The sequence below is a fragment of the Anopheles ziemanni genome, chromosome 3 (assembly GCF_943734765.1).
Source record: "Anopheles ziemanni chromosome 3, idAnoZiCoDA_A2_x.2, whole genome shotgun sequence".
NCBI lineage: Eukaryota > Metazoa > Arthropoda > Insecta > Diptera > Culicidae > Anopheles > Anopheles ziemanni.
In genome coordinates, this window is record NC_080706.1 from 38,382,229 (window position 1) to 38,454,317 (window position 72,089).

Consider the following 72,089-nt stretch of genomic DNA (forward strand, 5'->3'; position numbering starts at 1 on the left):
CCGATTTAAACTGAATACAAAGCCAAAGTTTTCAATCTACTGTGCTAAAAATATCTTGAATTAGATTTCAATACAATACGAATCGAAAAAACAAGGGAAGCTGTGGTTATACAGTATTTAAAACTCAAATTTTCAGTTCTTCAACAGTTCATCTATTAAAATCATTAATACTGCATAATAGACATTTCGAAAAAACAACATTATAAAATTCTTGAAGAAAAATCAATATGTGTTTACATATGTTTGGTGCTTTGAACTGCAGTGAATTTAACACAATTCAGCTTACGGTGGGATAATGTCGAAATCTGACAGATTTCTCGACACGACCTGTCAAATCCTTACACAAAATCTAAAAAAAACCTATGGAAAAATGTGAAACAATGGCCAGCTGCGTCGAGAATACAAGAATCTATGCGGATATGAAACGATGTGGTTTGAGAACTTCTTACATTTTGTATGGAATTTTGCCAAGACTCATAAATTCCGACAGATCTCGTCGTTATCTCATAATAACCTCAAATACTTTCATAATGGCCTACCAATTTTTAAGCGATGCTTCCAAAGTTGTGGAACTGGAGTAATGCTGATTTTGCCTTAAGCTGAAATCATCTTTCGGAGTTTCGAATTTCGTTTCGGTTTTAAATTGTTTACCTTTTCTTCACAAAACAATGTGTTTTGTAAAACCAAAATAATGCTGCCCCTGCTCTCGTCCATAATCGCCTTAACCCATCCTCTCAGAAGTTCTCATTGCATTCCTTCGTTTTTTTGTGATGCTTCAAACCACACCACGACACAGCCATAAACCACCGCAAGGATATACAGGTTTTTTTTCTCGCATCCTTTCCATGCAGCGAGCAAGCAAGGGTATCGTATTTCTTTTCAATAATTTAACGACACCATCCACGGGCTCCGTACGAGCGAACAATGGGTGGCAGTGGAAGCTCGAAGGACTTCGAAAGGATGGAAGTTGGACGACGAGTTGGAAAAATGAAGAACCACCTTACCTCCGAAGAACCTCTTCCACACGCCGGTAGTGGCAGCGGCGTGTATCGCCATTGAAAGCACCGGAGCACTCACAAAGAAACGTCGCGGTTTTTCAGCCGAGACGGGGAGGAAGTGTTTGTGTATGATATTGTGATTGTGTCACTGATAACGATCTACGGCCACACCAGGAAGCGCGGCGGGTGCAAGCCAATGGCAGCGGTCAGGGTGGTCTTCGTTAGCATCCTTTCACTCGAATACATGTATGTGTGGCCGTGTGTGTCAATGAATAAGTGCGTCGTATGAGCGTGTGTGTGCGTGTATGTGTGTTTTCTTTTATATTCCTTCTATCCGCCGCCCTTTATGCATTAGTTCAGCCTTATTGCCCTCACCTGAGGGAGGAAATTTTGTGCCTGAATGGGCCATAAAAAAGCGGAATCAGTGGCAAGGTGGACCATAATGGCGCGGGAAAGCAAGTCCACCTCCCACTGCCCCCACCTATGCTGCTGCATGCGTGTGTATGACGAACACTGCAACGATGTGGTGCTTCAACCGGCGAACCGACCTCGACGATGTTCTCCGGTGGGAAAAAAGCTTCACCTCCCGACTCCATCCCACCATGTGGCGTGTGTCATTCTTCGCGTTCGTCCTATTTTATCCTCATTCATTTGCCCCCGTCGCCTCACGCACCGCAACACCGATCACCGACCGTGGCAGGATCAAGAAATACATAAGCCTTCAAAAGTTGGCCGCTATCGGGACCCGAGGCGGAAGAACATAAACGTAAAGCCAAAGCACAAATAAATTATCCACACAAGATGAATACGTAATATCTTAATCTTCATCATATTATGTGCTTCGTAAGAGCTTTTCCATCAAGGCACCACACACATGCAAGGAACTGTCGCAAACGCTTCCAGAAGGTGAGTCCGTCCGATTCGTGGTGCGCTCTTTCGAACGGTGGGTTCTTTTGGGTGTTCCTTCTGGTCGAGCTTTTCCTTCTTGCCATTCAACTTCGGCGAGTGCGTGTTGCCCCATGGTGGAATGTAGCTTGCGGCAAGGCGGTGTGTTCTTAGGAAGAGTGTCCCCCCGTCCATCCACCACTCCGTTTGCCTTTGAGATGGGGCCACTTTTTTTACGACTATCAAGCCTTTTATGTGCGTGATTGTGTCATCCGCCGCTTCGTCCTTCGGCTTCGGAAAAGCTCGCAGGCAAGAATGTTGACGATTTTTGTCGCATCAGTTGACGAGGCAGAGCGAATGAAAACCGGAAAAAACGAACCAAAAATGTGATCACCTAACGAGTACGGGCGACGAAAAATGGCAAAACGGAGGCAGAAACTCTTAATGGCACAAAACAAGCACCCGAGCTCTAGGAGTAGCGCTCATCTGCTCGGCACACATTAAGCTGCCGTTGGTGACGGAGGATATTGGACCGGCTTCCCTTGTGCGGCGACTTTTCGATGAAGGTCCTGATTTGGTGTGATCTTTTTTGAAAATCTATTTCAAACCGCGAGCCGCATCGATTCGCTGGATGGATTCACCATGAAAAAAATGATAACGATACTTTACACTTTCGTTCGTTCATTAGGTTGTAGCATGAGCGTTTCTGTGATGCAGCAAAATTCCAAATTGGTCCCTCTTGGATGGTCACACAGTCGAGTTGATTCTGAGAAGGTTTGCCTTTCTTCCGGCTTGTTACGGGCTCGTATACACAGCCGACAAATTGCTACCAAGCTTTCGGCTCCCACGCAAAGTCCTAAACAACCTAATTAACGTCGTTACTGCGGCACCGTATCCAAACGATCGATAAACTGGACGTTATCATCCGATTTGTGTCGGGATGGGGATACGGGAAAGGAAAGAAACTTGCACCCTAAACAAACACCCGGACAAAACATTGACGAAAAAATCTGTGCTCTACCCATAAATGACACTTCTAATCACTGTTTCGATGAGGCATGAAGCTCTAAACTTTTCTCATACACTGGCCCGACTGGCGTGGGCCTCCCCGGCGGTTTTTGGCTACGCTACGGCAAAATATACAACCTCAAAATGGGACCACGTCCCTGCCGTGTTGTAGATTCCGACTTTTCTTTTTTATCATCCAACTTTTTTCCCAAACGGACCAATCAACGACACTCATCACTATTCCGGACGGACGGCTACCGAAGGGTGCTCGAATAGTGTGCACGGGGCCGGTAATCGCTTAACTTTGTCATTTTCAGGACAACAGTTTTGCTGACGTGTCCGATAACATCGCACGATGATGACGGCGAAGCGAGCTGGTGCTGACTGGTCGTACCGGTCACTTCAAATTACACTCGACTGACGAGGCACTGCGTAGTTTTCTTTTCTTTTCGGTGATGGAGTAATTGTTAGTGGAATGGACATCTCGGTGAATCAATGTTACATTCTTGCAATACATTTTTGCAAGACTAATTTACTGCCGAAAGCATGAACCATTAAATTCAATTTCAGATACAGATTCATCTTGAAGCTTTTCACTTTTCCAGCCAGTGACAAGTTCTTTTTCATTGCTTATTTTTCTAGAATAGCAACAGAAAGAGATTAGATTTATAAATAATTATTGATATTCGACCTTTTTACCAAGACATTAAAAATAAATTCAAAATAATGATAGCATACCTTTGACTTTCTTCTTTTCTTTCCTAAGCAATATTGTGCACAAATCATGCATAATCTCATCAAATAATGTTTTTCTTTTCGTTATTCCCTCGAACAGATTTTCGTTCACACCAAATTTTCGTTTTTATACGTCTCCAAGATTACTCATGTGATGGTATCAGCTATGTTCTAATTTTAGCCGCCAGCTTATCGTTTTGGAAGATTTAATTCCTCTTCACGTTCCTCCCACGTCCAAATTAAGCTGCTGGATTTATGCGTTTGTTTGTGACTTAATGAAATGGAACTCGCACGTCACAGCGTGCCATACATCGTAGCGTATCTAATTAGGTAAAGCTGAAACAACAACATTACATTTTAAATACAACGGAATGAGAATTCCTCTACATAGGCCACAGACCATGTAATTGTTGGTAGATATTGTTTTTAAGTAGTTGTTGGAAATTTAAAATTAGTAGTTTGCTTACATTCTGGCATTCATCAATGGAATGAAAAAAAGGATCGATGATCAAGGAATAACGAAACATTAGGAACTAGGTCAAATTAATTGTAAAATAACATTTTATTTGTATACACATGAAAGGTTCGAAAAAACTCGGCCTTACCAAATACTTTTGGTTATAAAAATGATTGGACTATTAATTATCCTTATTGGGTGATCCGATTTTTATTACATTTTTTTTTTCATGTGTTCAATTCTTGGAAACTGCAATTCAAGTACACGTTTCCTTTTCATTAATAAGCTTGGCATGATCCCGAAGCACAAGCCAGCATTCCGCGCAGCACGACACATGGTTTTTGGAGCGCGCTTAAACGGAGCGATAATTAATTTAATTAGTTCAATCTCGCTCTGTGCATCGGATCGGCGTCAATTTTGCTACTGTGCCATCGGCAGCGGGAAAATTTTGCTTCGTACACCGCAACACGCACGACACGGTGGTCGCCGAATGAGGCGGGATGAAAATTAGACTAAATAATGCATACGTCAAAATAAGCCCGGAAATTTCACAAGGAAGGCATTTTAATTTAATTAATTTTGATTGTGATCTTTGCCAATGTCAGCCGCATCAGGCAGGCACATTTCCATCACGTGGCATTCATTGTCATCCCATGATTGGTGCGCTTTTATAGTCTCGGCAATATAGTCTGTGCAATTTGCACTAGGGACGCCAATGCATCACTCTGGTCAAAGGTATAATCAGCGTAACAAGTAGCAGAAATGGGGCAGGTTTCCGAAACAAGCAGAAACGTTATGAAGGTAAAGTGGTTTTTTGAGCTTAATATGGCACTGCAATATTTAGATTTTAGGTTTTTACCAACAAATTGACATGATAAAATTAAGGATTTTTCAATTTAAAGTTCCATAAGACAGTAGAAAACAACATACCGAACTTCATGTCGTGAATCAAGGGATACGCTCTTAACCTTCCCACGAACGTACCTCGTTTGTTCCGGTTTTGCTTGAGTTTGAATTTGTTCTGTATGCTTTTCCGGTGTTTCTAAACAAAGGATACTTTGGCCAAACATGACAAGGGTAAGGTATTTCAAGTACCTGACATAACGATACTGAAATGGTTTCCCTCCGTAGCTAAAACATGTACTTGTTTGTACTTTTCACATGCCGTTAGTCAGCCCATTGCAACGTATTTGCTGAGGAAATTATTTTGATTCAAAGCACAAACAGCACTCCTGAAAGCAAATCTGATTTTAACGAGGTACTGCTGATGGTTCTCTTCAATTGCAAGGCTCAAAGATGTGAAGTTCCCGCGGGGCATTGTTCGCAATGCCTTTCCCCGTGCGGGAAGCGTAGGAAGAAATTTGTTTATCTGGTATATGGGGAAAAATCAGATGAAATAGGTATATGAGGCAACGGCTGATGAAAAATTGTCTATAGTATGTAAATTAAGTAGTATTGTAAAGTTGTGTCCGTTTACGCTGGAAAAGTAAATATGTTGATTCTAATCTAATGTTTACTAAAACCTATGCATGTAGACAAGAAAATAGGAGATACAGTATAAAATATTATTCATCGCTACCATACTAAATCTATTTGTATATTCATTCATAACTATTTTTCGTTTCGAATATATTTCTTTGTCTATGTTAAAACAATGAATTGAGGTTATATATTAAAATGTAAACACCAAAGGCAATGGCAATAGTATATCACGGAATTTAATTGTTCCACGTGATGCAGAGTATCTTGAGAAGAATTTACTTTTGTAGGCAAGTGTGGTTAATTTTTTTTGATTTATAATAAAAAAACGAATTTATGGGAACCTAAAAATCTAAGAGAGTTGTCATCATTTATCAAACAGTATTTTATTTTAGCAAACCGTATAAATAAAGCTTGAAAAATCGATTTATTTTCCGAATACAAATGGTGCTGGAGAGCACTCTGCTAAAATCAATACTTTGAAATCAATAACAAGGTTGGCATGGTTTATTTAGGCATCGTATTTCTTCTCCGATGCGAAACGACTCCACCTGCTCGACACAATGTGCCGGATGGGGAGGGAAAAGGTTTGAAAAATATCAGTTCACATTTGTCACATTCAAAGAGTTATTTCTCCAACTCCACGCTGCTGTGACAGGTTGATTTTTCTCCGTAAAATTTCCAATCCCCATCCCCAATCCGGCAGTAGTGATTTTCTGCACACCGACAGTCGTTCGCATGACCCAATCAGATATCGCTGACTTGTATTGATTGATTTTCTTACGTCAGACGAAGCCAAAGGTCAGGTGTGGTAGCTTTTCTTGCCTTTTTGTTCCGCATCGTTAGCCACCCCACCTGTCAGGTGGCCGAAGATACCGCCTGCTGCGGAAAGGTTGAAGGAGTTATCCATCCATCCCAAGGGGCGACCGGTCGTTTTGCTTTTTGTGTGTCCGTCTCCGGGGAACCGTTTAAAATGGACCTAATTATATTTTAATTGGATCGCATTATTTCCAATGGTTGAACTTTTTCGGGGCTTCGATAGGTTTTGCTTTCGGAGAGGGAGACTCAGCCGGAGAAGGTAAAAAGACCGATTGAGTTCTTTACGGTTCCGGCACGGTATGCTAAAAACATAACTCACAGGAAAAACCATCAAACCAAACCACCGGTCAACGGGTGGTCATTCGGCAGGAAAAAGCAGAAGGTAAACAGGTCGGTTGAAAAGAAGCGCTGAAAGCTCACGGCCATTGGGGAAAAGTAGAACGGAAAAGACCGCACCGGGATCTTGCGAAACAACAAAACCACCCAAGGTAGGGCGGCATAAAACGGAAGAGAATCAAAGAACCAATCAAATCGGGAAATACAAGTTTAATTGACCTTACCCGGTCGGTGGCCGTCGGTCCTTCCCCGCTCGAGTCCTGCGGTTACCTTCCGACGGGTTTCGTTGCCGTTCGGCTTTACGCCGCCCGGCCCCGGTCGTGCAAACGGATTGACATTTTTTCCCGGAAAGCCGGAGCTGAACCGGAAAAAGGCCCTGCACTGAACCCGGTCACCCGGCAGCAGATAATGCCCATCAATCGGTTCGGATTTGGTTGAGGTGAAACTAAATCAAACGATTGATAGGACGATGAACTTCAAACGAAAACACGAATGGGTTGCTGAGCAGTGCCCTGCAGCGTTTTTGGACATTTCTACACTCTCACGGACCGGCCGGGGAAGGGGAAATTATTTATGTTAAGCCTAGGATTATGTTTACTGTCCAGAAATATCAATAAAACAAAGGCACCTTTTCGAGGTGAGCAATTTATTTGTATTTAGGGTTAAGTCGAACCAACATTGATCTTTTCGAATAAAATTACCCTTACATCAGGTGAAAATATGTTTTCGTTGCAGTTGAGTTTCAAAGGAAGGATAATATTAAATAAAAAATAAAAACCAGAGTAAATTGATGTTATTATCATACTTTAATTTGAACAATGAAAAATCTATTTCCTCTTTAATTAAGCAAGGTTACATAGCTGAAAATTAAGACTTTCAATGCTTTCCCATGTTTCCATTGTTTTTGAAAATCGCACCGTACCAAGTCCATTAGTGCCAGCAGAAAGTAGATAAAGATATCTTGTAACCACTTCCAACACTCCTTAAGAACTCGTTCCAACTCATCACATGCGGCAGTAAAACCCATCCGGGCCAGTCAACCGATAATAAGAGGCCCTAATGGAATTTCCCAAAATCGAATCCAGTGGGCACGGGTCAGCGGGAAACCTCACTCGCTCGCTGCCGCATACCGGGTGTCTACAGGCCTACCAAAGTCTCCCCAACCACCCGAACCGAAGCCGCAGAAGAAAAGCAACTCCTGATGCCATTAGTAATGCAACATCGGGCATTAGAGCAACACCATTAGAGGCGAGTAAAGGAACACCAAAATCGAACCGAAATCTCATCGATGCGGTTCATTCGTTCGCCTCGCGGCAGATTATCGTTTCCATTCCGTTGGATTTGCTGGGGAACGACCGCACCGAATGGGGATGGGAGGGAAGGCAGCAGAAGTTTCCCCCTCCCCATCCCACCCATTTCCCTTTCCGCATTCCCACAAAAATCGATTGTCTTGGTGGTGTTTGATCTGTATCTTTTTTTATCTCGTTCCACCGATATTTACATACCGCCCGTTCCTTAGACCGGATCGTGTGGATGGTACACGGTTTCCAATTCCAATTTTCTTTACATACACACACCCACACATACATACACCCACCTGTCAGCATATTTTCCCGCGATGCTCCAGTTTTCTTTCCGTTCCCTCCGATCTGTTTGCCTTCCACCTGGATTTAATTTCACACGAGCCATGGTTCGGTGTGGAAAATATATGCTCACATTGCTTCGTACTGGATTTCCATTTTGACTCGATTTATAGGAAACTCGTTTTGTGAACTCCACGCCCCGGGAGTCACCACCGTTTCGGGAAATAATAATCGTAATCTTATTTGTAATTTGTCTACCGTCTCGAGTTCGTTCGCGTTCGGATGGAGAGCAGATGGCGCAAAGGCAGGCTGACAAAAAAAGTAGGGAAGGCAGGGCATGGGAAGAAAATTCAAAAGAATACCGAGAGGGTGGCAAAATTGAACCGAACGCGCAAAGCATCTTCGCCCGAAGTATTTCCTTTGTGCAAAGCAAAAAGGGTCCGTCTTTTCGTGGCCCATTTTCACGGCTTTTCGCATTGGCTCTGCTGGTGTCTTCCTGCTTCTGCCGGCCTAACGAGGGGTAGCTAGTCGCGAGGGCGAGAGAATCGACGCATCTCGAGCAACATATTTCCGTTCATTACCATTTCGGGGGCCAATGTTTGCCGCTTGCCAACGATTGCTCCCACTCGCTCGTCCCCGTCGACGCTAGCGAGCGAATGGTAAACAAACCCGGATGCTTCAGCATCGAACGTAAAAAGTCCCCCGGTTTGCCGTGGGGAGCAGCAAGTGGCAGGGAAAGGGGCGGGAATATCAACGGCACAAAAAGAAATCGAAGGGATCCCTTTTCAAGGCTATGAGCTGCGAAATGGATTTCCAATCGTTGCGGATTATCTGTGAAGGGGCGAAAAAAATACCGCCACGACGTCGAACAACGAGCGCGACATTTCACAGTTGAACGAAATTCGATCACTCAATTCACTCCAATTCGCGTGATTGAAATCAGTTTTGTTGGGGGAAAATTCGGTTGACGCCGACTTATGGTTCTTTTTTTATGATCCCTTCTCACCGTCGCTCAGATTTTTCACTCCAACTCTCGTAAATTTATCTATTTTTCTCCAAGTGATATCGGATGAAATAATCGATTGTTAGTGGTGGTAATTTCCATTACCGAAACTGCTCGAATCGAATTATTACCCGCCGACAAAACTGTCAAAACACGTTAGGCTCAACTAACTGACTAAACCGACACGAGATGTTTAGGTTTCACCGATACTGATCGAACGAAACAAAAACTCCTTAAGTACACACAATGAGTATCACTCACAGTGTCACCGTACCCGATGTGCTCCACATAAAGCACATTTGTCATGTGCTCCCATCAACTCCCGCCCCAACCACGAGTTCGCTTTCGGCAGGAATAATGACATAAATTAGATTCGCTTCCGTGACATGATTTCAGAATTATCGTCATTTATTCGACATTTCGAATGCAAATCACTTTCGTCAATTGTCTCTTGCCTCGCGTCCCGCGTCGCGGTGCCAGTTTCCACCATGAAACCACCCCCGAAAGTATACGTTGGATTGGGGATTGTCAAATCGAACGTTTTTTTTGTAGGTATGTTCCCCATCGTGAACATACGTCCGCTGTCATCATGACCGTCACCGGGGCGAATGTGTTTGTTGGTGTCACAACGTGTAGCAAATATCAAAATTTAAATCAACCAATGTGTTCGATTGGTGCCAGTCGTAATTATTCAATGGGACGTACTGTTGGAGATGGTTAGTATCATGAGTGATGAGGATTTGCGATCCATTTCCATCATTGAATAGCGTGGTTGATCGATCGATTTCTGTTTTATTAGACTATGTTGAATCATGTTTACTAAACCAGGACACCTTAAGTTTAGATTTTTTTATTGAAAGCAATTCAGATTGTCTAGTTTGGTTTTGAGTAAATAAAAGATGACAAGGTTGCAGTTCCTGGTAAATTACTCATGGGCAAAACCGACATTTAATTCAATGAAACAGAACAAATAACGTTACTCGTAATGGGTATCAAATAAATAATTTTAGAAAAGATTTAAAAATGAAAAAATTTAACCTTTATTAAAACGATTGAACATTTCTGATTTGAAATTATCGAATATTATTCTGAAAATATAGTAATATGATTGAATATATACGTCAACAGGTATGTCAAGGTTAAGGCTATGATTTGCGAGGATATGCAGAACACACGACAATATTTAAAAATGTCCAGTAAAAGTGTGTCCATGTTAAAAAAATCATAAATATAACGATAAACGTTCATCTAAAACATAGCAATAGATATTTTTAAGCTATTCTAAGCCATAACTTCTACCGATAATCCGAAAATGACACTTATCATTTCAGACACTATCATAATTACTTTAGAAACTAGATGAGCATCAATGTACAAACAATATTGATTCATGTGAACAGAATTTATTTCTGTGGAAAACAACAAAGGTATCGTAATTTAGATGTTTTCTAAAATAAACAACTCCTGTGGTATTATCGATTAGAGTTTTGGCCTCTAGTAAAACAGCGGAAGGAGCCTAGAGGTACATTCAATATGATAGTAAAAGATGCTATCACAGTAAGGCAGTGAATCAGGCTGAGTGTACCTATGAGTTTCGTTTGTTCTCTGTTTTAATTTAAAATGGATTCAAGTGCCCACAATATAAATTAAACCAACAAATATGTTTTCCTTTATAGCAAAAAGGTCTGAAGTCCGCTTGTATTGTCTCGTACTGCTTCAAGAAAAAGGCAAATTCTGCCTACCGGAGCATAATCCCCCATGTCAAATTTGACCTCCTGTTCCGTTGGGCAACTTTCGAACGACGGGCCGCCGTGATCATTCAAATTTACTCATCCATATTACGGCGGGCTCATTGAAAGTTGCTGTAATCCGCGCCATAAATAAACCACGCATCAGCATACCATTTCGGTTTGATATTCGTTCCGAGGGTTTATGATAGGGGCCAGAGGTTGTCGAGCAAATTGTTTTATGCCGTCATGCCAGCTTGGTTCAACTTCCGCCCGTTCGGCTGCCGGGCGAACACAGAACGATGGTATTGTACCGTATGTATGGCTGAATATATTCTGGCGGATTTTTCTCTCTCATCCCCCTCCCTCCTACCACTCCAGCTCGTCTTCTTAACTCCTCGCCAGAGTCAAGGATCTGGCCAGTCATCTGTCGTGGGTAGCAGGCGTCATAAAAATCACTGTAATTTGTGTAATATCCTTTGATTGTGCAAGCATGATTTTTCCCATCGTAAACCAGCAAACTTACCGGCGGGAAACGGATTGCTTCCCGGACTTTTTCCTACCCCGTAGTGCGGTCTGACGTCGGGCAGGGGATGAAAAATTCCCCCCGACGGCTGGGGAAATAAAAAAAAAAGTCATATGAAGTAACTGGACGGAAATCCTTTTTTTATCGTCCCGATGACGTCAGCATAACTAAACATATGATTCAACGAAATCTATCCATCTATGAAACCCATCTATCCAACCATCCAAATGTGCGTCGGTATTTGTTTCAGTCAGCTTGGGCCAACCTGGTCCGGGCACAAATTGGAAAATAGGTTTCCCATCTCGCTCCACCCATTACCAGCCCGACACATACGGCTCACCGCTTTTCCGACGGGTTCGGGTACACTTTGGGGGATAAATTTGTTATTTCTATCGTTCGCTTTCCCATTTCTGTTTTATCGTCGCTTAGTTCCACATTTCCATTTCAAATGAAACGGGGAGCCATTTGTTTTTTTTTTTCTGCCCGTTCACACCACGAAAGCATATTTTACGCCAGACTTGTTGTGAGGGGTGCTTTGATATGCTTTTTTTTGCTTATTTGCCCCTTCCTATCCCCACGGGTCCCCACCGTCGTAGCTCCGGGAAGGGGGCCAACAGAGCCGATTTGAAAAACCGAAAAAAAACCCGGACATACGCCGGCATCATTTGGGGGCAGCTGCTGATGAAAAATTTCGTCCAAAATACCCCCATTGCATTGGCCAATGATTGAAATGATACATGAAGCCATCAAAATGACCGGCCGAAGCAAGGCAACGTGTGGAAATGGCCATTGAAGCCGTCCCGGCTTTTACCGATTTCATCCGGGCATGGGAATGACGATTGGAAAATTAAACCAACACAGATACAGTGAGCCCAAAAAGTATTCGTCTAGACGAATATTTGTTGGAAAGACCCGATTTAAAAGCCTAGTAGGCGCACAAAAAAAAATCCGACGGTCAGATCGAGTGTGGTCAAGGCCTAGGCACTATCACTGTTTGATAAAAATGAAAAAATTCATAAACTTAACAGTAAAATAAATTAAAAACTAAAAAATTAATATTTTGCTAGCGCAAAAAGTATTCGTCTAGTTGGAAATTGACCGCCTTCCTGTGGGCTTCTCTGAATCTAATTGATGGCGCATCACGCAAGTGACATGATATTTCAATTTGAGTGAAATCTAGCATACCAGGGTCTGGAATTAACGTGTTAAGCGCTCTCTTAGTCCTGTGGAACTGACACAGGCTTTTTTGTAGGGAAACCAGGTTATTATGGCCGACAGTACATCGCGTTTCTTAAAATAATGTGGTCAGTTCGCGTTATTGAAACCTTTTGTCGGGAAATGAGTAAAAATATTTACAAAAAGCTTTGTTTTACCACTTATTTGCATTGTTCTATATCGCCAAGGAATGTTTGAACATGCAAGCACAGCTTACTACTCACCGTCAATGGTCTATGACGAATTAACGACTTAACGGAATCCAGTGCAAATGGACGTAGCGCTTAATGTGTTAATTCGGAATGTCCAGTTAGTTCACATCATAGGTCAAAAGGCATCAGAGATAACCTTTGAAGAGAAAAACTAATCGTACGATTGCATAATGTATGCAAGTCTACCAACGAGATAGCAAAACTTGTGGATAGTTCTTGTTTTAAAGCTCAATTGGTAATTTATCGATTCTCCGACTCAAAAACATTCAAAAATAAGCAACGAAAAGGTCGGCCACGAGCTTTAACCACATAAAAAATGCAATACTGAGATGCAAACATAGAAGCTTGTTTCAACGGTGAAATGTGGTGAAAGTTCCGACATGGTTTGGAGGTGCATGAGTGCAGGAGGATTGGGGCAGTTGCAATTCATTGATGGGGTAATGGACACAAAACCTACGTTCAAATTTTGAAAGACAGTTGTATAAAAAGCGCCAAGAAGTTAGGATTTCAAGGAAGATTCCTATTCCAACAAGATAACGAGCCTTAGCACACAGCCGTAAATACCAAGTTGGGGCTTCGTTATAATGTCCCAAAACAACTCCATTTGCTTCCCACAGAGTCCAGATATGAACCCGATAGAACATCTATGGAAGATTTTAGATGATTCCCTTCGAAAACAGACAATCTTTAACAAGGATGAGTTGAAAGGCGCCTTACAAGCAGAATGGGACCGAATACCGCCTACCGTCTTGACAAATTTGGTCAATTCCATGCCACGTAGACCAAAAAGTGTCATTGAAGCAAAGCGATACCCTAAAAAAATATTAAATCTTAACACAGTAAGCTGGTTGCCTCGAAAATAGGACAACAATCCGAAGTAGACGAATACTTTTTGCGTTCATCATAAATGCTTTTTTTGTAATATTGCGCCATGGCCACTAGTGTTGTTAAGTTGTACTAGCAAATTTGATTGATATATACGAATTGGCCAATCCTCTACCGACCATGGCCATTCAAACGCATTTTTTGAGCCTACATAGCTCCAAATTATGGGGTTTTCAAGAAATGTTCGTCTAGACGAATACTTTTTGGGCTCACTGTACCTAAAGTGGCAACGGGAGACGTCAAATCGGACGCGGATGAAAATGGCCAATGAGGCGCACTGCTTGAGGTGCGGATGGGTATTAAAATGAAAAGCGAGAAAAATGGTGACACCAATCGGCCGGAGGATGATCGCTTGGGCGCGGGAGAAAACCTGTGCCGATTCATAGAAAATGGATGCAATCCTAATGGTCAAACAAAGGGAGGATATTGATCGTTTTACCGTTTGATTGGCACCCACTACTAAAATTAAAGAGGGAAGAAACGTTCCTGTTGTTAGAAGCAGAGTGTAGGGAGATTTGTTTATACTTTTGTTGGTATGCAGTGATGATTGGAAACTCAGTATGGTTTACAGTTCGGTTAATCAATAAAATCCATTCCCTACTAAATTGTTCATCCTTGCAGAGTAATTGTTTCAAGAGTGGAAATGTTTAACTTGTTTGTTGGGCTGTAGAAATTAGATTCCATTTTATTACGTTTGGTGTGAAATGAAATAAAGTACTTTTTATAAGGAGCGTGGCTTATGAAAATCTTTCAATTTTATTCAAATACCAAGCAAGTAAGATTTCGAGAAATCAACTATGAATATTATCCTACGCTAAGGATGATCGTTAAAACTTAAAAGAAATGTGATAAAACATGATTAAAGCGACTGATGGTGTATTACCCCGTCCGAAGATCGTTAATCATCAGGCCGAAGTTTGTAAGTCCGGTGACCTTTTGCTCTCTGCCAAGCCTTATCGTTTATTTTGACTAGTTTACAGCTACTGGTTTTCTCCCTCACCCACGGTGGCCATTTGTCGGAATGTTTTATGGTTGGAAAAGTTTGCGGGCCGTTCCTCACCCTCTCTTAGTGCTTACTTCAGCGAGTTCCCGGCATGTTGGCTGGTTATAGTCTAAAGCTAGGATGTATTTGAAATGATGAAACGGGACAAAGTGAAAATAAAAGTAATTTCAAATGTGAGGATGGTATGTAATTTTTTCTTTTGTTTAAGCAGATAGTGTTAAACACTTTTTCCGCAATGTCTTATCTATTTTAAAAAGCTTCCGTTGTTGACTTCAACTTGACAAGGGTTTTGGTACTCAATGATGGCGTTCTGCTAGGAAAGGTAAAAAAGAACTACTCTGAAAGTAATCAGCCCTCCATATTCAACCAATTTAGACCCGGCTCGTGAAAAACTGTTAAGCGATCAACACTCTCCGTAAGCGTGCCGGTAAGCTACCACGCAATTAGCCCCCATTTAGACCCAAATAGAGGTCCATTCATAGGCTCCAAGTGACAAATAATGATCATTCGAGTCCTTTCGCATCGGTTACAGGTCAAATTAAAGGGTTAAAATGTAGACATCTTCCACCCGCCCCTACGATAAGGGAGATAAAGAATTCCAGCTTAGCACCATTCGATGGATCCCGAGCGATAAAAGTCGTCCGGGAGAAATGTCATTCGAAAAAGTTAACAAAGATCGTACACGTTCAAAATTGTAGGAATTCTGAATATCTGACCTGATCGTTCTACTAGTTTCCGACTCGGTTTGATGCAATATCGGGTACCGGTTGGCGCCGATGTGACTTAGCCGATCCGCCTTTGCACCAGACTGGCGGCCTCGAATAGCCTTTTGTAACATGTACAAATTGCATGTCCGAACGTCATAGCATTTCTAAGCTACAAAACACGAGAGGGGATTTTTTTCTGGTAGTTTGACTCTCGAACTCCCAAATGAAACATTCTTAACGAGCCCGACGAGCGGTTCAAGGCTGGACCCGATGTACCGGTTCCTAACGTTCCGGGGATGAAGGATTCCAGCCCCATGTTAATCATTCCACGAGCACAGCACTCACCGTACTCCGTACCGGAGATCGATGCTGATACGCCCCGGGACGATTTGTGGCAGTAAATATTGGACCAGGACTCCACAAAGCGGACTTCATCAGAGCGAACTCTGTTCAGGGAATCCCAGTTTTTTCACAATTCTGAATATTCATTCGAGTTCGTTCGCTGCATGAATCTTTTATCTATCACGCACCCTGTTCGCTCTGCTGAAATATCACTTCCTGCTCATTCCTGCCGAAGTCCACAGTATTCGGAAACTGCGAACTGAAAAAGACCGACTGGCCGGAAAAAAAGGACATTCGAGTGACGCTGAATCACGCTTTTTGATTGTATGTAGGAATATGGGCACACACACACTTCGGCCCAAAGTTGGCTCAATGCGGAAGCGCGAGGGAATCAACTCCGAAACGGAACAACAATAGAATGTAATATGCATAAAGAACGCACACGGTTTGGGGCATATCGCTGGACGGCCCTAGTCTTGGGATGAGCGGTGAGTTTGCACAAAACAAAAATCATGCCTGTCACGCGCGGAGTTGGAAGTGTTCATTTCCGACAGCACGGACCCACGGATGTGCGGATATCGGCCAACAGTTGACAAAAATATTGACATAAATCCTGGACACGCAGCGTACGCCTCGAGTGGCAGCCCTTCTTCCCCGACAAGGACTACGGCAGTCCGGTGCAATAAACCATAGATATTTTTTTCAACCTATCTTCTGCCCCTGTCCCACACGCCCACTAACACGTTTTTCCTTCGCTTCTCTTTTGCAGTTCCTGTCGTTTCCATGGAGGCGCTCGTCGGGGAGACAATCTTTCTGCCGTGCAATATCAGCACACACGAGCCGGGTGACAATGTCGTGCTGGTGCTGTGGTACCGGGAAGATAAAGGATCGCCCATATACAGGTAAGCCGATTAGAGCTCCCCGGGTTGGCCGGGGGGACCGGACACCGAAAGGGGATAAGGTAAAGCGACGGGGGAGTGCTAGGCAATAATCGGCACCGAATTCGGGACGGCATATCGACTTTACGCAAGTCAACGCTAGCCGAGCGGGGCCGATTTTGTCGGCAAAGGCTAATCATCGAGGATGACATAACTGGTCGACTTTACGGACGGTCCGCCGAAAAACCCTTCCGTGGATTCGTGGATTATACGCATACGCATAGGTATTTGAATTCGTCCAGGCATGGAAAAGGCCTACCTTGATGCCATTGGATCGTCCATTCCGTCCCCCGGAGCATCTGTTAGCATTATCTTAATTGGTTTGACAGCCGTGGGACTCAGTTAACCGATCATTTTATGAAAAACATGAAAATAACTTTAAAAAATTATTTTTAAACTAAACTTTAAATAAATTGACTATGATTGTATTTAATTCATCCACACGTGATGTAGTTCTATCTACTATGCCCATTTACTTTTCATGTACCTATGTATTCGTGGTCAAATATAAAGTTTTGGCTCATTTTAAACGACGGTAAACTTTTTTTCAATGCTAAAAGTCAACGTGTCCTTTTCTGAACCCCATGTAAGAACTTTTAAGCACCAACATCAAAAACGAGAACTTCATATTGAACGTTAAATGATTCTTTAACACCATTATTCCACTACATTTATTAGCTATTCTCGAAAAACAATCTGTGTTGTACAGTGGAATTATGATCAATGAAAGTTACCTTTAGATAAAAGTTGCTGTTAATTGTAAAGAGATTTTTAGAGAACAAAGCATGTAATCAACAGAACGAAACAACGTTTCGAAAGGTTTCGTATTTGCAGAGTGATTTGTTTACATTCGCTTTGGAATTAATTGTTCAATCATTGCAAATCACTCTTTTTAATTATTCACTGAAAAAATCTCTCAGTTTGTTTAACAGCCTTTAATTTTATGATTCCGTTCGCAGGAAAGCTTTTATGTTTTTAATTTGTAAATATCTCTGTCCTAAACAATCCAATGGTCTTGACAGCGGTCTGGGCGCCCTGTCTGCTTTGTTTACCCACGCAAGATTAAACACCACCCGCAGAAAAGGTCAATCGAATAAAAAAAGAAATCCGAGCAAACAATAAATAAACATATAGCTTCTCCGATCGATCGTGAAGCTTGCGCACCAAGAAGAACCAATTGCCAGTTCTAGGTCTTGGCCGGCTCTTGGCAAGTCAATCAAAATGACGCAATGAAAATGACATTCCGCGTCATCGGGTGGAGGTGTCGAAAATGTTTGCCGCTCCGACATTTCGCAACACTTCAATCAATTCTTCATCAATTATGTAGATCATGTTTCTTCCTTTCGGTCGCTCCGTTGTCTCCGGAGATGCTCTCGGGCCGAAGGCGACGCGTCGCTTGGGCGACAATTGCCACGCTAAGGAAAGCTGGTTCCGTTCCGAGGTGCGAATAAATAATTCATCTTGCTGTTTTTACGATCGCACGGGCGTACTGAGGGCATGATGGGGCGGAGTTTGTTCCACTTCCCTCCAAGCCATGGCCGTTGCGTGGACAAGCGGCTCCACGGACCTGTTTTGGGCGTGCGGCACGAGTGGCTGCGTCGAAGAGCCACGCCGTTGGGAGCGCTGTGAACGAGATTGAGGAATCGGAAAATTTGTTACCGCATAATCGGTATGCGGATTGAGTACGGAGGCCAAGCTTTTTTCCAGGACTCATGACGTAGGGATGGGATACTCTTTGCTTGCATATTTAATTCGCTGTCTCCAAAATCACCAAATTTAAGGGTGGTCCACAAACTGTGTCTCTTGAACAGAAAAAGCCTTCAATATTTCATCCAAATGGAATGTTTTGCGGTACACAAACTGCCTCATTTTTCACTCATTTTTGTTGTACACATGTTTGTTTAAAAACACATTTTTTCGTGAGTTTATCTTTGCGTTAAATGATTTTAGCTTACTTATAATTTGTGGTCTGTAAAAGCAAATGCCAGTTTTATGTAAATCTTTAAAAAAATGCCACTTTTTCATCGTTAAACTCTTTCATCTCTTCCACAGTGCGGACACGCGGGGGCGCGACGATGCAACGTCGGCAAAGCGCTGGTCCGACGACGCCATGTTCGGTGACCGGGCCTACTTCAAGTTCGACAAGCAGCCGGGCGAGCTGGCGGTGCAGAACGTCCGCGAAACCGACAGCGGCATGTATCGGTGTCGGGTGGACTTCATAGTAGCGCAAACTAGGAATAGTGTCGTAAATCTAACAATAATTGGTGAGTGATGGGAGGGGCCACTGCAGTTAACGAGATATTTTCCAGCAGCCCACAGAAAACGGCAACTACGCACGACCCAAACCAATAGCCGATGGATTTGAACCAATCCCTGTTTGAAGCCTCCTCGTAAGCCCTTCATCCACACGTTTTGGGGCCGATGGTCGGAGTTAATGGGCTGGAATGCAGCTGAGTGGTGAATGGTCTCTGTGGGCATACAGGATGAGGTCCGCTTCCCGATAAGAGCCTGAAAATGTACGATTTACAGCCATAAACCACCAGCCGTTTTTCAGAACGATTTGCTTTCGGATGTCGGTTCTCTATCCTCGAGGGAGATGAGAATTTGTTACGGGATCTCAACGGATATTTGTGCATCATTTATTCAACGTATCGTGCATGTTTGATGCACTCAATTTTTTTGCTTCCATCCTCTGCCTCTTTTTTGAACACAGACGAGATGGACACTCTTAGCTGAAGGCCAACGCTTGCATTTGGCTTCCTTGTAAAATCCTAGGTAGGATTGCATACGTCGGATTGCTTTACATTGGTTCTGTTTGACTGGGGTTATCAAACCTCACCAGCCCAATCAAATCAATTCATAAGTAATGTGTTCATCCGTCGCATAAGAAGTTCGAAAAGGCATATTCAATTTGTTTTAAATATGAAAGTTTAAACAGAAACAAATGGGAAGTGGTGATCAATTCACTGAAATATTAATACAGATGAATATAGTTCTTTTATTGTTTTAGTTAACAAATGAAAAATAATTGCATTCTATGATTTGAAATACTCGACGTTGCTACATACACAAAGAATGAATCGGTAGAAACCAGAAAAAAATTTCCAACATCGACATGTATTGCCCTCGGCGAAGCTTGTACATGAAATTGAAAAATACCTATCCACTTAGGCGTCGTTCTTCAGCCAATCTTTGTAAATATGCTGGTTTTGCTATACCACCCGAGCCGAACCGATGTTTCCATCTCTCAGGCACGAAGGCTGAAAAAGGGTTCTTTCTTGTTACTTCAATTTTCTCCAGTTTTCCCAGCTGCGCACCTGAAGATGCAAATGCCAGGAACATTTTTCACATTTCGAGTGCGGTTGATAGGGGTTCAAACGGTAGCCATGTGTTCGAGGAAGGGCTACGAACGCCCTCTGGTTGTAATCAGCGATGGAACGTAGCTCCTTGCACGAAACCCGCCCGGTACATGGTGCAGGTGGTTGTTGATCTGCAAAGGAAAATTCAATGGAAATTTGATTAATAAACAAATGTTATTTCTTAACTATAGCTTGTAACCCTTCTAACAAGAGGCTTGAAGAGTTTTTAGGAGCAGAAAAAGCATCATATTGAATAGGAAGGAAGGATTAAGAAACTTTCAACTCAGCCATTAATTAAAAGCTGAACGACCTATTCGCATCATATTTGCGTACGGAGCGAATTCGTTGAGGCATTTTCAATTTGTCAAAGCGCCTGTAGTTCAATGTGTAACTTTGTAAGCCTCACTTGAGTAAGTGGAAATGCCATCCTTAATATGAAACATACAATCCTTTCAGGTCTTAATTTGCTTCGATAAATTGGTATCTAAAATCACATTTTCTTTTGATTGTGTTCTCTAAAACAATCCATAAATATTAAACTTCAAACGGTTCTTATGAAAGACTTAATAGTTCATAGAAAGTAATTATGCACTAATTTGTAGAATGGTGCTCGCCATGGGATTTATTATTATATTTAACATTAGTTGATCTCTTGTAAACAGCTCTCTTCCTTTACTTTTCCAACTCTGCTTAAATTGACCAAAAGCAATCAAACCTCAACCAGAACAGTCAGGCGGTGCTTAAAGCGCTCTGATTAAAGCTCCGTTGTTTCCCGCCGTTATCATCCATCGTGTTCGGCCTGTCGGCGATAAATCACTTTCCACCTCAAATATTCCCTGGACAGATCGACTTCCGTCTTACGCCTTCCCGTTTCTCGGCTTCGGTGTTGCCTTCCCTACTGTTACCGTGCAAAAACCCCAGACAAGCGGAAGACGCTTTATCATCGGACGCCGGGAACGTTAGGTATTGGTTAAATATAAATCAGAATCAATAGCGTTTACTTGTACTTTGCGGTATTAAAACTGGGGCCGGTTCGCATTTACGTCTCACCGGGGACCAATTTTTGTTGGCCCCACGCGCAAGCTGCCTGATTCATTGCCACAGGCCGGGGCGAATGTTCTTCGGCACATTTCCAATGAAGATGTTAAAGACCAACATCTTACGGTTGCCATGTCAAAGCCGCATCATGGGGTGGCTTGTTTTTCAGTATTTTTTTTCCATCGGAAACGAGCGAGCTTTGAAGGCGCCAGGAGCTCCAACATTCCCGCAGTGGCGTCGGCCGTAACGTGTTCATGCTGGAAGTTGATGACATATCTTTATGAGCATCAGAGCACCGGACTGGTTGTTGTTCTGCCTCGATGGTCGTTCGATTGTGGCCGACCCCTCGTCAAACTGAAGAAGGAATTGATAGAGCAATCATAATCGGTGGCTCGTGCGGCGGTGCGGCACGACATGTCAGCTCGCAGAACTTGCCAAATTGACATCTTGACGAGCGAACGCCACTCGATGCGGTGCTCCAGATGGAGAGGCATCGTTCCCGGGGCTGCTTGCGTGCGTTGGTCCCGATGGAAGCACACGCCAAAACGAGCTGTTTGGTCTATATGGAGGCTTGTTTTTGCCTACCGCTTTGGATGGGCGCTGCTACGAAAAGCCTAACGAAGCGCTTCCCTTCGGATGTTCCCGAATGGCGTTGCCTGGGGTGAGAAAACTCGATACAGTTCGGGGAAGTGCGCTATCGCACACTGGCGAGGAAAGATTCGTGCATTACAACACTGCTTTCTGTCCAATGGCAGTAGATTTCGAGTTACGGTTAGCTGCTATCGAAATTGGCAATGGATCGTTATGCCCATCGGATACTCTAGGAGCGTTAAGTACTGATCATTTGTAATGATGCATCCTCTGCGACATACTCTCCTTCATGAAACAGTGATACATTCAATGATTCAACACATTTATACCGCATATTTCAGCAAAATTAGCACGTGTAGATGAAACCACTTATGTACATTGTTAAATGAATCGCAATACTTTAAACATTATTTTTGTAATGCAAATATAAAATATAACTGTTTTACTTCTACACATCGAACCAAAGTAGTTATTGAATCATTCCTACATTCCAATAAACAACTTCATGGCATTACGATTCGCTGCAATTGCATCACGAATAAGCCTTTGAGAAGCGTTGAGCAATGCAATTGGGCTGAAATAATGTTCCTACCGCGATGTAATTAAACACACATTAAACAAACATATTATGTACAATTTATTGTGGCATCATAGACCTGGTTTATTTACAATCCCAGCTGAAAAAACTCGATAGTATGATTGATTTGTTTTTAAATTAACCATATGAAAGCAAATAAATAAGGTGGGAATGTTTAAATAAGCATAAGGTGGGAATGGGGGTCCGCGACAGCCGAGCGGTGGCGCCGGTTAGAAAATCGGCCCATGAGCGCCGGGGCTCACTACCTCGACGGCGTGGGTTCGAATCCCAACCGCGACCGGACCCTCCCCTGTACGAGAGGACTGACTATCCACGTACAACAGGGAAACAAGTCTCGTAAGCCCTTAACTGGCAGGCATGACCAAGAGGTCGTTACGCCAAGAAGAAGAATGTTTAAAGTTGGAGTTATGATCAATATAATTTTGGTAGCACATTGTATGAAATCAAAAATAGATAATGTTACCAACAACTACCAAATATCCAGGGAACTTTCTGTGTAGGAGTTTAATTTTCGGAGAACTCTGCATCGTAGTCATTTAATCAGCTTTATGGTGGATAATTTTTCTTTAGTGTTTTTAGTTAGCACTTCTTCTTACAATCTCAATCACAAACTACCATGTCCACCATCAAATATATGATTGAATTTTAAGAAGACAGCTATGATTTAATGATATGCTTATTTGCTTTCGATACTAAGTTCAAGTTTTGCATTTAAATTCTAAAAGGTTTAATTATTAGCTTAATATATTAAAATATTATGTTCAATTATTTCTATCGGTCTGTTCCAACTACGTTAGAACTGTTCCCATTGCAGTATCATCATGCTGAAGTACAAATCTCAACGGAGGACTGATAAAATTTCAGTAATTGATTTCTCTATGCACCCCTTTCCACTCGTTCACTTACCGAGCTCGCGTACCTCCAGCCTGTCAGCCCCAGTCTGTACAATTCAATTTCATTCGCGCAATCTTGACATTGTAACAAAATCAGCATCACTCACCAGGGACCGATTATCGACAGCAAGTACACTTTGAAGCAGTCCACGGTTGCAAGCACCCGCCCACAGATGCCGAGAAATCCTTCCGAGTCATTCGCCAACGACTTCCAACGCTGCATCGCTTGACGAGCTTAAAGCAGCTCGGAATCGATTCTTGAACGTCAGCTCCACGGGACTAGACATAAAACGTCATATTTATCTTGGGAAGAATTCAGTGACATTTGCTCGCCTCCGAAGGGGGTGAAGAACACCCCACCACACCAACCAGCGAAACACGAAACAAGCGGGGTCGGACTCGGGGACTCCCTGCCGATATATAGGAAATGGGGATTGAAAAAAACGAAATAAACCGTTTAGCAAACATACCGATCCAACGCTCACACCCTCCTTCTCCTCGCATCAATATGGCGGGAGGAAAAGTCCTTTTCAGGAGTGGTTTTCAGTTCCCCGGGTGTGTTCGCTGCGCCAAAAGCCAAAGATGAGTGCCAAAGCCGACGTTATACCGTGGGCGGGCTCGCCCAGCGAAGGGTGGTCTTAGATAACCTTTTAAAGTGGAAATTTATAACGTAATAATGTGAGTTTTGTTATTTTCCTCTCTTTGGCATCATCTTTTCGATTGGCGCTCGGTTTACACCAGCCGCACTCTGGACGGTGAGGTTGACTTTGGCCTGAAATCAACAACCTGAAGCAACTTCTTTTTTTACTATCTTCTCAACCAAAGGGGTTTCCGCTTGCCACGCTCATATCCAGTTTGTGCCAAGCGCTGGGAGGTTCTTCGTTTTAAGTACTCCATACAAGGTCGTTAAGTGTTCTTCCCTTGAGACCTTACGTTTCACCGAACGTCATAAAGTAGCGAATTGTATTTGCTCGTTTTATTCGACAATCGGTGCGACGCTGGAGGCAAGTTTTCACAGGGGATCGAAAAGGATTATTTCTGGATTGACTGTCGGGTTATGACTTCACACACGGGCACACGGTACGAAAGATTGTAGCTTTAAACGTTGGGGGAAATAAATGTGGCAAAAATTGAAAACGAAAACAATATTGTTTACTTGTCCACCCATCATTGGAAAATAAATCTTATGAGTTCATGAGAATCAAATGTATACATAATTGTTATAAATTAATATGGATCTTTCAATAACCAATCAACAATGGATATCAAGAGGAACGTCTTTTGTTATAGAGAATACCCACAAAAGGAATGATTATTCCTAATGAGTTTATTTTACAACACAACAAACGTATATTTAACATGACTGGCCTCAAACAAGTGTACAGCATATCATATTACAATTTTACAGCACAAACACTCATATAAACGACTGGATACAATACGAACTGTAATTGTCCAGCCGTTTTTAGTTCTCTTAGTTGTTCGATAATGGTATTTGACGCGTGTTTTATTAAAATCAAAATCTCGATTCCATTACCGATTGAAGGTCGTTAACATAACCCTTAACATTACTGCTTGCAATAAAAAGGATAGTGTGCAGAGTGAAAAAACTAAAATTGTTCCTTCTATGCATATTTCTTGTAACACTGCAAAATGGAGATATTGAGACGAAGAAAAGTCCACTATTATAGACAGAGTTATATGTAAAAATACAAAACCAAGTTTAAATTTTTAATTGCAATTTAAAGAAAATGTAAATACAATGGAACAAAGACCATCCTGCGATTTCCCAGAAGCCACTAGAAAGTTCATCCTTTAATGTTCAGTTGAACCCAACTTTATCCAAAAACCGAACAACATTTCAGACGATTTTCCCGCCTTTCGGTGATGGTTCATTTCCAAAGGTTCAAAGCAATGCTGATTTAATCGCACTGTTTTCACCAACCAATTTCGCGCCCGACCGAGCCGCTTGCAACGATAATTGCTTTTCTACACGCTAAAAGTAACGATTTTGTCCCTCCAAAATTTCCTCCCTTAATTATGCTGATGCCTCCCGACGGGCGCGGGCGTCCCGTTTCGATTTCCGCGGCGCGCAATGCCACGCGAAAGCGCAAGAGAAAGTTTTGTCCGGCCGGCAGCGCAGGATCGCTCCGGGCGGGATAATTTCACCCCGATCGGGGAACCGGAAGGTACGATGCGTCGATGGCCGTGGGGAAGGGTTCACCGATTCGGCAGCACCATAACGAGCTCGGTGGAATTGCAGTAACAACTTCGACAACCAAGAAATTGCTTTCTGTTTTTCTTCAACCAACAGGACACCGTCGCCGTTGACACCGGCATTTTGTTTACCGACAACGACCGGCACAATGCAGCTGTTTGGGAAAGATTTCCTCGGCTCCGCCCACGCTCCGGTGAAAAACGCTCCCACCGCTCGATCGCTCGAGCGACTAATCGTCGTGACCTCAAACTTTTCCTCTAACGAAGGCAGCTACTGTCCCAGATTCGATTCCAACCGCTCGCTTCTCGCGAGTTCTCGCTTTCCTCCGCCTTTGGACCGTTTTCCGATGTTTCCAATGTCCACCCCAAACCATCGTCCGCAATCGACGTCATCTTCTTCCGGCTGGTACTTTGTTACAGAGCGAGCTGCAAATAATCATCTCATTCAACAGATCGATTTATGTTAAATTGATTATTTTCCCATTCGTTACGGGTTTTTTCCCCCCGCTCCAAACGAAGGAATGGAGCGAGGGAGGTGGTTTGGGAAATCATTTCCCTCCGGGCAATTGGACAACGAAAGGTTCTTGACGGAAACGCCCGGGGTGCGGGGGTTTTGCAACGAGTTCGATTGCGACGACGATTTGTCCTGTCCCATGTAGTTTGTTTTCCGTAGTTTTTCCCGGGCTACTCGAGGGAGAATTGTCCAAGGGATACCAAACCGAAACCCCTGCTCGTCGTCAGCGGCCGATACTAATGGAAGGAAAACATCGAACAGCACGGCGAGGATTGATTGATCCCGTCCCGTTCCTCACCCAGGCCGATTCCTTTCGTTACAAGCGGCAGCCATTAGTAACACACCAACTATCACGTCCAGGCACCCCTTTGCGTCCCGATTCGACATCGGCCGATCGTTTGCCGATCCAGTGGTGGCTGGTGGGGGCAGCATTTCGGTGGGAAATAAGGAGGGAACAAGTGCAAACATCAGGAAGAAAAATCGAAGACATTCCAACGGCATCCGACTCTTTTCTCCTTGAGCCAATCTACGAGAACATGGGGAATGGGAATGTTGAATGTACATATAACTTTGATCGGAAGAAAACGAGGCCACCGTTCTAACGCGACCAGTTGACTGGTGGTAGGCAGAGAAACAAGAGAGACCGGAGGGGAATTGGAAATGTTTTGACACGAGAAAACATCACACGGGGGCGTGTGGATCGAGCTCCGGGTCAGCGGTCAAACGCATGTTTCTTGGCACTTTGTTGGCAAATCAGATCCTTTTTTTTATTGTTTGCGATGGAGACAATGGAAGTAGCATGTTTTAAGGGTGCGGTAGGGTGTCGGTGTGGGAGGTATTCTCTTTGGAGACACTTTGAAATAGATTCTAGCTCCCAGATGGGAGATTCTGACGTGATGAATGTTATCTTCCATTGCCGTTTGACTCGGAAGAGGAAGGACGCACTGGGGACGTACTGTTTACCAGGCCGGATGTAAAATTGGTCATTTCTAGATAGCACTACATAAATTTGTGTTATTTTACGGACGGAAAAAGGACCATTTTGAAAAAAGCTTTCTAGCATTTAAAGTTATGTTGCAGGGAAAAAGTTGAAGCAGAAGAAATAATAATTTACTTCATTCGAATTTCAAAACAATCATTAGACAACGCAAAAAAAGTTTTTGGTGAAGTTTTGTTTATAATGATGTATATCTCACATAAAATTAATATTAGTTCTAGTTGAAAAATCAACTCATTTATTTGCATCATGCAAATGGACAAAATTTTATTTAAATTCTATTAGAGCAGGTTCCATCGATTTTTATTTCAGATATCTATTGAGCATTGTTTTTTTACATTTTCACTGAATTTTTACATGTTGTTTATCAAAAAGTTTCCCATAATTATACCAACCAACCAAACAACCAGAACAACTAACATTATTTAACAGTTTGTTATGAATTCATCATCAAGTTAATCAAAATAATGTAAAAACCCATCACGAGAAAGAAGTAACGATTGACTTGTTCAGTTTTCGCAGAAATGATATCCATTTGATAGAGCAGATCTTACAAAATAAAATTATCGTCTAAACATGATTCTCCTTAAAATTACATATACAAGATGTCTGCAGGAAGACTTTCGATGCTACCATTCATGAAAATGTTGAGCACATTAGTTGGGCACATATTCGTCATTGAAACATATTATCGTGCTAGGAATATTTCCAAGATTACTAAATTGTCCATAGCTAAGCATCAAATAATAACATAAAACCTTAGTTATGAAAAGAAAAACAAAAGTCCCAAAGGACATAAATAAAACGACAAAAACTGATAAAGCTCAAAATATTTTCAGAATAACTTTGTTTATGAAAAGACAATACACATTTCAAAAAAACAAAAAATTTCAATTGGCATTGAAATATTGCAGTTCACAGCGAATTTCTAACATCATGCTTAATAAATTAAGATTCAAGTACATTCGATTATGGTACACAAATGCCGCCATATAGATTGTTTTCGTTTCATATCAAGCCATCAAGAGAAGTACCAAACTTTCCCAAGGGAAACAAAAACATTGTTCGAAAATTATCATTCAAAGATACCTCAAGCGAATAAATGAATTCCTCCAGGTCTCTTATCGTCCATTTTGGTACATATTCAACTGTCTGCGGAACAAAACGAAAGTTTTCACCATGCGCCTCACGCGTGGCCGCATTCTCACTGGGAGTTTGGTTTGTTTGTCTGTTTGTTCGGCTTTCGTAATACCCGCGCTTCCGCCGAATGTGTCAACCTTCACGCAATCGGAGCCGGTTCTCGAGTGGGAAACGCAAAGCCCGGAACCGGAACCAGGCACTTGTACCAGCGAGACAGATCGGAACGGATGGTTGTTGAAAATTTCCATCGGAAAATCGGTTTTTCCTTTCGCCCGGCTCGCGTTTGGCGTGCGGTCGAACCGTCGCCACCATTGTCAATCCGGCCGGAACGCACGTGCGGCTGCGGCGGTGGCGGGTCAGCGGATCATGGCGAAAGACAAGAAGCTGTGGAAAACTTTTTCCATGTTGCATAATTTTCAATATCCTTCGCCAGGCCGGATGGCTCCCGTTGTTTCCGCTCCAACCCCGGCCCGGCCGCGTCTCGTGCCTGTGGTTATCAACTTGTTCCAAATGCTTTCTCATTCGCAACCCGCACCAACTCGTTCCCCGGGCAAGAGTCACGAGGAACGCCACAATAAATATCTCGAGTCGAGTGTCCCGATAAAATGGCACCACGGTGCCATTTCGCTACGACAGCGCCTCGCCGAATGCCTGCATCCAGATGATGGCGAACCCCCTCGGCCTCGGGAAGACGTAAAAACGCACCCCAAACTCCACGAGCCGGGCCGCGGAAAAGTGACGCCGGGCCGATGGAAATGTATAACTTTTATGGCGCATAACTTGAGCGTATTGAAAAACGCATCCATTCTAACGCCAGCCGAGCGCCGATCCGGATGCGGTCGATTTGCGGAGGGACCGAGGGTACCGCGGTATCGAAGGGAAATGAAATCGAACTTTTATGCTTTTCCGCGGGGCCATTATTCCTACATCTCACTTTTACCCGCCCGCCTTCCCTGCCAGCGTCGGCGCAGGATGAAAAGATGTTTTTGCGGATTCCTCCGCACGACGACGCATTTATGATCTTGCCGACCTCCTTTATAATGTCACTAGTCGAGTGTGAATGTTCGAATGGCAGGGCGGGAGCAGGGTGGAGAACCGATATGGAAAGTAGGACGGAAAGGTGGGGCGCGGGGTTCGCGTTCGAGCGCCTCTCGAACGGGCGTCGAGGGTGAAAGTGACAATAACGATCCCATTTTTATGATCTCCCTCCATCGATGGGAAGGAATCGATGGCGAAGCGATAGGAATGCCATGTCGTCACAATGTTATCAGCAGATGAAGAGCTTCTGCTTCATGTGCTTTGGGAGTTGGGAACTGGATTTTGATTTCGTTATTGCTGACCTGGCTCATTGAGTTTCTTCTGTATTTACTCCCTATAACGAGCAGGAGGCTCTGGATGTAATGAACATTATGTTCGTTATAACACCGGAAGTGCTAGATGGAACTGTCAATAAAAATGTTATACAAACTAAAACGAAAATCAATTTTGATATTTCCTACCAGTTGGAGGTTGGAAGGACAAACACAATTTAATGCATAAATGAGTTCCAAGATTCTTCTTTAGGTAGTGTCAAATACTATACATTTTAAAATACGGTTGATGTAAATCATGCTTGCACGGTTAGTTTGAAGACAACTTTGTAGTTCAACTAAATTAAAATTCCAAGCATGAATATAACAAATGTACTTGAGTGAATACAAATCACTTTAACTGTTTTTCCTCATCATAAGAAAAAACCGCTTTTCCAATACACCATTGGCTCACGTTGGTTTCTTTTGCTCCATTCCTGCAATTGACAGTTTTTGCGCAAGTAACGCTCTTCACTTTCCGAAACGTGTAATGACTCGCGTTAAATAAGCTAATGACTCGCGAAAGTAACTTCTACGGTAAGGACTCTTCTGCCAGGCATAGAATTGGGTGAGGGTGCGCATCCCATTGCTCTTTTCCCTCTTTCCCATCGAGTGGCGCAGCGCTGAAGGTGGCTGTAAAAATAAATGATCAAATTGTAAACGAAATTACACCTCGTTCGAACAACCTCCGCGGTGCTCCTGCTGAAGGTCGCCCTTCGCGTGTCCTGCTGGACCCTTTTCCCGCAAGGGTTCCTGTCGGCGGCGAAGGACACAAACCGAAGTCGCGCTGACGGATGTTTTGATAGGACGCTTTCCTCTCCGCCGGTGCGGGGGTCGACTCTTTGATGCCTGAAGCCGCCACCGTCAAAGTCACTGGAAACTGATGGGCGCGCGTGGAAAGGACTGACGATCAGCTTTTCCCTTTTTCTGTGCAGCCCCGCACCGTTCCAAAAGAGATGAAAGTGGATCGGTTTGGGGCCGCGCCAAATGAAATGGAACGAAATAAACATAAAAACGTTGGAGTGATGTTTTCCTGCGCTAAGGCTACCGGAACGGAGGCAGATCGGCGACTCAAAGCGCGAGAAACCGGGTACGGGGAAACCCGACGAATGGAATACTGGCAGGCCAGAAAGGTACATAAAAAGGACTGAAAAACGATACCACTACTCTCTAGCCTGAACGGATGGGGAGGAACTGGGGAAAAGTATTCAAATTCGACAGGTTCACCAGCATTACACACTTTTCCGTCGACCAACTCGACTTCCGGAATGGTTTGATTTCGAGGGCGGACGAAAGCGACCGGAAACATTGCTGACCGTAGTGAAAATCCCTCGCCTAGAAACTCCCATCACTGAAACGGTTTGGTTTGAAGGACGCCGCGGGAAACGGCCGGGACGGGAAAAGCCGTTTGATCCTTCCTTATAGTCGCCGTTTGTCATTTATCGTTCTCATTTCCTGGATTTGATAAGGCATGTGGAATGGTGTCGTAAAGTGCTATCGCGTTGAGGAAATGATGACAAAAGATGGGAAAAACATCCAGGATTCACTCGTAACGGACGAAGTATTTTAAGCATATGTTTGCTCTACGAAAAAAAGCATCGTTAGCGTAGGGAACTGCAGGCATGTGATAATGCTATCTTTAGGTAATTTGGAGCATAACTTCTAAAGGAAGACTTTCTTTAAAAGCCGAACGGTCCGGGTTTGGAGCAATTAAAGTAATTTAGGATTACTTTCTTGTATGTATTTGGTGGGAATTTAATCCGCTGAATCATTAACCCATTTTGCTAACCTAACAGTCAAAATGTTGCATTTGTTCATTGGCTACTCAGGTTTTACTTGATTAGTTTGATCAATGTTTCTGTTTCGTATCCTTGATTAAAGTCATTTCTCATGCCTGAATAAATATTCTATGTTCAACAACATTTTTAAATTTTTGGCTAGTTGTGTCATCAGACAACAGGTGTTAACCAACATGTGTTGTTGAAACTACCGCGGTATTGCTGTTAAATCACCCAAACGGGTTGGTTTTATCGAAATCAATAAAAAAAACGTCTGACGAAATCATCGAAATCAATAAAAAAAGCTTGTGTTAACAGCTTCGAAGGACAAAAAAGAACGCAAGCCAAATTTGTTGACTTTGCGCTGCTACTAAAATTGTTAAATAAACTTCTTCTCAGTTCAAAAAGTCTGCTTGAGATGGTAAAAATACAGGATTACATTTGCATTCATACCACACGGCTCAGCAACAATGGCTGAACTGCTTTCATGATGTGTTTGCCGTCTTTCAATTTAGTCTAGTTTCGAGGAATTTGATAATAAAAATGTTTGAAATGGCAATTTTGTTATTCAGGAAAATGTTGGAACAACTTTAATGGACGGGTTTAACGACTTGAACTATGTATAAGGTTTTATTTTAGAAACACAATTTGTTAGTTTTGTTTTTCTACAAAACACAATTAGAGCAATGTACCAGAATGATTTTTCTAGAAATGGGAACCGATATATGTTTGATGGTTCTGAAGCTAAGACTACCTGAAAATCGAAGAATATCGTTTGGTAATGATACATAATGACTAAGAACGATAAATAGAGGGGTCTCTTAACAGAAATAGGATACCGACAACTATTGAACTCTTGATGAAACATACCTAAATTGCAGTTTTACTACGTAAGCGTAATATTCGTATGGTTTCTGGTTTGTTACATGGCATCGTTACACCTCTCTTTTTACTGATCTTAAAAATGACGGTCTTACCTCAAGATTGTTTGATCACATATTCCAACGAACCTTCATCAAAGTGATTGTTTTTGTTCCATACAAAATAAATGAGTACTATCATAGAAAAAACAACAAAATAAACGAGTTCAATACTATCTATCATACACGATAGAAATTGCGTATGGAAGCGAAATTAAACTCTGTCTTTAAAAAACTCTGGTTGGTCGCGCGATGACTTGTAAAATCCACCGACCCAGGGAATAAATCGCAGTGGCAGTTCCGTACGTGATCTTTCACCCCTACTATCACAAAACCACCCCGGTCCAGATCCAGCGGAACTCCATCAATCTTCGGCCTGTTCTAGCGTAGGACTCACCAGCCCGTACCGATCGTAGCTAATTCGGCACATCTGGTAAAGGTTAATTTTCGGCCATTTCCACCGAACGGTGTTCGGAAATTCATGGGCCACTAAATTCGTCGATGAAGAAGACTAATAAAAAGCCGTGCCGAGTGAAGACGCAAGGTTTTTCCCCATCTTCACCGGAGTCGTTTTTTCTCCCGTTCGATACTTGCTTTCTGTGTGTGGAGTAGTGGACCCCGGGTTTGGGAACGGGCTTTTGTAGCTGCAGCTGCGTTAAATTATCGGCAGCAAATACTAAGCGCCTGCAATTGGCATTGGACGCTGGCACGATGGTTTGTCGTGGTCGCGGTCGAACGACTAGAAACCGTTCGGAAACTGGCAACCGGATCGGGCCAGTGCACTTTAACATGAAAGAAAGAAGTGCCGGTGAGTGGTGAGTTTTATTCCAGCTGCTTCTCATTGTGCCAGGTATGGTTCTTCAGGCAGAGGCAAAAGGAATTTTCGCGAATGGCAAGAATAAAACTTCCCAGCCTCTCGAATTTTTCGCACGGGAAACGATGCAAGAATGATTGGCCCACAAACTAGCTCCGGAATCGTTTTCTACCTTTGGTACGCGAGCGGTCGGAACACACGGTGACAGCGGGGCAAGTGGCACAAGGCCGTATTATTATGGTTCAGTGCGCTCAAGCTGTGGTTTTCCCTCGGCCATAACCATGGCGATCGTTTATCGGGGCGAAATGGAAAATGGAAAAGTACACGCCGATTGTTCTGGAGGATCTTACCGACACCACCACTGGAACCCTCTCGTGCGGACGGTCCTTGCGACTCAAAAAGGTGGACAACAAAGGTTGGCCCCGTCCAGAACCGGTTGGAAGAAAACAAGTCGAGTGCGGCAAGAAACATCTGGTTTCGCCTTTAATTTCTCAGCTTTCTTTGTGTACTCATCTGGGCCCGACGACTCATCGGGATCAGCTCGGTTTAGTATGCCGTCAGCTTCGGCGTTTCTTGGCACTAATCTCCCCCCTCCCCACGGCCGCCCATCGATACACCTTCCTCACGCCCAAACAATCCATCCGAAGCGCCTTGGGTGCCCTGTTTCTGCTCGCTTCCCTTGGAAGAATGGTTGATTCTCGGCTAGTGCCGTTAAGTGGAATCCTTTTCGCAAAAGGAGGATCCTCCAGTGCCCTGCAGGCACACGTTAACTGTTCAGCTTCCCTTTGAGTCGTTAATGCACACCCGAAGCTACAGGGAAGGCTCTTCGGTGGACTCACCGAGTGGAACAATCAACGTTTTCTTCCCAGGCGCGTGTGAAAAACCACAAACCGCCCACGAGCAAAACGAGGACGAAAAAATCCCTCACCGCCGCCCGGAAAGGCGAAGCGAAGAGTATCTGCCGGGTTCCTTCTGTGGAACATCGATACCAACTCGAGAGGCAACGAAAGCAGGCAGAGGAAGTTAAGTAAAACCAGAGCCCGAGACAGCTTCGCCCAGAAGCAGAAAGGTTTATTTTTGCACAAGAGATTTATTCACTTTGCTCTAATGTGTGTTTAATGCCAGCTTCTCCGATTCAGTCTCAGCTTTGGTGCGTCGCCTCGGTCTGCCGGGAACGTTCCACCCTGCAAACGCCCCCTACGAATTTTCCTCCAGTCGACATTTGATCCTGGGAGGGAACGGCCTGTGGGAAAATGTTTCGTACTTGCCTTCCATTTCCCACCCCCACCACTGGTTTTCTTGTGCCAACCATCAGCCGAGACGAGGAGGAAAATCTATGCTACACTCCTATCTGGACGATCATTTGCTTTTTCCATTTTCTTCAACTAAGAAAATAGGAAAATTTCCATGCGTCTTTACTTGCCGACGCACTCCGAATGATTTACGATCGGAGCCTGCTTTCATTAAACAAGCTAGGAGAGAGAAGGAAACAATTCATGTTGCTTCCAAAAGCAAGGCGGAGAAGAAAATAATGTTGTAGTATTGTTGTCGTTGATAAATTCTTTTGCGTTGTTAACATAAAATAGCATGATAAAATTTGTGTCATTATAAACACCAAACGCAATGCATGGGTGGAAGGTTTATTTTCCTGTTTTATGCTATTGTAAGTTTGATTATTATTATTACGATTATTCAACATAACTTTTTCTATGTATAATTACACTATTCAATCTTATGAATAAGTGTTGGTAGTTGATTTTACATCAATTTAGCCAACTATGAACAAACCTATGGTGTTTTCAACATGGGTCGATAAGTTTTGATCCATTAACAAATTTTGGACCTCTTAAAAATTTTAAACCTAGATAAAACCATTTGTTTTCTTTTCTTGCTTTCCTTTCCGAAGAAAATTTCATTTTTCATCTTGGAAGTTTGCCTTACTCCTTTATAAAAGTTGCAATAATTTTCACTTCCACATGATTTTATTGGAAAGTAAATATTTCAATCATTCCAAAAATGAAAAGTCAAGTACAACCCGTAAAAAATTGTACCACATAACAGCCATCATTACAAGATAATGATGCGATATGGAAGAATTTTAGACTTTACTTTACAAAGATAGACCAACATATAGCGGAAAGCGAAACAAAAATCATAATGGAATTTAAGGTTCCATTATTCTGCAACCTGAATTATAAACTGAACAGTTGCAATTTGATTTTGGCTGGCTAACAAAATATTTTACTTAAAGCCAAAACCGGTCCTAAGTGGAAGAAAACTTTACCAACCCCTGCCTTGTTTCTATTCCGGCACTAAGAAAACGCCCTTTCTAGGGCGCGGGACGAAGCATGATTTGTGGTAAGGCTGGCTGTTCTACGTCAACTTTCCTGCTTCCGTCGCTGGAACGGATCATTATCGGTGTCTTCTGTCGGTACTAATCGCGCCAAAGCTGATACCACAGGACACGACCGACGCGGCCCGTCAGCTTTTCCTCGGTGGAAGAAAATTAACCACTCTACGCCAACCCGCAACTCGTCCTCTCGCCTTCACCAGAGCTGATTTCATCGTGCGCACTAATCCGTTAGTTCGTCCGTTTGTTTCCAACTCGAGTGGGAGGAAAACTGATGGAAAGCTTTCCCCCCCTGCACGCCAACGGCCTCCTCAGTCGTCCCTTCTTCCTCCCCCGTTCCGCGTTGTGTTGCGGAAAGCTGTAAATTAATTATGTTTAAATGGTTTAAGCAGGGAATAATGACGAAAGATTTGGACAAACAACGCAACCATTAGGCTGACGTCGGCGGCCGATGCGACCGATTGTCCGGGCGGGATGGCTTTTTTGCCCCGGGTTTGGGTTATCTTTTTTCCCTGCCTGGTTGCGATTGCCTGTCTTTTCGGTCGGCCGGGCACACGGACCAGCGCCCCGAACCGTACCCACCACAGCTTTGGGAGATAATTGCTTTCGGAGGTGCGTTATTTTTTCCGATCAAGCAGTGCCAGATGAGGGATGACGGTCGGCCGGCTCGACGGAGCGATGGGGATTACGTCAGCGAAAAGCGCACGGTGGTGAAATATTCGGTGGGAGAAAAAATAATCTCCTGCGAGCCCGTGGGCGGAACTGATCCTTTGAAAAGCGAGTTCAACGAAGAGGCACGGGCGTGGAAAAAAAGAAGAAAAAAATATACAACTTTCGGAGGAGAATAACGAGTAACGGCGCGCCTCCTAGCTCTTTTGCGGCGTAAGAAGATTAATAACGAAGGCTGTCGTCTTTTGAAAGTTTGGCGTAAGCAAAAGAGTTCGCCACTCAACTATCGTTCAACAAGTGTAGTCACCCCAAGCGTCAAGGTCCACTTTGTCGATTATTAGTCCGGGTTAGTATGAGGCTCAGGAAAAAAAATCATTGTTGATCTACTGGATTGTACTGTGTTCCTTGAGCTGATAAGTGCTTGCATGCATTGCTTCTGTTTCTTCTGAGGATTGTTTCAGGACGTGTACAATCATCTGCGAATACTTAAGAACCTTACGTGATTATGAATATCTTATTATAATCAGCTTTAGCGGTAGTATCCTTAGATTGTGTGCTATACAACAAAAAGAAAAATCAAGAAATGTGTATCGTTCATAATGTGACTTATGGATATTTACGTTGTTACAACAAATACTGTGTTTTGTACATCTTTAGCATTGCATTAGTCCGTTAGTACTATAATTGCTATGATTCAAACCCCAGTTGAAACGAGTGACAGTTGTTTCATGACTAACATCTAAGAACAACAGGCAGTGTAAAAATGTATAAAAACACTTCATTTAATGTATTACTTATCCTGTCATATAATACTACTTTTATAACTTTATTTCTCGGCTAATTTCATCAAAATCCAAACTAACTCTTGTATATTTCTTCGAATATTAATCACTGCGTTCTGTTGAGCCATATTCTTTCTTTCTACGGCACAGTTCATATTTTATAGTCGCTAAACCCAACGAAATAGTTCTGGTACATTATGTTATGATCCACTTATAAAGCTACAATTTGCGCTGATTGTATCAGCCAAATTTTCATCTTAGTCCTTTTCGATATACCAATGTGCAGTCTTCCATACAATCAATTCCAATTTCGATAGTTTTTAGGAGCTATGTCAGGATAATCAATGTTTTACTTAGTACTAACATATTTTCGTAAATTTATAGAAGAACAATTTGCAGTTATTAATACGCATTGTTTTAAAAAAGAACAAAGCTTCATACAAGTTCTCTTCCGATTTTATTTATGTTTACACTAGTACTCCTGGACTGGTCCCGGTAGAATTACAATGACACGATAGGAAATGAGCAATTCCATTAATATTTAAAAGTCAAGCATGATTATCGGTAGAATCTTTTCACCTACAAAACGTGTTACATTTCGAAAGTACCATGTCGCTCCGAGTTACTGGACTAGTATTTCTAGCGTTAATTTGGAACAATGAAATAAAACCGAAGAAGACTAATTACTAGGTAACAACACGGCGTAAGAATGGGGTTTATAAAATGAATATAAAGAAAAAAATATAGAACGTGAACGCTATGTCCCAATTAGTTGAACATGTTCGTATGTTGGAGTTCGTTGCAATCTAATCTGCTCGTGGTTGGCAGCGCACTCGGTCGAGGTCTGCAATAAGTCTGGCTTTTGGTTTCCTTCACGCTTCCAGCCCCAATAGCAATGGCTATATTAGAACTTTCTTCGGCAGCAGTGCTTCCCTGAAACGCTCCACAAAGCCAAATGCAGATCCATCCGGTCGCTGGGATGACGATGATGAAGTACGGTTGTAACGGATAGTTCCTTTTTGCGCGTCGGTTTGGAATCTTTCTTTTCAAACTATGCTGAATGCTGGATAGCTCAACTATAGCTCCAGATAGCTGTTCTATTTCTTCATCCAACGCATCGGTAGCAACATGAAGGACATCCTCGTACTGGTGCTTTAGCCAGGATACCGACAGCCACCCGGAAGCACAAAGGCAAATACAGTCGTGGATGAGAATGGAGTTGTATTTGTTTTACTTGTGCTTGCACTCTGCCGTCAACCGTGCGCGGATGGTCCCGGGCTCTGGCTCACCGAGTTGTCCATATTTCATCCTCATTCAAGCCCGCTTTTCCGCGATCCACCGCCTTCCTCGCGCTGCTCACCGTCAAGCGTCGAGCCGCTTTTGACTGCGAAAATTAGCCACAAGGGAGTGCTTCGATGTTCAACGACGCTCGGTGCCGATTCCCGCGCCGTTTCACTCCCGCCCCTGCACCGCCGTCCCGGTTTCCTTTGCCCCACCGGCAGTACAATGTGCTATCCTTCTCAGCGAATAAAATATGAAATATGCAGAACAATAGTCGCATTCTGTTTCGGTGAGCTCCGAATTCCGCAAACTCGGTCCCGTTATCAGTGCCGGCCGAAATATGGATGGCTCATGTATTATGCGTGGATGAGTATGTGCGGACTCGTTTCGCCGTTTCTTTTTCTCCGCCCAACCCTACGCTTCGTCCCTGTCCCGCGGGGGACCACGGGGCCTAAAGTTCCGATGGTTTATACAACTCGTTGAAAACACAACTCACTGCTTTCGCGAGCATTCGAGCGGGCGGTGGGTGGAATTATGTTTTATATCATGCATATGATTGCAGCAGTTTTTACCAGAAGCTCTGCTATCCCCTGGATGGACATTTTTCTCGGTTTAAATGTGACGATGGGCCGGGGAGTGTGTGTGTGCGCCAGGGTTTTCGGACTAGTTTTCAGTCCCGAAACATAGCACAGTACCGGTTTCCGAGTGAGTGAACGGACTTCCATAAAAGTCAATTTGTTTCAATTTTTTTTGCAAAAGACCGAAATTTCTAACCATTCCACTGGGTACTGCCGGGCGCCAAAGCTAATCTATAAAGCTCCTATGCAAAGGATGCAATGATATACATCTACATCATCAGTGCATCTACATCCGAAAGACTACGTTGGCAATGCTTTGTTTTAATTGAAACAATAATCTTTGAAAACGTGAGATAGGCAGGCATTTACCCAACAGCATTTGAAGCTTATAAGAGCCTTTCGTATTCCATCAGTGGATAAAACACTGGTTACATATTAAGGCGATATTTATATTTTTCCTGAACTAAACATGATTTAATTAGAATTTTTTTAGTTTTTCCTTGTGAAAACTATGCGCATATGCTATAAAAACATCAAATAAACGAAAGAAAATATAAAATAAAAGTGCAGAACACGTTTTACAATACGAAAAAGGAATAAACCAAGGGTTAATGGAAAAACAATTTGTGAAGATAATATACTAGTTTAAACCAAGAAAACAGTTATATGAAGGATAACAAAAACGATGTCAAAAATTGCACAGTATTTCAATATGTACACCGAATACAGAATAAAATACTTTTGATAAAATTACTATAATAATGGAAAGCATTAACAATCCCGTTACGGTATAATATCGTTAAGCATAATGCAGGATAACAATAAAGGATTACACAGGATCTAGGTAAATATTACAGAAAAATTATATAAAATGCCATTACATCTACGTTATGGGGGTAGAGTTGTTTCAACAATTGCAATACTCTACGGCGCATGATAAATTTATTAAATAGTTTCCATTAAGCAACCAAACTTTTTACTCTGGAAGAAAAGAAAACTAAATTAAGCCGGCTTTTACTTTCCCTCATTACCTCTTTTGACGCCGATTCAAAGCGCACTCCCTATCGGTACTTTGAATACAGTCATTCAGAATCCATTAGCACTATAAAACATCCGTTAGAATGTGCGCAACGTGAAAGCGAAAAAGAAATTGCCGGGAAAATCCCGCCCGAGTCTTATGTGTGTGCTTTTCCAATCCCACGCCTCCCGCTAAGAGCGAGCACCATTTGGTCCATTAGGCATCGGGGGTTGGGCTGAGCAACTTATTTCCCGAGCCGTATGTTTCCCTACATAATGCCGCTCCGTTCCCAGGGTCCCAGAGTGAGCCGACGACCAGACAGGACTTACATCGGATTTCTTTTCCTGCCCGCGGGTGGGTGGAGGCACACAAGAATTAAACGGGAGTAATTCGGACGCAGAAGGACGCACATAAATACGAAACGGAATGTCACCGAACGGGAGCAAGTCAATGGCCGCAAAAGTAGCAGCTCACTCACCATTATCCCGATGTCGAACAAGCTGGACGAATGAACAAGAAGGGGAAAAAGAAACGGGTCACACAAAACGATCCAATTGAGTTGCTTTTAACAGATGCACAAACAACCGGGCTGAAGATTCATTGCAGTACATAATTAAAACGGGCCATCGTTTAGTGCGACATTGTCCGTTTACAATCCGACGGGTCGGGCAGGGTCAATTTCGTGTTTTTCCTGTTGCTCGCTCCACTTTTCCCATCAACATCGTCATCATGCTCATCGTCGTCATTATCCGCCGGGCGGAGCGCTGGAAGGAGGTTGCTGCTCCAGTCGAGGTTCCTTCAGCCATCGCCAGGTGTACTCGCCGGAAGATGCCGCAGGCCAGTAACATTTTCAACCCAGCTGTAACAATGCAGCCGGCCGGGGGAAAACCGTGCCGCGTGTGCGGACCGGCAAATGGAAACGTAATTAAACTGCAGATCATTAAAATTAGTGCACAAGAAAATGAGACTGCACTGGCGCTGGCAGGCGACAAGCGAAGCGTTTGCCAAAGTTCGGTCAATCTTCGCAGCGACCCCGAGCCGAGGACGGTGGGGGGGTGGGGGGTTGCGAGGGAAAAGTTTACCAAGATTTTCCATTAAGTATACATCCTTGTTCTGGCAACTTTCGGTGCTCGCAGTTCGGTAACTTGGTTGCACCGAAGGGCGGTTCGGTTGTAAGCGAGCAAGCCTGCACCCTTGCCAGCACCTTGTTCGAGCTTGTGGTGCGGTGCAGTGTCCTCCGAAGGAACGCTTTCCCGGAAAGACTCGGCCAGCGGTGGTGCAGAAGAAAAAGTTTTATTATATCAGAAATTTTATTACTTCTTTTCGTTCTAATTTTTCTCACTTTCGTGCTAACTTTCCCACTCTCACTCACCCTGTCTCACTCTCTTTCTTTTGACGTTGATTAAACAGTCCCCCCGGAGCGGATGGTGATACGTGACCAGCTCGGGATGGAGCGAACGACGGTGGCCGGGCCGTACAGCGAGGGGGATAACATCAAGCTGCGCTGCGACGTTTACGGAGGGCGGCCCACCCCCAACGTGGCCTGGTACCGGGACGGGGTGCCGCTGGCCGCCGACACCAAGTACATGCCGCTCGGGAAGCACCTGCGCAGCGAGATCACGCTCGGGCCGCTCACCCGGCAGGATCTGCACACGAAGCTCGTCTGCCGGGCGTCCAACCACGCCCGGGCCAACCCGGTGGAGCAGTCCGTCCAGATCGATATGAACTGTAAGTGCAAGCGGGCGTTCGACGCGCGACCGGGGGACTCACTTCGATTATTGATTAAAATGCGACGATTTGACAAATCACTCATTCCGTCGGTTTTTACTTCGCTCCCGAAGTGCAACGGCCATGCTGTAACAGAGAGTCGATTGGTTTAGCTTCTTTTCTTTTATTGATGTGATTTTTGTGGAACGTAAATCTATCAAAGTCATGAATATTTCTTGCTCTCTTTATGAATTTAATCAATCACTCTATTTTCAATTTCCAAATAATTTGTCCAATTGTATTTTTTTAGATCCGTTCATTTTTTTTTTAATTCTCAGAATTAGATTTTAGGACACATTTAGTAAAAATATAATTTAAAACAGTGCCTACCGTATTCTATTGAAAGGAGCAAAATAACATAGTGTTTATCTACAATCATAATAAACTTTTAATATATGTAATGTAATGAATTTTTCACCTTATTTTGTATTGTTTCTGATAGTTCTTAACCATAATTTATTGTGGAGTAATATTTGACTTCTGTAAAAAGAAGTTTTCAAAATGACCTTCCAGTTCCACCATTTGATCTAAAGTGGTCCTAATGAGAAAACGTTTAAGTAGTTCACATGATACGCAAACATTAATTTAGCTGTCATTGTTTTTCGTTTCGTGTTGACGTCAATATTCGTGAATCATTGCAAATGAAAAAGCGTTTAGTGTAGATATGCTTGTTGCATTGAAAACATTTAGCAGGGACCTAATGTGCTCTCTGAAATCTTATCAAAAAACATTCAACTATGTCGAATGCTTCATACGCTCGCACTCAATACCAGATACACAAAGTTTTTGCACATCGACTCATGACTCGCTGACCGAAACACATATTTGAGGACATTTTGACAGTTTGCGCTTCATGTAAACCAAGGATAAGGTCAAACAAAGCATGATAAACGTCAGCTCTTATAGCTTTAAAATGAAACTTTTAAATTAAAGTTAAAGTTATCAAAATTCAAACACAGCTGTAAATGGAAACATAAATTGTACCATATTTCTTGTTTTCCTCGGAGTCCCCGGGCGCTTATTGAAACACCTTCAATGAAGTTGAAATACCGTCTGATGCGTCGGTGGTTCACAGCTCAATAGTAATTTAATTGAACGTAACCATTATTTGTATTCCTGCTCCCACGTCGTTTTGCAGTTGCTCCACTGAATATAAGACTGATTGGTTCGCATCAGCCGTTGTCGGCTGGCCGAAGATACGACCTCCTGTGCCAAAGTGCCGGTTCGCGGCCAGCAGCTTCGATCACCTGGTTCCTCGACGGAACGCGGCTCGACAAGAGCAAGGAAACGGTAAGTCACCCGCCGGCCCTAATTGGCAACGCCGTGCGGTTCGCCGCACGTCAGCTTCATTACACTCACGAGAACCATTTTGTCCCCGACATGTCGGACGTCTTGACCACCGCCGGTGTATCACGACGCAAAACAAACCTCGGGCTTCGGACGAACGCACACGCAGACGTCGGCCGACGGCAACCAAACCACAAGCACGCTGTCCATCGTCCTGAACCGAACCGATGCGGGCAAATATTTGTCCTGCAAGGCGTACAACTCGTACGTCCAATCCGACGCCCTGGAGGACGGCTGGCAGCTGGACATACAGTGTAAGTAGCCGGCCCACATGGCCTTCCGTAATGGGGAAAACCGCACGCCAACTTACTGGGCCCAACCAAACGGGACTGTGCCTTTCACTTGCAGACGTTCCCGACGCGTTCGTGAAGCTGGGCAGCTCGCTGGACCCCAACTCGATCCGGGAGGGCACGGACGTCTACTTCGATTGCATCGTCAAGGCACATCCGGCCGTGTACAAGGTCGAATGGAAGCACAATGTAAGTAGCGCACTGTACCCCCGCCTAAATTCTTGCAACTCAGCTTGCAACTGATTCTCGCATCCGTTTTTTTTCTCATCCTCTTCCTTCCGGCATCGGTCAAACCTCGTCGGTGGACAAAAAAACTCGAACAAAATGGCGCCCGAATACGCAGAACAAATCGCTATCGCGCACCATATCGCAGGGTGTCATCGTCAGCAAGCACTCGCTGGTGCTGCAGGGTGTCTCCCGGACGACGGCCGGCAACTTCTCGTGCGTCGGCTTCAACGCCGAGGGCGAGGGCAGCAGCCCAATGTTCGAGCTGAATGTGATGTGTAAGTGAATAATTGAATTTTTCATTTCCCAATGCCCGTCTGCGCCACCGTCGGCTGTAACAGCGACAACGGCGTTGTGACAGCTGGACCCATCGCTTGCACATGGCTTCTGGTTTTCTCTGGCGACGCTGCTAACCCAATGTGTGTGTGTGCCCTGGGGCACGTACGGTCTTTTCCCCTTTCCTTGCAGATGCACCGACCTGTGCACCGAACCAGCCCCGGGTGTACGGCGTGGCGAAGCAGGAAAACGCCGAGATACGCTGCGTCGTCGACGCTAATCCGCCGGATGTGGAGTTCAAATGGACCTTCAATAATTCAGCCGAAAGTATCGACGTGCAAGCGAGCCACATTTCACGCCTGGGTAAGGTGTACTGCATTAAACTCTACAGCAGTTTCCGCTTACGGTGTAACACCTTTTGCTTTCGGTTCCCGTGTTCCGATGCTACTCATTTCGCCTACTCACTCCCTTACCGTGCCATTCTAAAAACTGCCAAACGCAATCCATTTATCGGTGTCTGCTTTTCATGTGCATCGTTTTTATTTAAAAGCTCATACATTTTTGTCAACACGAAAACATGCTAAGTGGTTGTTGGGTTGTTTTTGTGTCATCCTGGAACAGGGACGTCATCGATCGTTTCGTATACTCCAATGACCGAGCTGGACTACGGGACGCTGCTCTGTTCTGCGACCAACAAAATTGGCAAACAACGACAACCGTGCGTGTTCCACATCATCGCCGCAGGTAAATCGTCGGCATTTTATAAACTATATCCCTCAAAAGCTTATACTACAAAAGTAGCTGCCTCTTAGTAGGATCACACTTAAAATTTAAATATTTTGAAAAATCAAATAATATCAAATGTATTCAGAAGAATAAGATCTAAACCATCTTGCAACGGGTTTGCGTAGGGTTTTTCAAAGAAATTACTACTAAAACAAAAACAAAACATAATTGATACATGCATGCACGATTGATTTATACGTATTAAACGCTGCAACAACAACAGAGTATAAATTGGCTGTGAAATTCGATATCAGAGTTAAAAGGCAAAGGTGAACAATCACGGATGAAGTCAATAAGACAGTCATTGGAAGAATGGTTCTGTTTTCAATATTGACTAAAAGATACAAAACAATCAAAAACCGAACTGAATTGAAAAACATTTTTTGTGTGGTTTGCAATGAAACATAACTTTTAGCTTTGATGCGTTCGAGATTACATCCAGAGTGGATAGCGAATGAAAAACAGTTTTTCCCTACCTTGTGATTTTTTCCATTACACTTTTCATGAAATCTTTTTTTGTTTCTGTTTTTAAAACATGTTGTTAAACCCAATTTCTTTTCAATCAGTTTTATACCGGTCTGCAGGCCATTCAAAAGGTTTCGGCGAATTTAATCATGCTCATGGTAACCGTTTGCTAGAAACGATCGTGTAGCTCCACACTTTTCTACAGCTGTGTAAGAGAATCCTCGAGAGCAGCATAATTGGTAAAAGTTTTCATAATTCTGTGCGATCCGATCCATTTCCGCTTCGCCCAACCAACAAGATCCACGCAACATCGACGAACCGTGTACGCTCGCCGCTAAACGATTCTTACTTAATCAAAAACCCCCTTACGAAACCCAATAACCTCTACGAGCTCCTATCGGGCATCAATCGATTCATGTCATGCAGGATCCGCTTCGTTAATGCTAGTATACGTCCAAGTTCGAGGTGGAAGATGATTCAATCGTTCTTGTTGGACTTGAATGAAATGCTGACGTGGGATGATCGTCGTTCGGCGGCAAACCTCATTAATGGGACGCATTTTCACAACACAGCACCAGTGATCCTGCTTGCTAGTGTTTGTGTTGTGCTAGGACGGGTAGTTTTTGATCAGTGAATCCTTGATATTGTCGACAAAGGAAACGTTTCATCTCAGTGCACGGGCGTTTCATCAATAGAGTAGTTTTCAATCTTTGAAAGACAGTTTTCATTTTTTCGATGTTTCGAATGAAAGAGAAAGTAGTGAGGAAAAACAACATGGAGGAGTGAAAGCGAGAAATCTACAAGGCAACATTAAGTCAATCAAATCGTTCAGCCACTGCGAGATGGTTGCAACAAACCAACACGAGTTTCAAAGCAGAAGTTTCGATCCGCTTCATCTTCCGGCAGCTCAGCTTCGCGAGCTAGCTTCATGACAGAGCGGCCTTCGGCGAACTTGCCATCGCTTTCACATAGCATCTGTGGCGAACACAAAAGTCCGGAAACTTCGGTCGTAAACCGTTCAATCTACGGTACTTGCAATTTTTACATAATATTCTTCCATTTTCCTGACACGACTTCCGTCGGCCAACACCAGCGTAGTAGCACTTTTCGAATGTAATTTAGTTCGATTGTAAACCTCCAACTTTCACAGCATTTCTCCTTGAATGCTTGAGACGTTCGTATGAAATGAAATTACAACCGTTGCTTTCCACTTGAATCTGTGCCTAGCCTTGCTCAGTTTTGCAGCTGATTTAATGAAATTTGTTGAGCAAACGAATCGGCAGCGCTGTTCAAACTGGTCTCTTTAAGTATACAATCTCAGAATTAATGAAGCTAGCGTTTCATTGGTTTAAATTCTCTCTGCATACTATGAAAATATTATTTTATACTTCTTTCGTTGTATTTTTTAGACAATAAATAAACAGAGAGAGATTAAACAAAATTAGTAAATTATTGTCTTTAAAGGTGTTCAATTTATTGATAAGTTGTTCGTTAATTCGTTTGGATACTAGAGTTTTGATCTCTTTGACGGTTTAAAACTAAACGACAAAGAATGAATGAATTACATTAAAGTTTACAGGCTTTATTTGCCATAATATTGAAATAATGATTCATCATTGTTTTTCTACAGATCCAGTCGAGTGAAGGAAAAGTAAGATTCAGCTTATTGTGAAGTAGATAAATGATTAAAATAATTTATGAACCTTTGGCCTCGTAGTCAACATATGTGTTCAATAGTAATGGTTCCAATGAATGGAATTCGCATCTCTTCTAAATTCAAGCACTTATGAGTGAATGCTCCAAAGATAAAACAAAAAACCCAGGCGATTCATATCAACTCCAACCATTCCAATGGAATTATTTTTCACAAAGCAACAACGTGATGATCAACCACAGTTTCATTAGCATTTTGATAAAAGAAAAATGTTAATCTTATCCAAACTTGAAGCGCTTGACCAAAATCTAATAAGCACATCAAAGACCAGGCAAGAATGTTCACGTGGAAAAAAACATGAGAGTTTTCGCCATCGGTGATGCACGGCATGTTCAAGACATAGGAACAAGAATCTTGGGCCGCATCCACAAGTCGGGGCAATTGATTGCAGCTCATCGTTCGCCGCTTTCCATTAGGAAAATCTACCGCTACCTTCCAGGGAGCGATTTTATAAAGAATATTTTCGTTCGCAACGCAAAGACCTAACAAACACATCGACTGCCGTCGACCAGTTTGCGCAATGGGATGGACAGAGCAAGAGTAAAGAAAAAATCAATTTAACTCATTGCTTCGCTCATCAGCTTCTAAGCGCGGTTGATTAGAACCTGGTCGTCGATCGTGGATTCTCTGCACCGTTTCTTCCCTCCAACTGAACGCGGTGCTACAAAGTGATTTGATTTCTGTTCGAGTTTCTTTTCTTGCTCTTTTTGTAAAGAGATTTGTTAAGAACCCGGTAAGCGCTAGATTGTAGCGATCCCTTGTTGGTACTATCGGACTAAGGGGTATTATGAAAGAGCTAATCAAGTTTCGTCAAAATATTCGAAACCATTATGTTGAGCCTACTGCCTATTTCGCACAAGTCAAAGACTGCTATGGAAGAGTTTTATTGTTATCAAAAACAAAAGAAAAAGAATGATTAAACTAACTGAACACGATAATGCCTGAATTAAAATTTGATTTTTGGCAGCTTTTACCGGTAGTAGTTTAAACGTTCAGATGTTTTGTAAACATAGCGAATAGAAAGCTAAGGCAACTGGGGCGCTTACGGGAAAATGAAACAAATTATATATTAATCACCCTTCCTAACATAAGCGAACAACAACGGAACGAAAAAACACCAATAGAAGTTCACCATCCTGAAGTTACGTTTATTCTAGGGCTACAGTGAATGTGAACCATAGGAAAAAATATACATCTTTACTTGAGCTTTAGGTTTCATATACATTCCTTCGATGACGTTGAAACCCACAAGCAACCTCACCAATCCTCGGTATACAGGACGAACCCAAAACTAAAGCGAGGCGTTCCAGGGAAATGACGTTCATGCTGTTTTAAAATTAAAATACCCTTTTACTTTCGCTTTTTTAGTTTTTTGGGCGGTCGAATCTGTCAAGGGTTATCGGTGATGGTTCCTGTGCTTTTCCCTGCGTTGGTTGGTGGCAACCGAATTTCTCCATACAAGGGAAAAAGAGCAAAAGCCCAATGTAGAACGGGTCCAGCGCGGTGAACCGAAACAGCGGTCCAGCAGGTAGACAGGCTTAATTCTTTGTGTTTTTACCATCCAGCTTGCCCTTTCCAGCTAAGCGTTGAATTGAAAACAAAAGCCTCATCGTTCCAGGACGATTCTCTCGAAACGGAAAGGACCACCTTCCTTGGTTTGTATACAGCGTGGGCTTGCATATACTCTCCCCATGTTTTGTGTGGGTTTGTGTGTGTAATTGTTCAAACCTAACCCGCAACCGGAAAGATATTTACAAAAACGAGCGAGTTTTTGAAACTTAAGAAACATTTTCAGAGCCATATACGACAAAAATTCAGTGCATTAGAGTCTATAATGCTAATGTTTGCAAATTGAAATGGGAAACTATTCTTCTGTGCTATTTCCTCACATTTCTATGAAAGATTACTCACTGAAAGATGCACCTCAGGGTGCTTAAATTGTTCGCGAATCGTGAATGTAACTTAAAACGGTAATGTGTATGCCAGCTTCTCTCAATCAATACACTGTTACAGATCATTTCGTAATATAAGTAACAAATATTAAATTCTTCAAACATTTGATTTCACTATTTTTTCTTATAAAGCGACAGTTATAAATGACAGGGTCGTCTGGTGACACCTGCGTGGGAGTGTTCGTAAGGACTCCGTGGGCAAAAAATCGTTCACCAGATGGTGCTAAAAGAAGGCACCTGTGAGGACTTTACATATAAAATGAGCCCACAAGGGATAAGCGCCACATTGAGGAGCGATAACATTGAGAAGGAGTGAATAGAATTATTGTTTGACTAGTCCGTTTATTCATTAACCGATCTCTTTTTCTCATTAGTGACACAACAGAGACACTTTTTTGAGTCCTAGCATGTACAATTAAACTTCAAACAGCTTGACAACAAAACTATACGACTACATTGAGGAAGCGTAGTAAAAAAATTAATAGTTAATAAACTACTATCTGGAAACTGATAATTCGAACTTATGTTTAAAGATGACTAGGTTGCAAGATATGAAGAACAGAAATCGTTATATTTGATGGAAACAATAGAAGATATGCTATAATAATCTATGAAAAACGACTGTAGACTAAGATAAACAGAAAGGTTAGAAAAAATACACGTTTACTTAATATGCACAACTATAGAGCATTACACAAATGCCATTCGTTAAAAACTTCGAGTAAGCTCGACAAATGATATTCGCAAGCACTATTTCACGTTTAACCCTCATTTTCGTTTACTTTGCGACCTGGTTAATGATGGCGAGCCATCACCACCACTGAACTACGATTACCTCGGCTAAACACTGCATCTTAAAACCGACCACAATGGCTCGGGGATTACTGCACGCCTTCGGTGGGGATGGAAAAAGCAGACCGACCTGCAGAAAACCTTACCAAACAAACAAACAAACAAACAAACAAACAAACAAGCATCACCGCACCACCAACGGCCAGCTGAGTTGCTGAAACTAGCAGAAAAAAAATTAAGTCTGTAAGAGCGAACGGGAAAAATAAAAAGTGCACCGAGTCTTGGGAAACTACGAATGAACCGGCACCATCAGCACCATTATGTTTTTGCGGTGACTTTGGCAAATTTTCAAGTACTCCCTGCGCCGCGCACACCGAAGCCCGAGGTTCATTTAGAGGTTTGTTTGTGGTCTAGACGATAAACGGAAACCCGTTGCTACGGGGACCCCTCAGGACACCTGCATTCAGCCAACGTTCTTCATCCAGATCTCTTTGTGTATGTGTGTGTGTAAGTGCGGTTCCAAGTTTGATGCTAGTTTGTTTGCTTTGAAAGTTGTTGTTTGGCACCGCATTTTTCGGCAAAGTTCTCGGCTGAGCTGGGATTTTTCTTCGCTTCGCAGGGTGGTTGGACAAATTAGCCCATGGCGGCGCGGTGCCAGGGATGCACTTAGGATTGTGGTGGCAAGTGCAACTTTCCAAAGGCTTCCAAGCAGAGCGCTTCGGGGTTGCTTTGCGAAAAGGCAACTCGATCAGGGTGGGGAAAAAACACCTCAACATTTCCTTTTGATTTCCTTTTTTCGTATCAACGCTGAGTACCATTGGCAGCTATTTAAAAAACGCTTTTCATCACAAACGGAGGTCCATCGGCACGGGCACACCTACATAGCCAACAGTGCCCGTTTCACATGCACGGAAGTTTGGCGAATAAAACAACCTTTTCCGAACGTGTCTTTACATGACGCTTAGGATCTTTCGTTCAGGATGAAAAACTCGCGCAACTTTTTCTGCACCGTATGTTCAAAAAGAAACTGGTGCGGTGTCATGTGTATGGGTGTGTTAAGGTGTGTTTGCCATTGCACTGAAAGTGCACGTTCGTTTGCAGACGGTCGCGCAGGTGCAAGACCACCCTAACAAACAACCAATTACTCTCTATCGCCTCACATCTGGCGAAAACTCCCGGCTTCTTGCGAGCGACATTATTCACTGCCGTTTGCTCTTGTGGTATTAGAAAAAGTGTTTCAAAAGAAAAGCTATACCATTGACACATTTTCTGGTGCCTTTGTGCAAGAAATCTTGCATCTGGTCGGTGGCGGTGGATGATGACTGTTGGCTGGTTTAATTGAAAGATCCGAGAGTACCATCATTAGGTCATCCCTCTTTTCATTGTTCAGTAAACAGTTTCAAAGTAAAAATATGGTAAGGGGTATTTTCAAAAGACTTTTGGTCCAGTGATTTATTTTTCTTTTTTGAAATCAAAAACCCATCATACATTTTTTTCATATATGCATGCAAAAATCATGCAAATATATATTTTCTTCAAAATCGACGTTTACCAAGATTCCAGTAGGAATGTTTCTTCACAATTTCCATTCGCAAAACCCGGTTTGAGACCCGTTTCCACTTAGAGTTCATTTGAAAAATAGCAAGCTTTACGTGCACTTCCAAATAACAGGGTTTATTGCCTCTATATATTATATCACAACAGAGGACTATGACATAGAAAATTGTAATAGCAAATATAAACTTGATAGGTTCCTTATTTCTGGAAGACATTTAGTCGATTATCTCATGTTTGAATAATTAGTATACCAAGACCGAACAAAGATTTGCCGCTATAAGATTATTACATCAGTTTAACCTCTTGAGCACAAGAGCAATGTTTAAGCTGACTACAGACTTTGACGATCCTTCACAATGCATTTGTTTCTTTGGTTTTATCGCAGGACACTAAGCTTTCTAGTTCATGATTAAGAAAATCAAAAGTGTTGACAAATACTGGTGGTAAATTGATATGCGCGTTCAAAGTAAACTCCAGTAGTCCAAACTCGAAGTTTAGAATTTGTTTTATTTGAAGATCATTTCCTTTGAATGTTATTTTGTTTAAGACCTCACGGTTCACGGAACAAATAGGGACCATGTAGACAACGGACAAAAATTGCTATTATTCGTAACCATTTGTTTATTAAAACACCCAAGACTACCCTGATAAACTTCGACATGATTGTGTTCGTTCCAATAACATATTGAATCTTTTCTTCCAATTTAAAATCCACAGGTCGGCCAGATCAAGTCCACAACTGTACGGTGGCCAACGTGTCCATGACTTCGCTAGCCGTGCGCTGCTACGAGGGCTTCAATGGGGGTCTGGCGCAGTCGTTCTTCCTGGAGCTGCGCGACAGCCACACGCAGGAGGTACGCTTCAACAACACCTCGCCAGTGCCACGCTTCGCCGTGCCGAACCTGCACCCAAGCGTCATCTACCAGCTGGCCGTGTACGCGTTCAACTCGAAGGGCCGCTCGGAGCCGTACGTCATGAGTGCTGCCACTCAGCGGCTTCCGGAGAAGCAGAAGGATCCCGAGAAAGGTACGTGAGCCTCCGCCCAGATTGGCCGACATGATTCGCATTCTCTAACCACCCGCCAATGTCCGTTCTGATTTGTTTTCTTTTCCCACGGTACAGTAGAGCGTCCCCGGTCTCCTCTTCCGCTGACACCGACGCTCTCGATAGCGATCGGGCTGTCGGTGGCGGTGCTGATCGGTAGCTGTGCGATCGTGCTGGTGCTGAAGTTCCCTTGCGGGGCGAGCGGCCGACGTAACAAGGACACGGCCCAGAGCACCACGGTGCGCACGTCATCGCCCGGGCCGAGCGACAAGAGTGTGGCCAGTAAGGACTACGACGGCAACGAGAGCGACGAGAAAAACCCCGACGTCATCCCGGACACCATCGATTCGGACGATCAGGTACTTAATCGTTGATATAAACAGGGACTGGAGTAATCAACTATCTTTCCAATCTCAAATAATTTTTTGATTTCGTTGTGTGTACTAACACACAATTCGATCAATATTTATATTCATCAAAATAGTGTTAGAAAACAGGACGGATAACTCATTTACTTAGAACAAACGAAAACAAAAAAATAATTACTCAAATAAAAAAAATTATACACTTTGTTATATTCTACAGAACAAAAATAAACAAAAAATGCCCTAATGCTTTTTAAGGGTCATTTTGATCTCTATTTTTAAAACGCTTCACTATTTTGGAAAAAAAGCTTCACTATTTTTGAAGATTTTTCAAATCTGTAAACCGTTACTTTTAGTATATTTGTTGACTATCTTCCCAAAAAAGCCTTCTAGGGTTAGTCAAGTTGGTTCTCGGAACCGGTCGAACAGAAAAATTGGAAATTTTTGTTTTGGATGTAGCATTGGATTTTAGAAAAAACCTTAGTTTTTGTAAAAATATTTAGCCGTTTTCGAGGTATTAAAATAGAAAATTGCGTTGGTGGCAAAATGACCTCAATTTGGATTTTAGTATAAAGTAAAGACAGCAGTTGGACTAGGCAACCGTTTATTAAGCACGTTGTTAAGTTTATTCAAACTGTAATTTTCAGTTTTATTGGACTACATCCAGACTTTGTTGAAAAGTGTAAAAGTTGAGCTAGTTTTTTTATGTACTTGCAATGGTATGTACTTAAAGGTTGTGAATGGCATAGTAGTTACATTTCAATTGCGATAAAGCATAATTGATAAGGAAATTTATTTAAAAAATGCAAATATATAAATATTTTCTTCCGAGAAAACCGAAGTTCTACGATTTTAAATCATCATTCCGTTTTACAACTTCGACTCAGATGGAGTACATCAAGCGACGACAACACATATCGACCATCGACACGAGCAGCCCCAGCCGGCTCCTGCTGACGACCACGGCCCCCAACCAGACTTTCATCGGCTCGTCGATGGCGGCCGCCCTTCACGCCAACCACTCTTCCACCCTCGGCTACTGCACCCTCGCGCGCAACGGCACACCGCAAGCCTCGAATTCCATCACGAACGTCTCGATGTGCCACGTACCTTCCACGTTCAGTGCGGCGCCCCACACGGCCACCTGCACCCTCCCGCGCCACCCGGTCGCCAGCATGGGCGGCCCCAACGTGCAGCACTGGCCCTCCTACGGCGGCACGATCGCGGGCGTGCGGAACATCACCGCCATCTCGGTCACGAGCCAGCAGGGCTCGCCGGCGCCCCCGCCCCCCTCCGCCATCGCCATGCAGCACCTGGGGCCGGGGGCGGGCCGGGCCCGGGTGTGCGTGGGGCTGCCCGAGGACGAGGTGTCCGCCGACACGCCACTCATGATGAAACGCGAGAGCACCGTATGACTATAGGAGTCTCACAGGGTCGGTGACACGGCCCTGTGAGAGCGTTTCCTCACGCGCCAAGGGTTCCTCGGGCCGACTACCCACAACGCAGTGCAGCCGGCTGCAGCTAGAAAGCCCACCCCCGCCACCCTCGTCCCTCCCCTGTCGACGAAGCCATCGACTTTCTTCGCCGTCGGTCCAGGGCCGGGTTTGCTTCCAATGGAAGCGGTGCTCGGCGCGCTCGACACGACCGAAGACTACCGTTCCTGCCGAGCCTTTTCCCGCACCCTGCCAAGCCACCGTCACCATCGTCCCCCGACCCGTTGCGGGAAGGACGGTCGGGTTGATCGCCGCCCGGTGAGTAACGGTCTGACGAAGCTTCCGACTGACGATGCTCCCTCGTAACGAGTGGAATATCGGACCGCGATATGGACGGTACGAAACGAATCGCCGGGTCGTACTACTGTCGACATGGCATGGCAACAATTAGTGAGCTTTTTTCCGACCTGTAAAAAGTGTACATACGAGACGGCCGGGCTTCCTTAGGGAGCGCAAGTTGAGCGGGCGAGGAAAGAACTAAACGAATCAATATTCCATTGCTTCCGTTGCACGTGCAGCGCGAGGTACGGTGGACGTAAGCCTGCGCTTCAAGCAGCAGGCCCGCGCGGTGATTTAGGGAACTTTAACGAATTAAGCGAACGATGATCATTGAAGCAGTTAAACCTACATTTAGACAAAGAATCAAAAATACACACAAAGATGCTGCAGTGGCAACATGCAAAAGGCACACTCAAACAAACACATATGCAATTAAGAAAAATTAGTCCAAGACACTAGCTAGTGAATAAAAATGAAGAAAACCAACTATACTAACTTCGCAACGAACCAATCGCAGACGACTCAACGAGTCGAACCGCTTTCTTCGCGGTGTCATCGATTGCCAATCGTTTCAACAAACCACCAAAGCCACTCGAACAGCTATCAGTTGTTGCAGTTTCTGTTTGGCCTTTTTTCAAATTTTCGAGTTATTACAGCTATGATTCATCGAAGGTATCAACAAAGTCTTAACTTGGCTTTCGTTCAAGAAACCTCTCCCATAGCACCTTGTCCAGCACGGCATGGTGCCGTAAAGCAAGTTATCTAACGCAACGTGTCATCGATTTCCCCAGACACCGCCCAAAGACGTACACTCGGTGCATAAAGAGAATGGGAGCTCGCCAGGGCGCAACAGCGACAGTGATTGATGACTCCAGAAATGGTACCCAAGGCCAGCTGGGACATTGGGAGAGAAATATCGAACCGAAAGCCGGCTTTTCACGTGAAGCCAGGCGAGTTTCCAATCGAGCTTTTCCCAGTTACAATTGTCAGCGCAGCGGATGATGGATGCTTTTCTGCATTCCCGCCACAACCTACTGTAGCTTTCTTTCGTCTCGTTGTGAGAGCGAAGCGTTATTGTGTATCGACGGTTTGTAAATAGGATTTTCCCATTTAACTTCCGTTTCCGCAAAACGGTACCGAACGGTAAAATGATCTACCTGTGGACAGGTCGGCTTACACGTGGTTGTGGTTGCGATAGCACGGTTCGAATGTTTCAATCCTCAAGAGCGTAATTTTAATGACTAGACCGACCGATCGGTTTCGCCCAGGATGACAGTGAAAAATAATCGACAAAAATGTGCTTCTACTTTGCATACCTATCGTTAGAGCGTTGAAACGAAATGAAACTATTTGAGCGAATGTCCAATATCTCTAGGGATGGTTTTCGCTGGTCGTAGTCGGTTGCAGGGCGTACCATTTTCCTGCTAACATGAATTTGGTATTTTCTTGGTGCGATGAAACACGTGACATAAAAACGATAGGAAGATAAATTGGACCATGTCCTACAACTGGCTACATTCAGTATTCCTTTTTTTTATCATCCGGGCCTTCTTTCTTCAAATTCCCGATGGGTTAAAGCTGGCAAAGTTATATGGAAAGTGAAGCGAATTCCGCCGCCATTATATTTTTTATTCCATTAAACAAAAGCTCGAAACGATTTATATTATAGCCGTTAACAAGCGGAAAGTTTAACAATTTCGTTCTCAGGGTCAAGAGTTTGTCGATCCTTCACTTCAGAAATGGTGATGTCTTACTTACTTCTGATTGTGTAATAATTGCTATAGCTAATATCATTATAAAATTCAACAGTCATTTGAAAAATTTGTTTGAAATCTCGTTCAAAACCGTTTCCAAGGGGTATTTGTTTCGATTTAATTAAATTCACATACATTTAAGTACTGCACTGGGCCTTTATTCTCGATAAGCTAGGTCCTTGAATTGTATAAACAACTTTTAAGCATTCCATCGGCGCGTCCGGATGCTTGTTTGTGAGTGACTTTTAAATTGCACTCCATTCAACACTTGCCACGTGCGTTTGCGGTCGAATTGATTGACTGCAGCAGAGGTAAAAAAGCATCATTGTGCCCCGAAACAAGGTGGATGTTTGCTCTACGCTCAATGAACAATCGAGAAGCATATCGAACGACACACAAGGGTAGCTATTTAAAATGAAAAATTTTAATGATTCCCGCATTTCTGCACCACACGAGCGTGCCGGAGGATTAGCGAGGGAACGTGTTTTTTCCAAGCCGGTGCAAAGTTATTGCAAGTGATGAAAAGGTGGAAAAATGAGCACGCTTAACATCAGGTTGGCATTATTTTCGATTTCCGATTGGCCTATCCGACTATACGTGAATTTATCGACCTTTGTGTTGTAGAGTGTTGGTACACTTCAAATGTTAAAACTGGCCGAGCTCAATCGTAATAAATAAACATTTTATTGTCGCCAGCATGCACAAGTATTTGCAAGATGTTCAATTGAACAAGCATTGTTGATGCGTTAAGCTCGAAAGAGGGTTTTTTGAGAATGGTGTTTAATAATTTGAAAATATTTTTCATTTCATTTTCAGCGCAAAATCAATAGTTCTTTGAAGTAATGACGACAATTGTTGTTATCGTTCAAAAATTCGTTGTCACAATTAAAAACCGCATGCACCGCATCGCTTTCGAGCAGGGACATCGAAAACACATTTCGAATAACTTATTTGCAATGGCAGAGAAGGCACGTTTTATCCAACATTTCAATTCACGGCTCCGAGTGCCAAAACATTTGACAAAAAATAAAAATAAACAAACAATCGATATGAGAGGAAAACAATCATCACTACAATCACGTTGATTACGACGGGTTGTTTTGCATACAGCTCAAAGGACATTAAAATGACAGATATGCAAACCAGGGGAGAAGTGAAATTAAGTTCACGCTGAAAAAATGGCTAATGAAAGCAGCTCTATGTGGCGTAAGGCACGAATGGGGAAATGAAAACGCTGCCGCTGATAATCCTTCCGCGTAAAGCATCCTTTTTCAGCTACCTGATTTATCGAATGTTTTCGTAAATTTTTTATTCGAATATTTTACATTTTGTGTAGCAGAAGGATGAAAATTCCATTAATTAGGTTGTTTTTTTTTTCAATTTTGAATAAAATCTGTGCCATACGTAACTCGAAAAACTTGCAGAAAATTAGATTATTTAAAATTGATTCAGATAGCAATACAAGTGGTTGGCATTCGATAACAACGTGGAAGATGCAAATCATTCCGAATCAAAAATGGCGGATACAAGGTACAATGTAAAAATTCAACATCATATATAGTCTCTAATGGACATCCATCAGCCTTTCGAGACTGTTCTCCATTCCCACAGCAAATGTGAACGCGTGTGTTCCAGTTCGAACGTCGGTGCAAACAGTCCGGACAACAATATTCCAGCAGATGTGGTTGTTTAGGTGCCATCACTATTGACATACTGTTGTACAATAGTTCCGTACTCAACGAACTACGTTCAAACGTAAACTCATCTTCCTTCGACCGTTATAGCTCAATCGCCTTAAGCTGTCCCCTTTGGGGATCGTTTCGGGCACGTTTGATGTTGGCCTAGCGCTGTAGGCCTCTACTCGCATACACAAGATGTACATTTTCTTATATCAAAACCAAATCAAACGCGTAAGGCACCCACTGTACATATGTAAAACAAACTAACTGAGAATAAAGAGAAGCGATAAAGAAGCCCGGTACGGCGCCCCCTTACAAACACGAATCAAAAGTTGAAATCTTTAACTAAAAATTAGAACGAACGTGAGCAAAGTTTACTTACACACATTAAATGAATGGACGAAATTGTAAGGGACCGTCTAAGGTGGAAGAAAATGTATCCCTACGCGGGCAAATGTTATAGAATGCGTGCCCCGGCCACGTATGAACTGTTTTGAATCATTGAGACAAGCAAATACTAATTCCACAAACACACACACACACATACACACGCCATCACTGAGCCAGGAAGTTGTACGAAACAAGTAAAATTATTGATTGCAGTTGTAAATAAATAGATAAATTTATAAAACATGAACTGTAGAAGGCTTTTGTGTTTAATTTAAGAGACAGAGTGAATTCTATGATGACAAATAGTATTGAAATGGTATTGATTGCATTAACAAAAACGATTTACACACTAATCTTTTGATGTAGGAAACGGCTAAGTTCTAAATTGAAAGGCAAATAACCCAGCTTTTGATTTTTACTGGTATTTTGTGTTTTATTGAAACAGGTAAGTACAATCTAAGAAATGAAACAATATTCTTTCACACTAAAAATTGATTTACTGTATTTCGTTTCAATACTTGTACTGATTTACGATATTATTTTCGAGCAATGCAAAAAATTAAAGGTGCATTTGAGTGTTATTTAAGATATGTACATTTGTTAAACAATGAATGTATTAAAAGTTGAGTTTTTAAATAAAACTCTGAATTACGTAAATAATTTCAGTAATTTTGACGTTCGTGTACTGTTTTTTCGATCAACTAAGGACTAAAGGACATAAATTCCAATTTCGGTTTGCACTATGGTATTTCAATAGACACCGCATTTTCACAATGGTTTTGCTATCAATCTGGCTCACTCAACGAAATTTACTGTTTTGTAGCAAACGTAAAAAAGAGAATACAAAGCGGAACAAAATGAAAACCATTTCCACCCATACACGCACTCACTACGAAGGCCAGCAAAAGCATGACAATCTCGTTATCAACTGAGAAAAAGAGTTTTCCGGTGCGAATAATCTGTTTAAAACCTAAATTAAATAAATTAATTTGAATAAAAGGATAAAAACACTCGCGCCAGATGTAGCGCATACCTTGCTCTCAATATCATAGTGTGTGCCAAACCATTTGAATATCCCGTTTTTCCATTCCCAATGTTGTTTCTCGCTGTTCCGAACCACAGGGCGATAAATGACACAAACGTTGATCACCTGCGCAAGCACGGTGGTAAGGGGTAAGTAATGCAAAAACAAATAATAATGAAATGTGTGAAAATGCAACAGAGACACGGAAACTGAGTGCAATATCAACATTACCCCTCGAGGGGTAATGTGTATATTGGAAGGGAATACTATGGAATACGAAGGGAAGAAAAAAATGGATATAATGACAATATTGCACCGCAACCGAAACGGAAAGCTGACTTCGAATCGACGCACAAGCTAGCTCCACAATGAACCAATTCGATTGGTTTCTGTTTCAGAGGACGAAACATTCAATTAAGCAACATTGGGCATTAGAGAAACTGCGAAATAACTTTTTTTCGAATAACTCGATCACAGGGAATTACTTTGACGAGCTTTGAAGACTAATAAAACATATTATAACGTAAAAATTCATTCTTGAGAAAACCTATGATTTTACAACTGAAAAATATTTCTGTAAACCGAAATCAAAGGTTATACGACTGCAGTAGAATGTCAATAAATGTAACAAAAGTAGTGGCTTACCAAAACCGCCTCACTTTTATAAAAATGGAAACGGAGCTAAACGAAATTCAACCGTTGCAATCCACCTACAAAAAAAATGTGATAAGCCAAACTGATACTCAGGAGCTTTTCTCTTCACCCTTCTAGGCAAACATTTGCAACACTTTTAACCCAAATTTAATGTTAATTCCAGATATGTTATTGCTCGAGCTATCGGGCCTCAAACATATTGACAATTTTTATTATCAACATTTTATTTATTCTTTGTGTATTTTCGCTTCCACCTTGCAAGCTTTCATCACCCACCGATTTTACAGAGCATCATGAATCATTTGCGATTTTTCGCAACACAAACCATCGGACAAACTTTTTTGAACATTAATGACACATTAATTCCGCGATCCATTTACAGCACAGGAGGGGCATGGAAAAGGTCCACCATAAAACGGGACGTGAAAAATCGAATTTCATTTAATTAGCCATATTTACGACGCGCTTTTCCACGGGAAATCGTAAAAACCAGGACTCCGGGTGTATACTCATTCATTTGTACGCGCATGTTGTTTTTTTCAGATATCAGCTCCGGCAGGACAAATAAAAGCGAATTGATAAAGAATTGGCGTGGAAAAGGCTAACAGTTTCTCCGGACGGGGGGAACCTTTTCAACATCCTCCATTCTTTATCTTGGGTTCCGAGCGACGATCGATAGAAAATCGAAATCAAAACGTCGTCTCCACAGTGCTTTGTTCTTATTCGTATCTCAATAGTTTAAGGTCGCTTTCTTTGTGTTGCGTTTTAAATCGTGCAAACAGTTATCAACGTTCGTTCTGTAAAAAATAACGTTCGATTCTTGGTTATAAAATTGAGTGATAGAATGGCACGATACATTTATTAGTAAGATAAAACATTTAATGTGTTTGAAATAAATTATCAGTACATAAGAGTAGCCAATAGCAATTGTTATGTCGCATTTAGTGTATAGAATACATTTACGAGATTAAAATACATTAAGCAATCGATTGATGGAGTTTACTTTGCTAAAACTTTTTCTTCTTCTTTTCTGACCATGGCCCTGACCATTGCCCAAGTAAAAATGACAAACCACTTTATGTTAGCCAAGCTGATGATTGGCTTATTGAAACGGAAGCATTCTAAAGAAGTGTTAAATCCTATGCACATTCCATCACATGCCAAGCAGCTGTAGTTACGGAATCATCGTTTTTCTGCAGACAAATTTCAATACGCCATTAATTAAACATTATCAAAATTCCTTTTGCATAATCCATCGTTTGATGCATATTTTGTGCGCGTCTCACGGTGCAGATGGATTGATGGTGGAAAATCGATCGTTCGCTGGGAAATGGAAATGGAAGCCGAGGCACCCGCCTCAACCGGGCGTGCTCTTTGTTTGCAGGCAGCCCAGGCTCACCCAAGCTGGAACGCCCGCTCGTAGGCCCGTGTTTGTATTCAAGCGCTCGCCATCGAATCCCTGGCGGTTGCCACCTGAATATATTATGTGAGGAAAGCTCACCCATGTGGTAGCACGTTCTCGTTCGCTTAAGCCTCAATCTGGCTCAATTTCGACGGCTGATGATGGAATTGGCTTCTGTGATCCGCCTTCCAGCGTGCTAACCGCGACATGCGCGTTCCTGTTTCGCACAGGTCAGTGAATCATAATCGAGATTTATTGCAGCTGCACTGAGAGCCGTTCTACGGAACGCATGCTGCGGATGATATTTTTCGGCAACGGAAACGGAATCGCGTTCGGTGTTTGGTGGGAATTTACAGGTTTTGCATGGAGAATAGCTAATGAAGGGAATTTTGTAATATTGATACGGCTCGCTATTATCGGGATAAAACGAAACCTATCTGAAACACTCTTTAGGATGCATTGGGCAACCGAAAAACGTGTAAGTATTATAAGATTATTCATTGTTTCGTAAAAAAAAATCATGTAAAAAATGAACGTTTTAACAATTTTACTTATCTGGTACTTTACACAACTCAACTGAGCGTAGACGCAACATCTTTGTCTACACACAACATCTTATCACAACACAAGCATTTTCGTTTATTTTAAGATAAAATAGATAAGATGGAGGTGAAAACATTTAATTTGTGTATATTTCAGTACCGTGGTGACGGTACCGTTTGGTTTGTCAACTTCAGATAGTTGTGAGTGTTGGTTGGTAGGAGTTTTTAAATGGGGATATGATAGCATTATACGAATTATATCAGACAGGTAATGGTCGTGTACATATTCTTACAACAAAACGACTCTCTGAAAATTTATCATTAACAGCATGATTGTGTCTCAAGTCAAATCAAAATTAGGTCACAGTAAGCCATTGTGTTTTTTATTGTTTGTTTGTTAATCTGTATCTGCATATAATATACTTGCATATATCTGCATATAATATAAAAACCGTATTCTTGGAAAGCAAATAATAAGAAGAAATATAGTTAAGACTTAACTTTGAAGTAATGAAACGCATGACATGAAAAGAAATGAAGAACAAGCTAGACATGAAATATTCTTCGAACGTTTACATATTATGGTTCATAACTAAAGTTTTCAAAGGTGTAAAGTAGCTTTAAAGCTATAATGTTACCTTGTTTAGGGTAGTTGGTAAAAAAGCAATTTATTTTAAGAACATTGCTTGCTAGAAACATTTAGCTTTCGTTTTTCTCAAATAATATATAAATCCACATGTCAAAAAATGTATGCTTTGTTCTAGATAAGAAAAACACTGAAATTGTTCTGGGAGTTTTCCATCAAAATTCTTATTTATCCTTTTCGTCTAACCATACCAAGTGTGACGAATGGAAAAAAAAGTGTTTGAAGTGTTCGCTGAAAAATGTAAAGAGTCGGTATTGATCGATTACACCGACAAAGATAGGACTATAAAATAGAATTACTAGAGGCTGATCTTCTAAATCAATTGTAAATCGGATAATGAAGAAAACGAAATTTTTGGTACGATACACTTTGTGATCAAAATTTACACTTTTCCAAAACCATTTGTTACACCAAGATATAAACAACTGTTAAAGAAATTGCAAAGAAAACAAACACAAAATATTGCACCGTTTTGTGTGAGTTTTGAAAGAGGTTTTTAACGTCAAACACTATTGTTTATTTTTGGTTTGAAAATAATTCAACAATTAAACGTCAAATACTTAACATTTTTAAATAAGTTCTTAGCTTTAGATTGAGTTAATTTTTAGAGGTCCACAAAACACGGTCGTCACGCGCGTGGGTCGTTTCAGTAAAGCACAACAATAGCCGAACAGAAAGGCAACATTTTCGTGCCGTCGAAACAGGTTATTGAATTTGGTCCAAAATTAAAATGCAGGTCACAAATAAACGATGGATATGTCTTTGTCATCATCGTCGGACTTTTCACTTTTGCCCAGGGTTTTGTTTTCTCCTCCCATCTGTTCCGCTACTCTTCCGATTACAATTCTTTCATTTGTACGACGTCCTTCTTCCTTTCGTCATGGCACCGTACATGCCAGTGCACGCGTTCGTCCATTTTGTCCTGCAGCTCGTGCAGAGCACCGATGTTTCTGTCGTCCGGAGCGCGAGTAACAGTAACGGTCCTTTCTGGACGGCGAGTGGGACCGTATCTTGGGCATCGTTTGACGTTTGAACTGCCACCTGGCACGAACGCAACATCAGCCGCGGCGGAAACGTTGAAAAACATTTTTAATGAAGACCTTCCCAATGAAATGGCGTGTTGGGCAACCGAAATTGACGACAAAGGTAGCATTGGTCGTATTTGATACTGACAAAAAAGACACACAAAAAAAAAATCAGTACCACTGGACCACACAAAAAGCAAAGGTTGCAGATTTTGCTGTTGATTTCAGTTGCCTCGTGTGATCTGAACTCGTGCTTTTTTGTTCACTTTGTAGCGAGATTTCCACCGCTCGGAAGTAAAACACCAGGCGTCTCCATTTCGCAAATTTCATTATTCTATCATCATCCACCTTGTATGTCACGTCAGCACACCGGAACGGTTCAAACAAACGATTCAGACGATTTTTGTGCCTCTGTTATTGGGTTGAGGTTTGTTGTTTTCGTTTAGTTTTCTTTATTGTGAGTGTGTGTGTGTGTGTTTTTTTATTTCGCTTCAATCTGGAATCTCTTTCTCTCGCTCTAAGCAACCATCAATTGGTTCTCCATTCGATTTTGGGGTTTTGAAATCCACCGGTTTCGGGTTTCGCATTGTATGGGTGTGTTTGTTTAATTTCCTAACACAGTTCGTCCCATTCGCTCGGTTCAATAAATCTGTCACACCTGATTGATTTATTACGCGACACATCCCTTAACGTGTAACGTTCGAATGAGTGAACTTCGGGCGCGGAACGCTGTTCAGTAACAAAAAAAAAACCTGCAGAATGCATTAGCGATGGGCGAATGTATGAAGAAAATGGATTTTAAATAAATAACCAAATCGAGTCGATGATACTCGTCCACCTCGAGCCTTTTCTCTCTCGCTCGGGACCAAATTGGTGGCGATTGCATTTAGTTTTTGTGAGGATTGATGCACGTTTTTTGATAGTTTCAAGTGGAACCATATCTGCAACTGCAGTGGGATTAATCACAAGTCTACCCCGATCTCGATGACGAATTGTCCAAAAGTGCGTGAAGTGCATTTTTCCTACGTTTTGCTCGTCATTCTTAATTGTTGATTGCTTTGCTGTTCAAGGAAATCCGACACAGAGACGAGACAAAAGCACTTATATAAACATATTAGTAAGTGGTGAACAAATTTTTGTTGTGTTTTTAGGAAACTTATGTAAAACTGATGGAATTATTTATTAATTGACAAGTTAACATAGTTAAACATTCTTCTCACTGCTCCACAAATAATTTATTTTTTATTTCGTGAAATTTCAAGCAATCATACATGGAAAAAAATATTCTCCTACACGGCATGTTATGAAAGTGATTTTTTGCAATTAGCAATGAAATCAAAACGATGTATGTCACATTATTACTCAAAATCAAAAATTCAATCGGTCGTAGTTGTAACCCGAATACGCATAAAAATATCGTTTCCATCACGATAAACTGGTAATCACTATCGTTAATCGTTCCGTTTAATTTAGTTTTGTTTTGTCCACAGAAAATGTCAAACAACTGTTTGGCGTCTACTTCACACAATCAGCAGAACACAAACATCGCACAAAATCCACGGCGGCTACGGCACTACAGTGTGACAATATTGTTTTGCTCTCACGAGAAGCAAAAATGTCGCTTTTGAGAGGAACAGTCTAGCAGTGGAACCAGTACGAAGCGAAATGCATAAACAACCTCAAAATGAACCGCAACGGAAGGAAAACTGTCTAATCTGTACCGAACGTCAAAGTGGTGGTGCAAAGTTGAGGGAAAAAACACTCAACGGAGCGTGGTGGTGAAACGAGAAGGGAGCGTAAAAGAAACACATAACACGATGGGAGTGGACAAAATCCTCTCGATAAGTACAGGGCGAGGGGAAGGAAGCCGTTTCCCGTTAGGGTGGTGGTCCGGTTGCAAATGGAAAATGTAGGAAAATCCCTAAAAACGTTGAAGTGGAGCCAGCGTCGTGAGCGAAAGTATCAATCTTCCGAGAGCTGGCGGTGTTGAGGCCGAGTGTGCCGAGGTCCGAAAGTGGAAGACGACAAAAAAGCCCCGTAACGACTAAGGATTACGAAAACTAAAAATGTCACCTTCGGTTTGTTCTTTCATCGTCGCCTCCACCCGAGGGGGCGTCGGTGGAAGTCGGTGCGAAGGTGCCCAGCTCGGATTCGCTCGAAGGCGTTGGTGCCCGATGGCGCCTCGGTCGCTTCGGCTTTTTGCGGTACAACTTTGATAGCGTTTTTGCCATTGCACCCGTGCTTGAGGTTTTGCGTTTTGTGACTTGTGCGCAGGGAAAGCTCGGAACGGCAACGGGCGGAACATAAGAAGCCAGCGTCAGTACCGAAGTACTCGGTCGTCGGCGGTCGGTGCGGTGCGTCGTTAAGGTTTCAGATCCTTGACAAAGCGTTTTCCGGTCTTTTGAGGGCCTTCTAGTGTGTATGTGTGTGTTTGTATGCGGCTCGTGTGGCAGGAAGTTGCGAGAAAAGCGAGTTTCTCGAACACCGAACTGGATCTTAGTCTGTGGCGATCTGACTCCATTTTTTACTATGGACTTTCCGGATTTCTTTCCTCCCAGAATTATCACAATCCCACGTGCAACACAAACACCTATACACACACACACATACATACACGTTTTTAGGGCTCTGTTTCTACGCGGGAGGCATATAAGCCTCTAGAAACTCAATGTGGCTTCAAAGTGCTTCGAAATATCCAACACTAACTACGACACACACACACATACCCTCATCCAACTTTCCACCCAAGGTACCCAAGATTCGCCAGCCTTTCCTTCCTTCCCCTTCGATCTCCACCCGAAGACGAGCCCCTTTCGCACTTTGGTGTGGTGTTTTATCTTTTCAATTTTCTTCTACCGCCTTGCCATGTCCGGAAGCTTATAGCTCTCGGGATGCTTGCGATCCCGGGATCCATTTGGGCCGCCCGTTCGGTGTAGCGAAGATCAAATTCACTTTGCCACCCATCCACGCGAGTAGTTTCAGCCCATTCCGCCTGATCTCGTACGTTTTCATTTCGTCTACCGCGTACTCCTTCCCATTTCTCGGGCGGGACGATTTGAAAACCGCAGGACAAGTCTCACGTTACGCGGGTTGAAACCAGTCACCTCGTCTTCGTTGTCACCATCGTAGAGGACCAGTTAAAACGTCGTAGGTGGCAGTGGTTTAAACTTTGCAGCTTAATCGCATCTGGTGGCTTGGCCGTGAGCCTTCTGCAGGTCACGTGTACTTCCTCATTACCGGCACATTTTGCCAGAGATTAAGGCCTCGAATCGAAAAAAAAAGATTATGAACACGATTCGTGGCTTACCGGTGGCCGTTCCCAACTGCCATGTGTTTCAATGTTATACGAAAGGCTACACATGCTAAAATAAAATTTTATACATGATGTCTTAACTAGCAGGTTTGCAGAATTATTCGAATTCTTTAACGAATTTGCCTTAAGCAACATTGATGCGGGTTACATCAAAACATTAAGTAATATTTGAAGCATAAAATGCAGTCATAATGTATTCAAAAATCATGTTCTTCCATTTTGAAGTTTCTCATCCCGTTTGTTTTAAATAGGTTTCTCTTGTCACATTTCTACCTACATTAGTTTTAAACTAATAAATAAGCATAGAATGTGAAGCTTTACGTTAATATTCGTAACAAAAAAGTGAATAAAAACACAAGAACCTACGATAAGTTCCATACAAAAACTATCTTAAGTATGAACAAAATGTTGGTAAAATAATATTCAGATAGATTCAGAGAGATAAATCAGATGTCGTATAATATTCAGAGAGATAAATCAGATGTCGTAAGTAAATTTTCCACAAATTGTATTTATCGAGTTGCCTTCAAAGATTTGAAATTTTGAACCATATCTGATCCAGTTCCAATCGTTGTTTATAAAATTGTCCTGAAATTGATGCATGCTTCGAAAATTTCATGAATTTTTCATTAATCTTTAATTAATCTTCAAGAATCTTTGATGTGCATGGTTAGAGCGATTATAAAAATGGAGGATTTCCTGAGCATTTTTTCTAAAACTCTAATATTATTGAATTTGTAATGCAAAAATTTCTTCACTTTAGTATTTATCAATCTTTCATCGCAAGATTCATACATATCAAAATCATTGCAAAGAGTCATTTAGATTCGAACGCGATTTGTTTCCCGTGCTCAAGTAAACGAATTACATTGGCAGTGGTTGTAGGACAAATGTGTAACTTCAGTCTTATTTTAAAGTTCTCCCCCCTCACCGTCAATGCAGGTCAAAAGTATATCGATCCTATGCATGAGTTACAAATTTCCCAGCAGTTGGGGATACCGAGGGGGTTTGCTGGAGGCACATAAATTTACATCGAATAATGCAACGGAAGCTGAAAAGTTGTGCACCTCGGGGCCAGGACACTGCGGACCGTCAGTGAAATGAGTTCCGGTGCTATCAGATTGTGGTGTGAGTATGTGTGGGGCCACACTACCAACGCCAACCGCTCGCAGTGCATGGCGAAACATTAAACAGGACTTCCAAAGCGATGCGCCGCAACGACTCAACTTGAATAATATTGACAATAACCAATGGGGAAGGGCGGTAGGGTGTGGAGAGGCGCTCGAGGTGCCTGCCTGGTTCATATGTGCCGTTGCCCAACGGCGAACGAGAGAAGGATGTGCCGTTGAGTGAGAAAACTTTTTCAATTTTCCTTTCCAATCTTTGATACATCCAATCGAACTTTATTATATTGATGTCTCCAGCGGTATGCAAATCATGCGTAACACGACGTCGTTCGAAAGTGAACCTCGACGAACGGAAGTGAGCAGAAGCCAGTGGGCTGGTAGAATAAAAACGTGGTACATTGCGCCAGCGGGAAACCGTGCCACTTCCGGGAATGGGTCCGGTAATCCCCAGCTGGACGAGTATTAATCGGCAATGGTTCGCCTTCATTACTGGCCACTGAATGGAGTAAGATCCCTTGCCTTTTAGTGTTCCATGAATGTCCCGGGAGGAATGCATCCGTCATCAACTCCGTGCATGTACCGTTTACGCTTTTAGACGGAACGAAAATGATTGGATGGTCTCAATATTGCAGCTAACGTGAACCGCCGGAAGCTTTTGCGAAATAATTGGTACACGTGACAGATTCATCGTACGGCAAAAGCTAGTTGTCTAGCATTGAGAATGGTTTTTTCAATGGGATTTTCCGTGATGGTTTATGAAATACATGTTTGGAAATATTACAGATGTAGCAATCATGGCTTCAGTTCACAGTAACATCTCTTAATAGTAGTTTAGAGATTCAACAAATAAGTGCACTCGTTTCAGAATATACCTTTTTCCGTGAAAATGTAAATGATATTCAATGGATGAATTTAAAACATTCAATTCTTCCTTTCATATTAAGTTTTGAGTCATGCGCTACTTCCAAAATACTTTTGTGTAATGAATTACTAAAACTTCATCCGTTCGAGCTACTTCGTCGTCGCTTTGAATCGATCAGTTCGTCAAAATTGAACGCACCACACATCAAAAGCGTCTTCCTGTCTTCTCAAACGAGGGCAGCGAACATTCTGCAGTGGCAACATTAATCTACGATGCCAGCGACATCATAAAAGGACCCCGACGCACCAGTGAGCCATATAAGGCAAGGGTCGTTGCGTCGCAAAATGGGGCTTATCAAACTGCGCCACCGACCCGATAAGCGGATGGAAGATGAACTTTATCGATGTCATCACAAAGTTCGTTAATAACCACTGACAGTTTTCGGCGCTGATAAAAGTCGCTAACGATGCTGGATCTGCTTCGGATGTGTCAGAGGATGTGACAACGAACGTTCATCGCACGCCCCCTGCCACCGGGCGTCGCACAGCAACCCCTATCCCCATGTCGCCTTCTCGCGGCAGCCTTTTTACAACCGAGGCCAATCTAGGCAACTCAACGTCAAAGTGGCAAGACCAACCAAAAAAACAAAATCAAGAAGAAAAAATAATACCCCTCCGAATGAAGTAAAAGATTACTCGTCCGGGATGGAGGCGGTCGGACGAAGATTTGGACGGCCGTGTTCCTCACGCGCGCTGGTTCGTCGCGGTTTTTGTCGCTTCGTGCATCCATTCTCGCACCAGACATAAATATTCAAAGTTTTGCCAATGGAGGAACATTTATTTGCGTTTCTTAATTGGTTTTGGCGTGCAAAAACTGCGCGAAAATGGGCAAGAAACAAACACATCGGGCAGGAAGCGGATGCAAAGGAGAAAAGAAAAGAGCGAAAAAGGAAAACGCGAACGAACAAATAAACAGCCCTTCATCCGGATGTGGCCATTTAGGGTGGTTTGTTTGTTTCCAGTAGATTTTTATTTTCCCAGTTTCATTACGGTTTGCCGGTGCTTATTCGATTTCGATTCTTCTGCTTCTTTGATTTAGGCTAGCAGGAATCTGTTTTGTTTTCTTTCGTTGTTATTCGTGTCGGGACACGGATTAGAACACCATCGCACTACAAGCGCACGCAAAACTGCTATCTATGACTATACAAATGGGATAAAGTGGCCATCGGGGTATTTTTTTTGTGATCATTACTAGTTTAAGTTTTCCAACCAAACCAGAATAAATTTTATTTACTGTCCAGTTGTCACGAATTATTAAAGTCAGATTATTTCATTGTCAAATGTTTCAATGTAATAACCGCAGAACGTTTTTTTTTACTACATTTTCAACTTCTTGTTCTTTTATGTTACGCAACATAAATTGGTTTCATTTTAAGGATACAGTTGTGCATCAAAAGATGGGTCATTTTAATTCTGTTGTATAGTTCTTATGCTTTGATCTGCAATTCCACGTTAATGACATTATTTAGATAAGCTGGTAATTTTTGTTTTCTTCGGCACGTTTTAGCGACCCTCTTCGGCAGTTGACCAACCAAAAAACTATTTAACTAACCTTCTGTTCTCTTCTGCGGATTGCACAGTTTCACCAACTTTTCCCTTTGCGCTCTGCGACCGACCCTAAGGGTCGGTTGTTTGATTTTTTCAATTAATTCTCAAATTCATTAAAATGTAATTAACAAGCTGAGCAACAACCACCAGCATATTTTTCCATCGTGTTTGTGCCCTTAATTCGGTATAATTAAGAACCCTTGGAGAAGCGTCGCGCAGCTTTTGGTTTGCTGCGAAAAAAAAAACAGCTGCGAAAATGCTTCCGTTCCATCCATTTTTGCCATCGTTGCCACAAACTCCTTGTCAAGCGGGAAATAGTAAGAACGCTTTCAATTCGCGTTCATTTCACCCTTCACACCCGATCGGCAACATTACACCGGCACGAAACGCACGCAGTTTCAAGTCGGGTGGCGATGCGGAAAAAAATTATTTTATCCGGAACTGCCGCAAAGGTAGTGCCACTGTTTCGACTCTCCTTCACTACTACCCCTTGGTCCACAGGTTGGCACCATTAATTGGCCAACCTACTGCGGACGTCAGCAGCACCATGCGTTTCCCCTGCTGGCCCTATGGGGGATAAGCTCGACTATGATTATGTTGGGGAATACTCCAAGCGCACACGAGTTCAAGGAAAGTGCAAGTGTAATTTGCAGCCAAATGAAAGTTCCTACGTAATAACACGTCGGAATAACAGGTAGTTTGTTGCGCTGATAACTTCCTGTAGAGGCAAGGAAAATTCATTGGAATAGTTCTCTTGGTTATGTCATCAAGTTTAAACAGGAGCCAATGCACAAGAAATGCTTTTAATCAAGGACCAATATTTTTAACTCAACAGAATCTTAAGAATAGAATTTATTTCACTCAATCAAAATAGTTTGCATTCAATCATACACTGAACGTTTACAACACTCCAAACAAACCTAATAGTTCCTACAACACAAAATAGTGAAACCCGCTAAACGCTTTTCAATTGTGCAATTGCACGGAACGAAATAGATTACATTTGTAATCGTGATGACTCGAAGGCAATTTGATTAGCACGAATAAAACAAACGGCTGCAAGTGCCCCGCCCGATGTAATCAACTATTTACAATTCCATCGCATTCGGCGCACCGGAATCGACAGGTTTCTCCCGCTCCGGCGTGATGAAATATTACCATCCGGACTTCGGGACCACTTTTCAATTAACCGGCGTGCTTGCACGGATTCCGGGACGAGTTGATCTGTGATTCGGATGCTAGCTCCACTTTCGTAAGTTTTTCCCGCACCAACAAGCTGGCTGAAGCCAAATCTCGCGGGACCTTCAGCCATGTTGGAGCTCCGCGCGCTAAAGTGCTATGGAAAACGCAAGGAAACACGGACCGAACCGTTACTCCCGAACCGTCCGCGTTTTGCAAGAAAAGGGCATTGCTGTGCAGCAGAAAACAATTAAAAAGCAAAACTACGTAATTAATTTAGCTAGAAAATTGCATTCCCTCAACAAAACGGTGGTTCCCTCCCGTCAGCACCGGTGCGAACTGGTGCAGCCGAGTTGACCTCGGCCCGATTGTACGAAGATTTACGCAGCGCGGTTCGCGCGGTGCAGCCTTTATTTTATTTCCCATTTGTTTTCCGCCGCTTGGCCACGCTGCGCCACGTGGGTGCCCGGGCGCGCTTTATCAAAACGCAGCCCCCCGCCCAGGTGGGAAGGAGTCCGGGCGTAAACGGCACGTGCAATGGTGCACAAATTATGCATCACCACCACGCCCGGACCGGTCGGAAAAATCGCTTTCTCTTTAACCTTCCTCATGGGTGGTCCCTGGAGGATGGGTTTCTTCGCCGAGATGAAATGATGCTGGCGATGCTAAGTGCAGCTATGCACTCGCCGTCGTCTCGGTGGAGCGCGGAATAGATGTTGATTACATAAATTGTATTGTTGGCCGGTTGAACGCGAGCCACACCGGGGCGGTGCAAATGCAAAAAACAAC

At 42.7% G+C, this 72,089-nt stretch overlaps 1 protein-coding gene across 1 annotated transcript; it reads left to right on the forward strand.

The window, feature by feature from the left end:
- The first annotated feature begins 16,685 nt into the window (after nt 1-16,685).
- On the forward strand, nt 16,686-53,739 carry LOC131287838 (hemicentin-1). The gene is made up of 12 exons (XM_058316923.1): nt 16,686-16,822; nt 18,911-19,122; nt 41,155-41,472; nt 42,650-42,801; nt 42,968-43,112; nt 43,207-43,337; nt 43,492-43,651; nt 43,842-44,012; nt 44,271-44,393; nt 51,633-51,941; nt 52,038-52,318; nt 53,212-53,739. Exons 1-12 carry the CDS (start codon nt 16,704-16,706, stop codon nt 53,737-53,739), a joined length of 2,649 nt encoding a protein of 882 aa, XP_058172906.1. The 5' UTR covers nt 16,686-16,703.
- The last annotated feature ends 18,350 nt before the right edge of the window (nt 53,740-72,089 follow it).

Bases quoted from the DNA above. Each gene is read 5' to 3' on its own strand.
- LOC131287838 (XM_058316923.1), top strand. From the start codon at position 16,704: ATGGAGGCGCTCGTCGGGGAGACAATCTTTCTGCCGTGCAATATCAGC. The intron at 51,942-52,037 runs GTACGTGAGCCT...CCCACGGTACAG, and splicing joins GCAGAAGGATCCCGAGAAAG to TAGAGCGTCCCCGGTCTCCT. The intron at 52,319-53,211 runs GTACTTAATCGT...ACTTCGACTCAG, and splicing joins CCATCGATTCGGACGATCAG to ATGGAGTACATCAAGCGACG.